Below are 72,089 nucleotides of genomic sequence, written 5' to 3' on the forward strand. Positions count from 1 at the left end.
CCCGACGTGAAGTCGGTTAAGTAAAGACCTTACCATCTCAATCTGAAGTATAAGGAGAAGGTCCACTTAGAGATAGACAAGATGCTCACGGCAGGCATCATTGAGCCCGTAGAAGAAGCTGATTGGGTAAGCCCAATGGTTGTCTAGGGAAAGAAGCAGAAGGATGAAACAAGGATATGCGTAGATCTCGGGAAGCTGAATGACACTTGCGTACATGATTCTTTCTCAACTCCATTCACTCATGAGGTATTAGATAATGTAGGTGGCCAGGAAGCGTACTCCTTCACTGCGTTCTCTTGGTACCATCAGATCAAAATCACGCTTGAGGATAGAAGCAATATGACCTTCGCAACTGAATGGTGATGTTCTTAGCACACTATAATGCCTTTTGGAATGAAGAATGCGCATGTGATTTTTTATTGCGTAGTCATTGCTGCATTCAAAGAATTCATTCATAAGTTTCTGGAGGTGTACTTTTATGACTAGATTGTGTTTAGGCTGGTAAAACGCCATGAGGCAAGATTTCGCCTGATCCTAGATACTTGTCCAAGGTACCAGATTGTGCTCAATCTGAAGAAATGTTTGTTTTGGGTTCCTTTTGGGACTCTATTGGGTCATGTGGTTTGTAGACAGGGACTGATGGTAGATCCCACGAAGATCGCAGTGATACTTATCTTGGAGGTGCCAAGGAGTGTGAAACAACTGCACACAACCCTAGGATATACTGGGTATTAACGGAAGTTTATCAAGGGCTATTCCCAGATCACCGCACCTATGGAGAAGTTTTTGAAAAAGGATGTCACGTTCTATTGGAACGAGGATTGTAAAAAAAGCTTGGATGTATTGAAAGAAAAAATGGTCACTGTGCCAATGTTAGTCTTCCCAGATTGGAAGGAGTTTCATGTACATGTAGACACATCATGTATAGCACTAGGAGTAGTACTGAATTGGACCATCATATATCATTCGCAAATAGGATAATTGGACCATCCTATAGCATTCGCAAGTAGGAGGTTATCCAAGGCTGAGAAGAACTATTCCACCATCGAGCATGAAGGGTTAGCCATGGTATATGCGCTCCAGAAGTTTAGACACTATTTGTTGGGTGGACATTTTAAGATGTATACAGATCATTCCATGTTGAAATACCTAGTCAATTGGTTGTTGTTGTTCCAAGAGTATGACTTTGAGGTTATTGTTAAGCCTGGACGACTGAACGCGGGACCAGACCATCTGTCACGCATTGAAACGGGGGAAGAGCCCACTAATTTGGAGGAGGGATTGCCTGACGTGTAGCTATTTGCAGTGCACATCGCGAATGGTCACTTTGAAGACAGCATATACTTCCTAGTGACAGGAAACACCCTGAAAGGTTACACCATCCAGTAGAAGAAGGAATTAGCGGTATGTGCAACAGACTTTTCTATCATTGTCACACATCTGTACAAAATGGGATCTGATGAAGTATTATGATGATATGTACTAGAATTTGAAAGAAGCAGTATCCTCATGGACACTCATGGGGGCACTGCGAGAGGCCATTATGTAGGAAGAGTGACCACGTAGAAGATTCTACACACAGGGTTGTGGTGGCCAACCCTCCATCAGGATTCGAAAGCTTACTGCAAGGCATGTGATGTGTGTTAAAGGACTGGTAGGACATTGCGGAGAGATGAGCTACCTCTGAATCCACAGATGACATTACAACCTTTTGAGAAATGGGCGATAGATTTCATGGGACCCATTCAGCCCTAAGGGAAGAAGACGAGAGCGCAGTACATTATCGTCGCGACTGAATATTTGACTCGATGGGCGAAGGCACAACCTGTGAAGGATTGCATAGGTGCAACTACTATGAAGTTCCTCTTGAGTATGTACTGACGCGATTTGGGTGTCTAAAGATTCTTATAAGCGATTGTGGTACGCACTTTCTGAATGAGATGATCAGTGCACTGACAGAAGAATTTCAAGTATATCACCAAAAAAGCATCCCTTATCACCCACAGGCTAATGGGATGGTGGAAGCATTCAATAAGGTATTGGAGAATGCGCTGAACAAGGTTTGCAAGTTTTAGTAAAGTGATTGGGACCTTTGCATACTTGCAATACTATGGGCCTATCAGACAACATGAAAAAAGTTGACTGGACAGACACCCTTTAGGCTTGTATATGGTGTTGAAGTAGTGATGCCCATGGAATACAATGTGCCTAGTCTGCGTATAGCGGCACTAACGGGCATGACGGATTGCAGAGGCCTAGAAGAGAGGCTCGCGCAGCTGGCTGAGCTTAAGGAATAGAGATTTCTAGTTGGATTTCACCAATAGGTCCAAAAGCAGCACGAAAAAGTATGGCATGATCGACACATTAAGCTACGCACATTTAAGGTAAATGATCTGGTTTTGTTATATGACAACAAGTTTGATAAATTTCCAGGGAAATTCAGAGTGCACTGGTTAGGGCCCTATGTCATTAAGGAGATTACCGATGACAGAGCAGTTCAGTTGGTTAAATTGAATGGAGATCCCTTCCCAAGAAAGGTTAATGGCAGCCAATTGAAGCCATACACCGGTGATCCGGCTAGGTGACTATATGAGGGTAGCATAGTCTTAGCACCCTAGGGAGCTGAAAGGAGGCGCGGGACTATAAACTACACTGTCTGGGTTGGGTAATTGCATGATTAGAGGATTGTACAGAGTGAGGAAATGTCACAGGGTTCGTGACAATGCGAAGGGAGTTGCAGTACCTAGGGAGAAATCACGCAGGTCAGCCTAAAGTGACCATTAAAGTCACTATTCATGATTTGACGGTAGGAATGCGACCAAATGGATCAGGTGGCCAACATTTAAGACAAACTTTATGGGTAAGATCCTTGGAAATCTGCCGCCAATCCAGTGCTAATGAACCGAATGTGGGGGAAACAGTCGGATTTGAATTCAAAATGCCCTATAAATATAGGTTGAAGGCCAACGAAAAACACTTGGCATTTTGAGAATTGATTTGTTGAACTCTCAGGTGCATATGAACCGTGAAAATTTCTAATCTTTGCTAGCCAGTTCAGTATTTGAGACGTTGCCAAAGGATACACAAGAGTTATTGCATAACATCATGTCGAAACCCACAAAAGCTATGGATGCCGAAGCAGTGACAACCGAGGGGGTTGTGCCAAAGGTTGTTAGGGAGGCAGAGGGAGTGGCTCCAGAAGTTGCAAAGGTATTAGCTAAAGTTCCCAAATCACCATGGACAACTAGATTGAAGCCAACCCCAACCAAGGAGAGTGCGAAGGATAAGAAGGGCAAGTAGGCTGCAATACCGGTGTGCGCATCGCCAAGAAGAAACTCACCGAAGGACAAGCCTACTGCACAGGAAAAGGGCAAGGCCATTAACCTAGAGCCAAGGGGAGGAAGAAATTGAGGACATCTCGATGGGTGATGAGGACTTGGGGGTAGAAGTGGAGGAAGTTGAAGTCGAGAGTGTTGAACCTATCACTAAGTTGCCCCAGTACGTCCCTCCGCACAAGGGCAAGACCAAGGTGCCAAAGGACATTGATGAGAGAAAGGTCCCTTTGTAAACCCCTCTAGTGCTAGACTAGATTATCTTTGAAGGACCGCACTTGGGGCGGGTTCCTCTATTAAAATTGGAAGATTGGGACTTAGTTAACCATGAGAAGTTCTCGCACTTAGCAACAGAGTAGCTCATATGCCGCATTATTGACACAACCAGCAGGATGACTGCATTGGAACCACGGAAGTGGCTTAGGGGAGTAGACAAGGCATGTCTGCTCAACCTGCTATGGGTGCCGCACTACAATCGCACCTCCATTACATTATTGCTCATCAAGAAGCTACTATGCTTGGTGCACAATGGGTGTCTTTGGCTAGAGGATCCAATACTCATCACCGACATATTTATCCATAGGATCACGTGACTACCCTGCACAGGGGAAAATATGGCCGTGATGTTTGGTGGAAAAGGTGGCGAGCTAGCCTTCTTGGAGGCCATGAAGTAGAAATTCAAGCTCTTAAAAAACGCAAGGCTATGCCATCTCAAGTATTAGTGACCCTGCAGTCAAGGTGGCCAAGCATATTTTGGAAGGAAATGTTATGAGGAAGTATCGTAAAGATGAAGTGTCGGCACCAGTCATTGCTTTTTCAGCCTAATGCATCGAAGGAGTCCAATTTAATTGGGCGCGTTATCTTTGTGGTGAGTTCCTTGTGAACTGCTGTGAGGCACAGGAGCTCAGCATGATTTTCCACTATGCGTGGCTCTTGCTGTCTATTGTGTTGGTAGCCTTGTAGCTACCAAAAGAAAGTCAATTCCCCTTGGTCACGCTAGACCTGCCAGAAGCAGTGAAGTACGCTTCATTGTGGCTGACCAAGGATGCTCAGTGCATCAAGGATAGCAAGATCTTCTGGATCTTGATGGAAATGAACATCCACATGGTTATCAATTGCACCCACGATTGTTGCCTACTGTGTTTGACAAACTGTAGGAGTATGCAGAGTTCAAGGCAGACTTTCACCGGGTATCAATCAGGGCACGGAAGGACCCTGACCAGACATGGTATGACTTGCCTTACTTAGAAATAGACTACAATATTGGTGCAGTACTTGATCGCTGGCCAAAAGAGTGGTGCACTACCTCAGACTTGGTGGTGGGGTCGAGCAGGTCTGCCGCGTAGTGCAAAAAGGAGGAGGCCAAGCTCAAAATGGTGTAGCTGGCTGAGAAGAGGAAGAAGGAGGCTGCTGAAAAGGCCCAGAAGGAACGTGATGCCACCCAACAGACAGAAAAGCAGATAGGTGAAACAGAGCGTGGCTCTGGCAAAGGCGCGAGGTCGCCTTCACCTAAAACATAGGAAGAAATGGATAAGCAAACAGAGCAGCATGACACGCACTTGCAGATGACGTTGGACTGCATCAAGTGTCCGAGGGAATAAGAAAAAGTGGGGTCAAGGAATAAATATAAGGCCAGTTTGGTGTCGCTAGACCTAATCACCCTCACCGAAGGCGATTTGCATGACATTGGAGACACGGTGTGGGATGTCACCGCGGAGGCACTACAATAGTTCAAGCAGCATTAGCAGCTACTATTGGGGGCTGTCCAGACAAGTCTGTAGGAGTTGCAGACCCACACATTACAAGCTGGCATGGTGTCTACCAGCCTCGCTATCGGTACTTCAGAAGCTGGAAAGATGCTGCATGCAAAGGTCTCCCATGTGATATTGCTACCAGATGGAGTATTCACCACATAAAAGGAAGCTGATAGGCCCACTATCAATGCCCTCAAGGGAGTAGGGTTGAAATTGGAAGTGCTACCTAGCGAGGTGCTCCACCTATTGCAGGATGGAATGATTGCAGAGCTAAGGGCCCCCGAACACCATTCTTTGTAGGTGATTAGTGAGAAAAAGATTAATAATGAACAGATGGCCCTACGTAAGACTCTTCCATCACGGCTGTGACCGAGGTAACTGACTAAAACAAGCACATAGTTAAGGTCGTGGAGGAGGCATGCCGAATGGTCCCGGAGTTGGCCATTCCTGATGAAGAACTGGTTGAGGTGTGCATTCGCAAGCTTGCTACAGGGGTGCATGACGCTTGCACAGAGTTGGCTAGGGTTCTTCTAGAGCTGAACCTACAGATTACAGAATTACAGTTGAAGGCCTAGCCCTCAACTTTGCCAGAAGTAAACAAGCAGCATGCCACTGTTGTCATAGAGGTGATAGCGGTGGTAGTTAGTGCATTAGTAGACTACACACAACTTTTTGAACAATCGTTCAAGGTCTTGACGAGCCTGCAAGAGGACCCTAATGTAAAATGTCTGGAGACAGAAGCGTGAGAATTGCAGTAGTGCTATGATGAAGTAAAAGGTACAACGCAAACCATCGCTCTCACGCAGAGACTGGCCGAGCTGTAGGAGGCCAAACAATTGAAAGAACAGGTTGATGCAGCGCATCACAAGGAGGCAGTGTAGAAGGTGCACTTGAAACCCTGGTTGGATGAGGCTTATTCAGTCACGACCTCTATTGAAGGCAATCTTGCTCATCTGTAAGCAACTCAAAAGAAACTTGAGGCTAACAGTTCAGGACCAGTGACCGAGTAGTTGGTTGAAGAACCGAAGCAAGCAGCTACATAGTGTAATGCTGAGGTTGTCGTCAAGTCGAGCTGGGAGGTCTTTGCACCAAGATCTTTGTGCCCACAAAGTGACTCGAGGGAAAATCACCATATTTGTGTTGGGGGCCTGTTGGGAACAGGTTCCCCTAAGGACAGTTTTGGAGATAAATTTTGTAATAAAGTTTTAAAGTATCCACATTTTGTGGTCACAAAGCATGAAGGTGTCAAGATTCATAAAGGGTTGTCTGCCCTTATTTTGTAAAATGGAAAGTTGGCTATAAAGATCCACCCATGGTCCATGGACCATGGGATTGTATAAAAGGGAGCTAAGTAAGTAATCTCTAAGTAGCTGGTAGACAAGTTTTGGAGTCTTCGTAGAGAAGTCTAAGTGTTTCGGGTCTTAGCGTAGGTAGAGGCTCTGCAGCTGAGTGTGCAGAGGCCTAGGGTGGAAGTCCACAGTTGAGTGCGTGGATCCCTACAGCTGTGTGCACAGGGCAGATAAAGTCTGTATTAAACTGAAGATATCAATAAAGAGAAGTATTCTGCAAATTCTATGTATTTATTTCTTGTTACTGCATCTGGTTATATTGCATTTTGGGTTTAATTTACAATGGTTATGTGATGCACGAACATATGTGATTATATTGGTTGATTGAACGTAAGTAAGAATATCAGTTTATGCGGTGCTAAATGTGATTGTTTAGTAAGATAAGTAAAATAATTAAGGTAACTTGAGAACCTATACAATACACTCTCATAGCAGCACGAAAGTACCTGGATCGTGGATTAAGGATGCGCAAAGGTCAATCATACACATTCGCAGAGGTACTAAATGGCGAAATATAGGGGTAGATTGACAGATCCCTAAAGCTTAGTGACTTGTGCGAAAGTAGGGACAGAGGGTATAAACCGACATCACAACCATCTTAGGGTGTGGAAACTTGTTTCCAGCATTCCCCCATACTGCTTCGTGTGAGACTTTAGTCCACACTCCGTGGGATAATGCCGAAAGGGACATTTGTGTAGGGATTTGTTTGGCTAACTAACGTTGAAGCTGGGTTAGGCCCCCCAAAGCCAACACATGGACACCAAATTAAAAAAGAGTACAACAATTCATCTGCAAACAGATGGTCAAACAGAGGTGGTGAACAGGATAGTGATACATCTTCTTCGTGGGTATTGTAGCAAGTATCCTAGGTTGTGGGATGAAAATTTGCACTATATTCAGCATGCTTACAACCGGGCCAAGCACTCTTCAACTCAAACATCACCATTTGAGGCATGTTTGGGATACTTGCATAAGTCTCCTTTGGATTTTATTTTTGGGAAAGATGTTGCTATTGATGGTCATAGTGACATAGACAAAGCAAGAAGGTTCATTGAAAAAATTCAATTGGTACACCAAAGAGTTCAAGAACAAATTGAAAAGAGGCAAGGTAAGTACAAGTCAAGGCACAACAAGCATTGTGTAGATCACAAGTTCCATGTTGGTGATGAAGTTTTTCTTCACATTATTAAATAGAGGCTCGAAGGAGAATGTAAAATGCTAAAAGCAATTAGATATGGTACATTCATACTTTTGGAAAAGATTGGTAATAATTCCTTCAGATGGGATTTGCCCTCATTTATGCAAATTGATGTTGTTGTTAATGTTGAGAACCTAAGGTTGTATGAGCCTCCTTTGATTGAAGATCAAGGAGAAAGTTCCCAAATACCCTCCATTGAGGACTTTTCCCCTGAAGACCTTGATGAACTACAACAAGACACCATTCTTGACAGAAGAAAAAGGTCTTCAAAACTAGGGAATGTGGATTACCTTCGAGTCGGGCTCAAGGAAACAAATCCTTCAAAGGAAAAATGGATAGAGATTGGAAAGTTGAGGGAACTGTACACTCACCTGCTAGACAATTAAAAGTGATCTTTTGGGGTCCAAAAGGCTCCCAGTGGGGAGGAATGATCAGGTGCTGAAGAAAATAGCTCAAAATTCAAATTTATTTGATCTATGTGGAACATGGAAGACCACGTAGTGCTCATCATCTTGAATCCAGTGCAACTCATTTTGCACGAAACAAATATCGTATGCTCCCAGAATCATGTTTTGTTCACTTTCCCAAATAGGCGAATTTTTAAAAAAATTGATAGCCCAATCAGCAATCAGTACTGTTGATGTGGTGCTGACTGGGCAGGTCTATGTGGCAGTTTTACTGGTCAACGGGCTCCTTTGGCGAATTGTAGGCTTACTGTTAGTTTTTTATTGGACTGAATTCTACATTTTTGATTGGCTAGATTGGTGACCAAACACAGGCTAACACGTTGCCTAGCCGAAGGCTGCCATGAGGTAGCCTCGGGGCCACCAAAATTATCAGTCAAGTCCTAGCAGAGGTAGCAGGGGTCATACCTACAACCTCACACAACAAGTCAAAAGCCCCCACCAACGCATTATTGCTTTTGTCTCTTAACCATATAGTTCTCTATGTATATTTAAATGTTAATAATGCGCCATTTGGGGGTAGGGCCAGCCCACGGGGGCCGGCCCTTAGTCGCACCACTCGCACACGACCACCGACGGAGAGAAATGTAGGGGCCTGGTCGATGGGGCAGACCATTGGCCCTATCCTTAGGCACGTGGTCCCCCCCACGTGGCCACATTTTTCAAAAATAAGGTGTTAGAGGAAATTTAACATGTTTGACAAATTCGCCTGATTTTCAGTGAAATTGTCGCTCTGTTAGCACGTTTTGGGGAAACATTATAGGATGGTGCTGAATTTTTTGGAATTTGCGGTGCGATTAGTGGAAGATTGGGAAAATCTATAATGTATTCATTTTTTTACCAAATTAGGAGTAGAAAGAGGCTACATAGGCATTTTTGGACATTCTAGAGCCATTGGAACAAGTTTTAGAGCTATTTGAGGATTGTAGATTGGTGTATTAACATTTTTTAGAAAAATAGTGATGTCCAAGCCATTGGAAGCTAGATGAAGGAGACGAAGCCCAGGAGGGGAAATCTCCTTCATCATGTGTTTTTATGATACTATTTATGGTGATGCTTATGTTTGTTATATGTTCTTGTTCAGTCGTGTGTTTATCTTAATTTTCACATAAAAATTACATAAAGGCACTCAAAAACTCATGTTTAAAATTTAAAATAATTTAATAAATCCTCAAGCATATTTAATATATTCTGAAAATGAATTTTAGCACAGCAAAAACTAATCTTCCCAATCATATCATCACCCTGAAGGCAACCTTAAAAAAAAAATCAATTTCAAATTTCAATGTTGGAGCCAAAAATTCTTATGACCAAATTTTAAATTTTATTTTTTGAGCCAAAGAAAAATATAATAACCACCCCCGCTTTTTTCACTTTGACTATGCCTCTTTAAATTTATCAAAGAAAAAAAAATTCTTTTTAGCACCTCCTTTAGGGTTCTTTTACCACTGAATAGGGTTTCAATCTTTACAAAGCCATATCTCCTCAACCGAGAGGACCCATGTGACGTGCCACCTACTGTTACAATTGACATGACAAGGAGAATCTATTCATGATTATCTTGAGCCCAAAAAAAATGATATTCTTACCCAAATTCCTTATCAATTATGGGGCATCGTGGGCTTCCTAGGGCTTCTTGATAATATGAGCTTCAATCAATGCAATCCAAACAAATATGAAGATTGGTCAAGAACCGATGTTTCCATCAATGACAACACCATTCAACATAACATTAGAGTTTACCCAACTAATCGGGCCTTTCTATTAATGCCTTCATAATGATCTTATGTCTTGACTAATGAACCACTCCATAATATAATAAATTACTCATTACATAATAATATTATTTCTAGAATATGTAAATACTACAAATCTTGGTCCATTTCTAGCACTTTAGGAAGTAGAGCAGTGGTTTACAAATTCTAAGCCACAAAAGGGCCAATAAAAACTACTTTATCCATATAAATTCCTTACCCTTCTTCTTGACCATGGTAGTGGGATTAACTATATTGTAGAATTATTCTATGAATCTCCTATAATACCCAACCAATCCACTGAAATAGTGTAGCTTATGAGCATCCTTTAGTGTTAGGAGTTCCATAATGACCTTGATTTTGGCAAGGCCCACACCTATACCTTTTCCAGAAGTATTGTGGCCCAAAGAATGGATCTTTGACTAGAATAAGGAACACTCAAAGATATTTTAATATTATTATTCTCTCCAAGTCACTACATTATAAACCTTACATGCTCCTCATGATCCTTTGGAACATACGAATAAATCAAATTGGCATCTAGAAACACTTGCACAAACTTTCCTAGGTATTTCTGAAAAACTCGATTCATTAGTTTCATGAAGGCTACTAGGGAATTGGTAAACTTAAAAGTTACCATAATAAACTCATAATCTCTTAATCATGTCTTGAATTCAATATTTCGGACACCCTTCTAAATCTAAATTGGTGGTATTAAAATAAAAAATCAATCTTCATGAATATTATGTACTTTTCATTTTATCAAAGAAGTCATCTCTATGAGAACCAATATTGATTCTATATGGTGATGTTATTTAACCATATATAGTAAATTCAAAGCTCTACTGACTAATTCTTCTTCATCACCCAAAATTTGTAACCTTCTGAAAATGTTGCATTAAGCCAAATCAATCCTAAATTCAACAATTATTATGGATGCATATTCAATTCATATAACATGCATGAAATCATTTGATAAATAACCTTGGAGATAAGAATCATCCTGCATTGAGTTCAATGGCGAACTTGGGATCACACATAGGTAGGATCCCAAATAAATATTTTGGAAATACATAAGGAAGCTCTGAAAAAACTAGGTGTTGAATCAAATATCTAATGTCCCTTTTGTTCATGGTCACCACATGGAAATATTATCATGGATTATTTCAATTGCAACGTTGAAAATATGTTAAGGATACAACTCTTTTGGTCCCTGCCAGAATCTTCTTCTAACCAAAGTGATGAAGGAGGTTAAGCAACTTGTACTTGATACATTAATGGTAGGAGAGCTAGGATATTTTTACTTTGTTGTATAACTCCACAATATTTCCTAGATGATTTGTTTTTTGTATTGTACAAAAGATCTTATACACCTTTGCAATATCTATCATCTGAAGATTGAGATGAAAATATTTCATACTCAATATCTCACTCACAACACCTAGGTCATTGCTCTTGGCTGTAGACGTACAATATCATCTCCCTACCCTCATTTTCTCAGGGGATTAGATCTCATTCATGGGAAGAAAACCACATCCAAACTATTGTGGGAATTATGTGCTAGAATTTGTTGAAAGTCGAGGTAAATCACATGCCGCCACTAGCTATGTTTATGATAAGACCGAACTAAGGAAGTTATTTAGTATGATATCTCATTGAAATGATACAAAATAAAAATGTAAGAGTTGTTATAGACCACTATGGGATATGTTTTATAGATCTAAATTAATTACTCAAGTGTTGAGGTTCTAGTATAAATTTTTTATGCAAAGCATTCCCTCCTCCAGATCAATCTACACACAACACGTAAGGTATATATAGTATAAACTATGACTAACCTCTTTGAAGCATAAAATGAAATGTTGCTTGGGAAATGTATGATAGTTTGAAATAAGATAGGAAATGAGTCAGTGCTGGAAACTTCAAGGGTAGGACTAGCCTTTTCTTGGAAATATCTATCTCCATTAATGAATATTTAGTGTTTGACTAAGTTGCCCACTACTAAGACTAGGGCATGGTCTTACTATGATTAGTTGTGTTGACCCAAACACTTGAAAGCCTTCCAAATGTAGTGATAAGAAATTGTAATAAAAACTAAGTAGTGGATAGTTAGCACATATGTTAGCTAATTAGCTTACTGAGAGACAACTATCAACTATCAACCCCCTACAAGGCCATAATAAAAGAATATTTAATAATAAAGAAGGTTTTTAGTTTTTGTCCCCATCTTCTATTTTGTATCAATTGTTTTGTATCATAACAACTAAGTTCATTTCCCAACATCAGTAGCATATGCATACCGTCAAATCACATAACAGAATGGAAGAATGGAAAAGGAAAGGTATATTTTTGAACCCTTGGGATTTCATTCATGCAAAGAAAGAAATTCAACAATGACTTCTTTCAATTCCACTTTAAATGATATTTCCCATTATACTATTTTCGTCTTTCAAATAGTGGTAAAGAATATATTACAAATACACTGACAAACAAAAAATCACTCTATTAGATAATAAATGTTTGGTGCCAAACCTTTCCAATGTAAAAATTAAATCAGTAGAAATCTTGCTTCTCATGTATTTCAATTGAAAACATACCACGCAATGAAGATTGGAATTGGTAAGTTTGTTGGAAATACTAAGAAGGGGGTCGAGTTAGTATTTATTTTACAATTTTTACTTTACAAGTTTAGATCACTTATAAATAGAATAAAAAATTAACAATATAGGATAAATAATTTTATTAATCAGATTGACAAGAACTCCAATCCTCTTTACAACAAATCATGTACAATAATGCTTCAGAGCTCCAACCTTAGATGAAGACTTCAATCTTCAATCTACTAGGATCCAACCTATATGGTGTCAAGCTCCAACTTGGTCTTTATGAGGCTCCAACCCTAACTTCGATAATTTTCCAACCTTATCTTCTTGAGGACTCCTATCCTCTAGGGAACCAACCCTCTTTTTTGACACAGGCTCCATAATCATTTTGACGAAACATATCAGCTAGGGCAGCAACCCTATCATTATGCTTCATCTCTTCCATGTATGTAGAATGATTCTTCAAGGCCTCTCAAATAATTCCACAACAAGCCTTTACAATATCTTCAAATAGCCTTCAACAAATGCCCTTTCTTAGCTCATCAATGACAATTTTATGATTTTCAAAAGGCGTCTCCACAACTTTTAATGTTACCTAAACGAACTTGTCCAATGTTACTCTATAATGGCCTTCAAAACTACATCATGTAGTCTTCATTAATTCCTCCAACTCAAATTTTTAAATCCTTCAATAGTTTCTCACAAAAAGAAATTTCTCCAACTCTTCAAATGCTTCAAATAACCCTCCAAAAAAAAGTGTTCAGAACTACTATAGATCCACCTTCATAAAGGTCTTCAATGTGCTACAAGAGTGTATCTCCAGGACTACTTAGAAAAATCCTTCAACTGTTGCTACATGATTGTTTTTAAATCTGGTTAAAAGCTGGTTTATAACAATCTTATGAAATGTCCCATAAACACCTTCCAATAAACTTCTATTAATTTATCTCTCCCAAACTACCTTTATATCAATGCCTCAATGTTTCTAGGAAAGAGAGTAGATTTATCCACAAGATTGATTCAATAAGTCCAAGAAACACTCTTCTTATAAGTCAAAATATGCTATAATAATCTCAAGGTTTTTCCAATTTTTATTCCACAATTTTGAGTTATGTTCAAAGTAGTTTGCATCTCGACTAAGCCACAAGAAGACTAAAATTTGAGCTTTGTGCTAGCCTAGAAGGGAGTTTCCAATAGAGATCCGATCAAGCACAATAAGGCTGAAGTTAAGAGCTTTTCCAAGCTTAGAAAAAAGTCCCTCTCGTCCAACTAAAATAGTCCTCTAATAGTGTTATAGCTACAAAACTTCACTGTAGCCCTAAAGAAAGACAACAATATCACAAATAGACACAAAATGGCACTATCCTGCAAGAAAATCACACTGATAATCAAGAGAAAAAAATACCCAATATTTTTCCTAGAATCTACCTATAGTGCCTTAGACTTGCAGATTTCTCTCAAGGAATCCATGATCTAAATAAAGGGATAATCTCTTTCCAAATTCATCCTTTCCTTTCTTCTTCCTTGGCTCAGTCACTTAATCTCTTTTCTCTATGGATTAAATATGATATGGATGAATTTTCTTGCTCATAAATGAGAGATTTTGTCCTTGTATTTATAGTTGTTTTCATCTATTGAAGAGACATGTCAGTTGAAAATGTCTGTGAGCTTACATAATTTAGCTAATAGACTTTTTATTTCAACATGTAAATTTTGAAAATTAATTTCTTCAAATTTATTGAGAGTTGGGGGGAAAGTAAGTGCTTAATGGAAAATTCTTGATCCCCTGTTTAAGCTAATATAGAAGGCTTTAATGAGATAATATCCTTACAACAATTTTTTTTTTAACGTGACTGATCTTGAGGTATTGGAGAGTCATAATTAAAAGTTAATATCTCTCAAATGGAAAAGAGACTGCACTTGCATATGGAACACATGACATGTCCTCTTCCTCTTCTTGTGTCTTGGGACACTGTTCAGCAGATAACTTTACACCTACAGGAATAGGAACCTTCACCGGTTTACTATCCTTCATATTAAATCTTGGGAATATTGTCTAGACATACTTCCTCTGGTTTAACCAGAGCTTCCTCTTTGATTGATCTCTTTTAATTTCCATGCCCAAAATATAGTTTGCAGCACCAAGATCTTTCATGTCGAATTTGGAGGAAAATTGGGTCTTCAAATCCTAGATAATTTATTTGTCATTTCCAACCAGCAACATATCATCCACATACAAGACCAGATAAATAACACAGTCACCAATTAATTTAAAATGCACACAGTGATCTGCTTTGCTTCTAGTGAAGCCAAGTCCCCGTATAAATGTATCAAATTTCTGATACCACATCCTTGGTGAATATTTTAACCCATACAAAGAATTCTTTAACTTGCATACCAGTTCTTTCTTACCCTTCACCGCAAAACCTTTCAGTTGCTTCATGTAGATCTCCTCTTCAAAATCCCCATGAAGAAATGTTATCTTCACATCCATCTATTCTACCTCAAAATCAAAAGCAGTAGCAACATATAAAAGTAATCTAATAGAAGTTACCTTGGCAACAGGAGAAAAAATATCACCAAAATCAATTCCTAGCACCTGGGAATAACATTTTTCTACCAACCGAGCTTTGTATTTCTCCACCTTTCCTTTTGCATTTGTCTTCTTCTTCAACACCCATTTGTTGCTAATGGGTTTCCTTCGAGCCGACAGCTCCACCAGATCCCAAGCCTCATTTTTGTGAAAATATGCCATTTCATTAACCATGGCCTCTTTCCAGAGATTTTGATCCTTTGAATCTACTACTTCCTTCACAATTCTAGGATCATCATCAATAATAGATAAAGAAAAATTTGAATATAAAATAGATGGACTATACCATTTTGGCTGCCTTCTTTCTTGAACTGATCTTCTCACACTTGGAGTTTTCGGCTCTTCATCTTCTGATTCCTCCTCTGCTGTAGAGTCTGATTCTTCCTCCTTTAGCTCAAACTCTGTCTTCTCAGGTTCCTTTGGTTGGACTTCATGTTTAATAACAACTTTCACCTCTCTGAACACCACATCTCGGTTGTACACAACCTTCCTTATTACTGGGTTCCAAAGCTTATAACCCTTTAAACCATCCTTATACCCAATAAAGATGCACTTTTTAGATTTACTATCCAACTTGGTTCTTTTCTCCTTTGGAACATGTACATATGAATCACATCCAAATACCATCAGATGTGAAAGAGAAGTTTTCTTGCTAGTCCATACCTCTTGTGGAGTCTTATCTTCCAATGCTGATGTAGGTGATCTGTTGACCAGGTAACATGCAGTCTCCACCGCTTCTACCCAGAATTCTTGTCATAACTCAGCACCACTAAGCATGCTTCTTGCCCTTTCCATCAACGTCTTGTTCATTCTTTCTGCAACTCCATTTTGCTGAGGTGTATATGGAGTAGTCTTTTGCTATGCTATACCACACTTCTTACAGAATTCTTCAAATGCCTTACTGCAAAACTCTCCACCATTATCTATCGTCAGCACCTTTATCTTCTTCTCTGTCTGGTTTTCCACTAGAGCCTTAAATTCTTTAAACCTGTCAAAGACTTCAGATTTCTTCTTAAGGAAATATATCCATGTATTCCTTGAGAATTCATCTATAAATGATACATAGTACATAGACTTACCCAGTGATGGAACCTTCATAGTTCCAAACACATCACTGTGCGTAAGCTTTAATATATGTTTCGCCCTCTTACCACTAGAGGGGAAACTCACCCGATTTTGCTTCCCATATACACAATTTTCACAGAAATCAAAATCTAGAGAGCTATTACTCATAGCCTCTACCATACCTTTACCATGAAGTATTTGAAGGCCCTTCTCTCGAATATGTCCAAGCCTTTGATGCCATAGCATGGTCTTCTCTCCAAAGACCACTAGATTTTCTGCTCCACTTTCAGGAACCACAGAACTATTGCACCCATCAATAACAGTGCTACCTTGCAGCTTGTATAGAGTTCCAATACGAAATCCCAGCATCAATACCAGTGCTCCCCGAACCATTTCGTAAGTATTCTTCTCGAACACTATTTTTACACCTACATCATCTAGCTTGCTTACAAAAATCAGATTTTTGGCCAATGTAGGAATATGCAGAACACCCAGAAGTGTTATAACCCTTCCACCTTGCAACTTCAACTTTACTTTTCTGTGACCAACGATTCTAGCCTTCCTATCATCCCCCATGAAGACATCACCACCATCATATTTCTCATACAAACAAAACCACACTCTATGGGGAGTGAAGTGAAAGGACGCACCTGAGTCCATCAACCATGCCTCATGATCTACATGTGTACTTGAGGAAGCCAAGTACGCATCCCCACCTTCATCTAAGGTGGTTTTCACCTCTGCAGAAGGAGTATCATCAGATCCCTTTCCTTTGTCAAGATATTTAGATTTACAATCCCTTTTACAGTGCCCTTCCTTTCCGCATTTCCATCACACCACCTTTACAGGTTTTTGTGGAGATTTATATCTCCCATTCGATGACTTATTTTTGTTTCTATTCTAGGACCTTCCATGTACAGACAAGGCATCACCATTCTATCTCTCCATATTTTTCCATCTCATCTCCTCCGTCAGCAAGAATGAGACTATTTCGTCAAACTACAAGGTAGTTGCATTGCTACCTATTGCAATAACCAGACTATCCCATGAATCTGGTAGAGAACACAACAAATTGATGCACTTATCTTCATCTAAAATTCTAATATCAACAGATAATAATTGACTTACCACAATATTAAATGCATCCAAATGTTCTGTCACCGAGTGTCCATCTTTCATCCTCAGGTTATACAACTTTCTCCATAGGAACAATTTATTCACCAGAGACTTAGATTAGTACAAAGTTCCTAACTTTTCCCACAAAGCCTTCGCCGTAGCTTCCCCTGATACATTTAGCAATACTGAATCTAGGACACACAATCGTATTGTGCTCTTAGCCTTTCGATCCAACTTCTTCCATTCTTCATCAGACACTCCCGTTGGCTTAGTACCTGGATCTACCGCAACCCACTGATATTTATCCACCAACAAATCCTCCATCGTGAGTTTCCATAACTCAAAAATCTGACCATTAAATTTCTCCATCTCTATCTTTCCACTACTTGCCATTCTCTTTCACCACCAGAATTGCTCCCGCAGATCTCTCGCTGAATAGGGTATACCAAAGGCCCAAGTGAAACCCCTCAACAATAAAGGCGTCCCCTTGAAGCCAAAACAGCTCTGATACCAAATGTAGGTTGTAACCCCATACATAAATTACCTGAATATGAATTCTAAAACACAGAAAATAAACAATGTGAGAGCATAACACATAAAACACATATACACATAGATTTTCCCCTGGATCCCAAAACCAGGACTACCAGCTTGATTTTTCATTATTGTTCCTTTCAATGTTATAATACATATATATACATGTCGAAGCATCTAATACCATGAACCGAAAACCATCGCGTCCAAAACTATCTATGAAAAATCATGCACAAAACCATAGGTAGGTCCGTCCAACCTAATATAGGGGCCAAAAGCAAAATTTTCTAGGGCGTTGCCCCAGAACCCATAGAGTGGGGTTACCTACACCCCTCAAACCCCTTGTGACCCCCCTTGCTACGCACTCGGCGCAACAAAGGGAGGGGCTCCGTCCCCCTTCTAACCCCCTGGTTAACTACGTGGGCTAGTCGTGGAAAGAATATAACACAACCTAACATTTACTTGCTCATAAATGAGAGAACTCGTCCTTGTATTTATAGTTGTTTTCGTCTATTGAACAGACATGTCGGTTGAAAATGTGTGTTAGCCTACATAAGTCAGCTAATAGACTTTTTATTTCAACATGTAAATTTAAAAAATTAACTTCTTCGAATTTATTGACATTTTGGGGGGGAAGTAATTTCTTAATGGAAAGTTCTTGATCCCCTATTTAAGCTAATATAGAAGGCTTTAACGAGATAATATTCTTACAACAAATTTTTTTAATGTGGCTGATCTTGAGGTATGGGACAATCATAATTAAAAGTTAATATCTCTCAAATGGAAAAGAGTTAGAATGAAAATGGATACTTGTTGGAAATGGATTGGTTCCTTCTCTAATATGGTATAAATACTTTTTTAATATAATGTCTCATAATGGTGGAAAACATATTTTCTTCATGACTGTCTAGGAGCTTTTGAGTTTAGGGATTTAAGTCTTGTAATTTATGAAAATAGGATTTCAATTCTTGTCTAGGGAAACTTGCATATTAGGCCTATTTTACGGTACCATCAATAATACTTTAATACACAAGAGCTTTCTTAGCGTATGTTTAGGGAAGCAAAAGAGGCTAGGGTTTCCTTATGGCCAACTGGCTGCTTTCTTTATGGCTTTGGCCGGTCTGGCTGGCTTTGGTAGTAGTATCCTTCTGGTTTGCTTTGCTCTAGCTCTTGGCTCTGCTGCTTATAACTTCGTATATGGATCTGGATCAACGGCTGCTGTAGGCTATGGTTCTCGATCAAGAACTGGAACTAGTCCTGCTGGCCGTGGGTATCGATCTTTCACTTGGTCAACGAGACCACCCGTTGATCTATTTTTATTGCTCATTACTCGACACGGATACAAGTTATCATTTCCCTGAGTATTAGATTGACGGGCAGGGACCACATGAAAGAAGGGCAGAACCAATGAATTATAAAGGCATCGCTATCAGTTACAATAACCCCAATGTTTCCCATGTGTTTTCATCGATGACCCACCACGCTTATTCATTCAATCATTGAACCCTAAGAAAACCTTGATAAAATGCTGTATATAGGTCAAAGTACCTATTAGCCCAAAAACCGGGCTTGATAGCAGCTTCGAGATAGCCATTCAAGCGGGAGGAACTACATACTGTTCATATACCAGCCCTGAAACCAAATGTGGAACCTAACTCGTACTTAGGATATTTGGAAACCACTTCTACCCACTTTGTACATTATACCCACCATATTTCTTCTATCTTAGATACACAGGAACAATAGCTTATGTAGGTCTAAGTGGATATTTGATCTACACTGATGCCACGCGCTTCTCTATTTTCACTGATGCCTCTATAGCGACCTATGCCTTTGCCTCTATATAACCCCTAGAAGCTCTAGCTCTTTTCCTCTTGTCGGAACACCTATAGGAACTGGAACCGTAATTGCTACTACCCTTGCCTTTGCTGGCACATTGACTGGTTAAACCACAACTGCTGGTGGTGCCACTGCTGGATCAACTACTCGCTTTGGAACTAGTAGGGCTGCTACCTCTACCTTAGATGCCTATGCCTTTGAAGCCCCTAGGTATGCCTTTGCTCCTGTCTATGAGACCACTTATGCCTTTGCCTATGCTGCTGGTTCTACTGGTTCTGGTTAATCAAGCGAATCACCCGGATCAACTGCTTAGTCTGGACCTATAACTGCAACTTCTGCATTCCTAGTCTTTGTCTTTGCTGACGGTGCTTAGACTATGCTTATACTGGTGCTTATAGCTCTGCTACTGATAGCTTAGATGCTGGAACAACTGGTACTGCCTCCCTAGCTTCTGCCCTAGCTTATGGCTTTGCCTCTGTCCCAACAAGCTATGTCTTTGCCTTTGCTACTGATGGTGCTACTGGATCTGTAAGGTATGCTGCTAATGGAATTGCTGGTGGATAGAAGACCTAGGGATGGGAAAACCGATAGGACACAGGAGAACCTACCTACTCTTTCTCAATTGCTGCTTTCCCGTTTAGATATTACTTATGCTAAACAGACCTAGGGATGTGAAAAAACGATAGGACACAGTTGCTTCTCTCTTGCTGCTTGCTGGTTGGTCGATGAACCAAGGGCCTGTTCTCGCTTGCTGGTTGAACCCGAGGCTTGACGAAATCACTCGAAGCTGGTCGAAAACGAGGGCTGGCAGAAGAGGTGGGCTGGTCGATTAACCGAGCGAGGGCTGGTCAACCAAAGCGTAATGAAATCTCTCATATCGGTTTCTGAATGAGGGAGATTCCGAGCATATATTATATATGTCATTACGCATTTCTTCCAGTCATTCATTATATATGTCATGAATGAGATAGATTATATATGTCATTATGCATTTTCTGCTAAAGCATAATGACATATATAATCTATGCATTATCTGCCCTCGCCCGAACGAACTTCTTTCTCTGCTGCTAAGGAATTTGGTAGGTAGCCTCTGTTGAACTGATAGAAAGGAATAAGGCGGCTTTGAACCTGACCAGCCAGACCAACCAGCCCATTCAGACATACCAGCTGTACCACGCCTTTATATCTGGGAATTTCAATACTGAAAAGTGGCCTATCCCATCCAGCCATCCATCGATCATCCATCCAAGCATTGATTGAGTGATTGATGAGTCTTACCAGTAGGCTGATCCGACCGGGTTGCATGAATGACCTAAAGCTTGGGCCCTCCTCTCCTGTTAGTCGAGCAATAAATGACCTCTCCCTCCATGCCTGTCTGTTTGGTAAAGGTTGTTCCTTCCCCTCACTCAGTTCTAACGAACCTGTTTTTTTCCTAGTGTTTGAAATCCCTCACCATATGAATAGTGAGTGACTCCGTCGATGGCGGCCTGGACAGTCGAGTGTGCTAACGCACCCTCACCATATGAATAGTGAGTGACCCCTAAGTAATATGGGCCCTTAAATGGGAACATAATGAAGTGATCTCTGGAAACGAAGTGAACCCCAGCCAGGTAAGTCCTCATATTAGGTCCCAACCCTTATTCTTTTCTTACTTTCCCAATATTGTGATCGTTGGCTCTCAAGATCGGGACCAGGTGCTGCATTCACTCATGGTCCAAGAAGATATCAAGTGAGCAGCGAACGGGGAAGGACGACCCTCGAGCCCGTGACTGCAGGTAACGTCTCAGTCGTAGATGTCTTGGTTGGTTGGGCAACGTCAAATAGCTCCCAGCTCACTGCACCGTCTAAAGACTCGTTAGCGCAACGATGTACCTTCTAGGCTGACTTAATGGAAGAAGCCAATGGAGTGAAACGAACAGGTGGAGAGCGAAATCCACCAGAGATATCAACAGATCAGGACACGCACCTACAGGATGATCCGATTCTCAATGAGAAAAGTAACTCCACCTCATGGTATAGGAGTTTTCCAAACCAGCCAGTAGTCCCAGCTCCTACTGAAGTCTCAGAATGATAGACCCAAGGTGCGAAGCCGCTTGTCCCTCCGGGGGGCAAGGAATATCAACCGAAACATGAAAGTATGAGTCTGGAAACATCTTTCATAACATACTACATTGAATATTCACCTCTAGCTTTGCCGTTTCAACTACTTAGTTCAATTCTCGTCTCGGTTTGGTGCTTCAAAATCCACCCCCCTTTGATTCTCCCATGAAAGAAACATGGATATGGGTGCCATTGATATCCCAACATAGGCATTAACTTACATTTATAGCTTGGACTTAGTATGTTGTATTGATGAGTGGCTCTTGCATGCGAATTCTGAGCGGTATGACGTAAAGGGATCTTCGGTACCTTAGGGGGTAGATCAACCTTAGGTCACGGTATCTTCAAGGGGCCACTACTAATGGGTGGAGAGTTGTTGGTATCAGTTGGCATTAGCTCAGCTATTAGCCCATATTGTCGACTGTGAGTCACAAGGTTCACTTTGGTGGAGTCCAAACATCAAATTTGATTGGAATGTCCAGGAGGATGATTATTGGACGATTGGCCTGAAGATTGGTTCTCGGACGTACTCACTAGGCCTTGTGATGGAAAAGGGTTTATTAAAACAGTTAGTTGGTTTACAGGTGGGGGAGCCGGTTGGGTACCAGGTTGACCCTATCGGGCCCTAGCTTGGTCAGTTGCTTCCTTTAACTGAAGCAATTCTGGGAGAAGAGAGCAATTAGCCCATAAACACCACAAATAGTGCAAGAATGATTGGTCTGAAGCATGATCCGAGATTCAGCTATTGACTGCCTACACCTGATAGTAGTTACTTACCATACGACCTAGACCTTTTAGCCCTGGCTGGATGGCTGGCTTTCTTTCTAGCTTTCTTTCTGGCTGACTAACTGACTGACAGGAACTTCAATGGCTGGCTTAAAAGTGGGAATTTCACTAATGAAACCTGGCGTTGCCCATCCAGAGTCATACTAGCCGTACAACACTTGTGGGCGGCGTGTTCGCTAAGGCACTTGACGTTCAACCCCTCGACTTTAGCCGTATCCGTTGGTCATTCATTATATATGAGATTATACCACCATCGCTGATTCATTCACTTACGATATTAGAGCATCGCTGATTCATTCACTAATTCGTTCATTCATAGGCTTTTGAGATTCCTTTCATTGCCATTGCTCCATCCATGCATCGATCCGCCAGCCGGGTGACTGTTCAATCGCATCCCGCCATCCGGGTAACAACGATGGGAAGGACCTCCATCGCTCCATCGCTCCATCGATCCATCCATGCATCAATCCGGTGACTACTGGGCACTACCGCCATCCATCCGGGGAACAATGGTCAATACAGCCGGTGACTACAGGGACTACTGAAGCTATGTTGATAAACCACCTCCTCACCTTTACCTTTTGCCGCCAGCAGGTACAACACCGGTTGAGCGTTATCAACCGTAGATCCCCTGTGCCCTAGATGTGTGGTTGGGTTGTCCATGCGGTACCATTTTTGTGAAGGGAAGAAGTTGGTTTATACATGACCAGCAGTTCTCCGCTGTGCTGTCCAGCAAGAAAGTACGTGTTCAGGTCCACACGGTAGTAACCCCCGTGTGGTAAACCTCCCATTTAGGCAAGCAGAGCATTAACCTTGGCTCCCTAACATCATCCGTCAATCTGTATCCTACGCCTTGATGGAGAGCCTCCATATCCTCCTGTACAGTTTAACTCATTTGGACAGTCATGTGGTTGGGTGTCATGTCAGGCTCCCCTCGGGACCACAATACATTCTCATCTACCTCTAGTAAGTGGCAACCTCCGTTTGGAAGGGTCAAGCTGAGTTCGCTATTGACATTCTAACATCATGCGTTAAACTGTCCTAGAGAGCAGGAAGTCACACCCAAGATCTGCTAAAATGGTGTACCCACCCAACGCTCTTTTTGTGTAAGGTGTCAGAATCAGGGAGAGCAGGAAGTCACACCCAATATATGGGATATATATGCTAAAATGGTGTACCCACCCAACGCTCTTTTTGTGTAAGATGTCAGGGAGAGGATGTAAGGAGACCCTGCCTGAGCTTGTTTGTCTGTAGAGGAAATAAAAGGAGAGAAGGTTTAAGGTGTCAGAATCAGGGAGAGCAGGAAGTCACACCCAATATATGGGAAAATTGGTGTACCCACCCAACGCTCTTTTTGTGTTAAGTCAAGGAGAGAAGGTTTAAGGTGTCAAAATCAGGGAGAGCAGGAAGTCACACCCAATATATGGGATAGATCTGCTAAAATGGTGTACCCACCCAACGCTCTTTTTGTGTTTAGAATCAGGGAGAGGATGTAAGGAGACCCTGCCTGAGCTTGTTTGTCTGTAGAGGAAAGAACTAGTACAAGTAACCAAAGGTTCAAGGGTGCACTGTCAGATTTTGGTAGGAAGAAAGGACAATTAAAAAAGATAAAAGGATGTTGGAGGGTGACGTAAGGAAAATATTTGAGTCAAGGCTCAAGGCTGGCCGAAGGCTCACTCTGGGTCGTGGGGGACGGACATTGCAACTACTTCCTTTTGGCCACCCCTCTCCAATATTGACACAGGAACGAATAGCATTTTTGTTTCATTATGTTAGCCAAAGATGGCATAGCATTACACCAATAGATAGATGGATGAAGGATATCTCCATAGAATTCACACCTAAAGAATGCTCACTGCACTTCGTTCTCTCTGATGGGATTTTAGTTAAGTCAGTCATAGCATGAGTTCAGGTTGCTCCTCTGAAAGGGATTAAGACACGACCCGGACCCCTAACTACCTTCCGTATCCAAGTATTTCAGTGGCTTTTGTCTGTAATATAGTTGTAGCCGTATGATTCTTCTATTCTATATATCTAGTAGTAATATACTTCCACAAGATGAAACTAGTCACACTTCGTTCCTTTTCCTCTTTGTTATGATTAATGGAACTGATAGCATAATTGAATCATAATCCTGATTTTTATGGGCATGTTATCTCCTGAAATTCTAGATCCGATCACGATATTGAAACGAAGAGGGATTACCAAAAACACCTCAGAGGCCATTCTAGGCCCTTCCAGCACCTAACCGGTCACGCTTTCTTCAAGAGGAGAGGCTGCCACTGAAATCTTGAAAAACCTCCGCCTCAGGGGATTGGGGTTTGTGAGTAAATAGTGGTCAAGCCTGCTTGCGCATCCTAAAATGGCAAAACGAATAGTGTATTCTGCTAAAACCTCCGCCATTGAAGTTCCTATTAGTTAGTTAGTTAGCTAGAAAGAAAGCTAGAAAGAAAGCCAGCCATCCCTTCCAAATCAGTAATAGTGGTGGTTGGCGTAATTACGTATATAACGAATGAATGCATCGATATGTGAATCTGTATTCTACGCCTTGATGGAGAGCCTCCATATCCTCCTGTACAGTTTAACTCATTTGGACAGCCGTGTGGTTGGGTGTCATGTCAGGCTCCCCTCGGGACCACATTACATTCTAATCTGCCTCTAGTAAGTGGCAACCTCCATTTGGAAGGGTCAAGCTGAGTTCGCTCTTGACATTCTAACATCATGCGTTAAACTGTCCTAGAGAGCAGGAAGTCACACCCAAGATCTGCTAAAATGGTGTACCCACCCAACGCTCTTTTTGTGTAAGGTGTCAGAATCAGGGAGAGCAGGAAGTCACACCCAATATATGGGATAGATTTGCTAAAATGGTGTACCCACCCAACGCTCTTTTTGTGTAAGGTGTCAGGGAGAGGATGTAAGGAGACCCTTCCTGAGCTTGTTTGTCTGTAGAGGAAATAAAAGGAGAGAAGGTTTAAGGTGTCAGAATCAGGGAGAGTAGGAAGTCACACCCAATATATGGGAAAATTGGTGTACCCACCCAACGCTCTTTTTGTGTTAAGTCAAGGAGAGAAGGTTTAAGGTGTTAGAATCAGGGAGAGCAGGAAGTCACACCCAATATATGGGATAGATCTGCTAAAATGGTGTACCCACCCAATGCTCTTTTTGTGTTCAGAATCAAGGAGAGGATGTAAGGAGACCCTGCGACTCAGGCAACCTTCCGACCGCCCAACGACCTATAACGCTAGTAACTACTCCCATCAAGGCTAGTAAGTAAGCCCCACAACCCAAAGCGGCGGAGAACAAATAGAATTTGCTACGAAAGCCGGCTAACGGGGGTATTCCTGCGTATGGGAACATAGTAATGGAAAAGATAATAGTTGAAATAGGATTCGATCCGCTATATATTTGACACGGGTTTGCCGTAATGCTAGGACTATGGCGGATGCATTGATCGTCATTGATACATGGATGAATATACCAATTAGTAGTGATTGAATTCCTCCCATGGTTCCACATGACAAACCGGTACGAAGATAACCTACATGTCCAACCGAACTATGAGCTAAAGGTCTTTTGACTTTCGTCTGGGCCATGGCGGCCAGTGCTCCTAGGATCATAGGAGCAATGCTGCGGAGAAAGAAGATTTGTTGCAATGTAGTTCCATAGAAACTATGGATAGAAACACGTAACATATTCGCAAAAATAGAGATTTTAGGTGCGATAGAGAAGAATGCTGCAACCAGGGTGGGTGAACCCTCATAGATATCAGGTGCCCACATATATAGAGTCGAGAGAGATATGGAGTCCAAGGGGGAGGGGGGTTTTCTTCGGGGCTCGGGAGAAGAGGGGGTTTAGGGCCCAGCGAGTTGTTAACTCGTGTTCGCTCAGCAAGCAAGCAGAAGTTTGCCACACGAGGGAGAACGAGAAATTATCTACGAGAAAAGTGCTCCCTGGACCGAACGTGAAAGTTGTTTTCCATCATACGGCTCCGTAACTCTACTCTCTCGGATTATATATCCAAAAGGTCCGCTCTCAGCCATTCCACACGCTGTCTAGCAGAGCAGGCGGTTTTACGCGTTTGAAGTGGCCGTAGTAGATGCCAAACCTGCTGCTCAGTCAGTATGGGCGCAGCAGCTACATGGACCCCTCCCTTCCGTTGTTGCCAGCGCTTTCCCGGGCCGGCCGATATGGGATTCTTCCTCACCCTCCGTTGTCAGGTGAGCAATTATTCCTTGCCCCCGGAGGGACAAGCGGCTTCGCACCTTATAATATAAAGAGAAAGCTTCAGCACTTTGCAGAGCAGAGGGAGAATATATTGTAAATGATCAGGAAGCGGAAATAAGCTCAGTCAAGTTCCAATGCCTCGTAAATGATCAGGAAGCAGATTTCAGCTCAGTATTCCAATGCCCTCCTTACTTCTCTATTTCCTCCCAGGCCTTTCTAGGACCTACTGCCTGTGTTATATTTATATATGATATATCCGGTCAGATCTTTCAGGACCTTACCTTACTTGACTTGCACACAGGGGCACACAGCACAGTACAGTTCCTCCCCAGCACACACATAGAGGCGCAGAAACGGCAACCAACAAGCCGTCGATAGCCCCTAGCCACAACAAACACAGCCACAGCAGCACACACAGCAGCTCAGACAGCCAGCCACACAGCGGTAACAATCTCCGCTCACACGCATTCCACGCACCTTCCACCTCGGGGCTTCAAGACCTTCGACGACCCGGCGATAGATGTTACACCTGCTGTGAATAATACGAATCTGTATCATCCGGAGCATGAGAAGAAGGCGAAGGGGAACACTCGAAACTGTAGCTACTGGTTTAGTGGGTCGATGGACATCATTATCCGAAGGGGGCTGGCTTCAGGGTATGCTTTCGAGGATGGTTCAGCTGCTTTATATGGCATATGCGGGCTTTATTTGATGGGAGGATCAGTCGACACGTCGTGACACGCACCCTAGCACCCGAACAATTCGCAGTGCGATCCGGAAGTAGATAAGTGTGACATAAGGAGAGAGCTCAATGAAGTAGTATGCAAGGAGCATAGGAGAGTCATAATATGTCATAACCCAAGCAATGCATCCATACGCTCCTCCACATGACCAATACATCCATGCCATGTGTCCACAAGATGCCAAGTCAGCAATAGAAACCCCAAGCTCAACCATCAATCAATATCAAAAAGTCTCCACATGTGTGCCAAGAGAGGGCGCTCTAGGAGGTGATGTGTCAATGAAACAAAAACTCCTCGGGATCACCATCATACCTCAAAATATGTAGTACACTTGTCTCCAAGGTCGAATCCATAAATTAAGACCTCAACAACAAAATATACGACGTCCAAGTGACTTAGGGGCATGACAAGTACATAGGCTCCTTCCTCTCTACCCGGCGCTCGCCAAGTGCTTTCCTATTGCTAGGTCCCTTTGGGGTGGGCAGGTGGTATGGCCCTCTGACCCCTTGCTATCATGCAGAGCGCGCTGGGAGGATCTCACCGTTGTTTCCTACACGGCTTGTCCAGCGGATCGGATGCCCTGTGTTAAGATGTCGTTCAGTGTCTCGTCTCCAATAAGATGGGTGATTGGCTCTATCCTTTCCCCTACTCGAGTGAGTAGGTTGAGGGAAGGCTAGCCTGATCGATCAAGACCCTCGGTAGGCATAGAGCCCACAAGGCAGCGTGCACACCTCCCCATTGGCTCCGCTCAAGCGCTAATGGTTAGCTTAGGTACCGGGCGGGTAGCCATCCCCGAAAGACACTTCGATCCACCATTGGGATTATATATGTAATTATGGAACGAATTTACTTAATACAGTGGGTTCAATAGTAGCAGAGTAGATTTATGGAGTTATGGCTTGCTTGTACTATTTTAGCCCACTATATTACGTTAGGTGACTTTTCCATCATGACCCCGGTTGGCCCACTATGCCAACTAAGTTACCTTCTGATCTTCCAAAATTTGAAGGCCGTGTCCGGAGAGGATCCTTGTAAGCAAGCACATCATGTCGTTTCACTTATGGTGTTCTTCCAGTAGCATTGTCGATAACACTATGAGGCTACGTTTGCTTCAACACACTCTCACAGGAGCTGCTGCGAAGTGGTATATTGAACAACCTGCTAGGTCATTCCATGACTTCTAGTTCCTGGCGAAACATTTTGATCCTTCTTCCAGTTACCCGTCAGATATGACGAGGGGATCAAAATCTTAATGTCGTGCCATCAAAATACTGCCATCCACATATCCGATCATATCCATTAGTGGTATAGACGACGAAGCCTGTGCAAGGCCAAGAGTGCAAATTCCTATCTTCTCGATTGGTTTCTGAAATCCCTCACCCAACTCGGCTGAATAAAATCATTATTGATGGGTGCATAGCCAACGAAGGCTCACCTTTGGGGTAAGGAGAGGCGCTCGACAGCTCATGAGACACCCTAGGTTCTGGTCTAGCCCTTACAGGTACTTAACCAAGTCCAGTCATAAGTGTTGGTGTATAAGCCCGGATACGGTTCACTAAAGTAACCACGCTGGTAGCCTGGGTCAGCCTCGTTCCTAGGTGGATAGCAATATATATATATGGTACCACTAGTCTTGCGACATTAAGCTAAGTCTAAGTTACCTCTAAGCCGTATGGGCCATCTGGTACAGTTAACGTATGTTATAAGTACTAAGTCCCCTCTAACGACCTACAAACATCGCCCAGCCAAGGGCCAGCCATGCCATTGATCAATAGAAAAAGCAGGTCATGCCTGGGATCACTACGTGTAGTAAGTCCTTAAAAGAGATATAAGGGCGAGGGCGAAAAAGGGCGGATAACTCTGCTAGGCTATGAACAAAGTCACCAAAGTCACCATAGAACTCTGCTGGGCTAGTGGGGGCAGTGGAAAGTAAGTATCTGTCACTATGAAAGTAAGTATCTGTCTGCTTCATATTGGTTAAGGAAATGTATTCCAAAGGGATCTGTCCAGGAAAGGAACAAGGTCTGCCCAGGATCTGTCTGAACTAGATGGCTGAACGAGAATAGGGAGGGATATGGATATAAGGTATCGGAAGAAAGAATACGAGCGGTTATTTGGCTAAAAGTAAGGGCTAAAGGAATGGTTATGGTGGGTGCCGAACTGCTACCTTAGCTGCTGGGGGATCTTCTACTGGTTCAGGATCAACAGATGAAATTGCTCCTATTTTTGGATCTACAGCTATATGTTGCGGATTAAGTGCTAGGTACAGATACAGATACGGAACCCACAGAGGAGGTAGAGGCAAAGGCAAAGACGGAATTCAGCAAGTGTTTTTTATGGAAGTAAGTGAATGCTATATCGCTGCTAATCAGAGGTGTATAGGGTGTACTACGTGATGGTGTTATGTTGCTGGGTAGTACTCCAGGAAGGGGGGTAGGGTGATCCGGTCTTGAGATGAGAAGAGGGCTTTAACTGTACCTTCTAAGATCAATTCATCAAGTGGTCTAGAGCTAACAGTTCTACTAGGTCATAAGGTGAGGTTGTATGAACTTAATCAAAGGTAAGGCAAGGGTAAAGGGTTAATAGTAATAGTGCCATACCAACAAAGCATTAATTGAGCAAGTGTGATAAAAGGCCTATCCTCTCCTAGCAATGTCTGCAGCCGGTCCAGCTCTTCTATGTTGAAGTGCTTCCATCCCTCCCATCTATCCGTCCAATGCAGTAGTAATTCTAAGTAAGGCAGTATCTAGGAACAGGGTGGTAAGAGTCAATAAAAAGGTCAAAGTAGGCAGCATAGTCAAGGTGTAAAGGTCGTAAGCACCTAACCCCACCCAATCATCTGATGTTTGATCTGATCTAACAAGTTCTGGCTGTTGATAATTCATCCAGCAGTGAAACGAATGAAATTGACCATACTCATATGCGGCTCACTCCGTGCAGGCAATATTGAGCTTGAAGAAACACTGAGCCGTAAGCCATTGGGTGCAAATAATAGTACGTCACACCTTTAAAAAGGGCTTCAACACCCCTATGCCTTGTCATGGAATCACTAAGGCACTGAGTTGATGTGGGGCTATCATTAATTAGGGTCCTCTACCCTAGCTCATCGTGAATACAGTGGGCTAGGTGCCCGGGTTAGCCAAACATGGCTTTGTGCCTTAGCCAAATCTAGAAAATGAAGGCAAGACAACCAACATAAAGTTAGAAACCAAAATAAAACTATACAAACAACAAGTCAGATACCAACATAGAGCAAGACAAGTCTATGGTACAGGATGGATAAATAGATGATCGGCAAAGGGAAAACCACTACCAACACTAGGAGGATGGGAGATCATGCCTGGTAGCCCTGTAGGCCCACTACAGCCAGTGGTAACCTTATACCTCCAGTAAGCTGCCTTGCTCCCTAACCAAATGATGGACAGCCTCTAATGCAGCAGTGAGGTTGAGAGTCATGTCTGCCCCTCAGGTCCACACGGTAGTAACCCCCGTGTGGTAAACCTCCCATTTAGGCAAGCAGAGCATTAACCTTGGCCCCCTAACGTCATCCATGAATCTGTATCCTACGCCTTGATGGAGAGCCTCCATATCCTCCTGTACAGTTTAACTCATTTGGACAGCCGTGTGGTTGGGTGTCATGTCAAGCTCCCCTCGGGATCACAATACATTCTCATCTACCTCTAGTAAGTGGCAACCTCCGTTTGGAAGGGTCAAGCTGAGTTCGCTCTTGACATTCTAACATCATGCCTTAAACTATCCTGGAGAGCAGGAAGTCACACCCAAGATCTGCTAAAATGGTGTACCCACCCAACGCTCTTTTTGTGTAAGGTGTCAGAATCAGGGAGAGGAGGAAGTCATACGAAATATATGGGATAGATCTGCTAAAATGGTGTACCCACCCAACGCTCTTTTTGTGTAAGGTGTCAGGGAGAGGATGTAAGGAGACCCTGCCTGAGCTTGTTTGTCTATAGAGGAAATAAAAGGAGATGGATAAACTGGGTCCTATATAATATGCTTTAACTAGATCAATTGGAACTGGAACAACTGCAACTAGCTGCTGTTGTCTTCGCCTCCACTGCTGCTGAAATAGAATATAATAGTCTTTGTCTCTGCTGCCTTTTCCGCTACTGGTGCTCCTGGTTGTGCCTTCCCTGCTGCTGAAACTACTATTGGTAGGGGTTTATGTTGGTTGAGTAGGGCTGATGGGCTTATCCGTTTTACTGGACTGATTGGTTTATCAGTGTACCTAAGCTTACCCGTGTTCATTCCTTGCTTCGCTATCGATCTGGGCTTACCTGTAAATCCGTCCAATATCATATAATAGGCTGATCTGCGTGCCTTTTCTAGTATTCTCCGCGAGTACCCTTTACGGTCTAAAACTCTATCTGTCCGTCCCCGAGATCAGTGTACCTCGCCCTACAGAAGGCTTTTCGGCGTGGCGTCTGGTGCACGTGCTGCCTAGCAGACATGCTCGTAAGTAAGAGAAAGGCTTATACAATGCCATTGATTAGGTGCCATTTATGAGGTTCCAGCAATTACAATTGCAACAATTATTCTTAGGGCATCCCCCCATCTAAAATGCCATGCCCCTCAAGATGAGTATATAAGGTCTTGGGCTTCCTTCGTCTTAGGTAAGAGGGGCTAATACATACATCGACATACCTGGTCAATGAATCTAGCTTGGTAGGGTTACTATGTCTATCTTGGTAGGTTTGGTAGGTTTGGTGGGCTATCTTGACATCTCGAACTACCACCTTGACATCTCGGACTACCTTGACATAGAGAATATAACATCAGAATATGGTGGTTGGGGCTTCGCGTGCTATACCAACAACTACCTCAGGTGCGAGGTACTACATACATTGCCAACGTTACCACACCTTGCTATTGACCGCGAAGGAAAGCCCGGCAGTAAAAGAAATCTATCCAGTCCAGGTCAAGATGTGATAACGAGGAGAATAGCCCTTGAATTGTAATGCACCTTCCCAAACAACTAAATAAATATAGGCCAGGAGAATGCCCTTTAGGTTAGGATTCATTGTGTACGATTTGAGGGGACAGGAATCCAAGTTGACCCTAAAAAGAAGGATAGAGAGAATGCTCTATTAAGGCCCTAAACAGTGAAAGAAAGGCCCCTGTTTGCCCTTTTCTATAGAGTTGCCTCACCATTCTATATTGAGTCAAGGCCCATTCTACATTCTATAGGGGTCTAGTCCTTCCCGTTTCTGCAGGGCCCATTCTGCATCTGTCTACATTCCGCTGGTTCCCATTCCCTAACCACCCACATATTCTTATTTAAGGGGAGTGATCACTGCTGCCATAGGAACTTAGATCACTAGCGCTTATGGGTTCCAGCCATTTTCCCTATTGATGTAGCTTTGCCCATTGCATCTACACAGGAAGAGTCCTCCCATGCTCAAACAGAGGCTTCCCTCGCACATTTTTCTTCGTTTCGTTATGTATCCGTCCGTTCATTTGTTGGCCCACTCATAAGGGCATGAGGTCAAGCTATGAATGAGGGAGGCATGGAGGTGCTGGTTACAAGAGGAAGAAAGCCAGCCATCAGATAAGCAAGCGTTCAAGAACAAGGGAGTCTTTTTGGACTCGGCTTTATACTGACCAGCTACTGGCCCCTTTCTTACTATATTACTGGGCGAGAGGTTAGGCAAGTCCTTTCTTACGGCCGCTTCGATCCTGATTGATTGGATGAATCACCAGTCTTGTCTTATGTTACGAGCACCTGCTTTACTTTCTTTTCTATTTCAGCAATGGAACAAGCGGTCATACATACCTATTAAAGAGAAGAGGTGGAACTCTTTGGGCTTCCCTGCCCGCCTATTGAATGAATAATAGGGGCCCGGTCTACCTAAGAGGATGGCGAACTCAAGCAAGCCGGAAATCCGCCTTCACCCTTAGAAAAGATAAGCAAGTCATCTGCAAAGCAAAGGTGGAAGATTTGCTCTCCTCTCCCTCTCCCTCTCCCTCTCCTTAACAGTCAAGCCCCTGACGAACCTTATGGTCGAGCACCTCTCCTTATTAGTCGAGCGTGCTTATGCACCCTAAAGGTCCTTATGGTCGAGCGGCCTAACGGCACCTTATGGTTGAGCAACTAAAGTTCCTCTCCTTATCAGTCGAGCCCCATTGCCGGTCCTTGACAGTCGAGTGTGCTTTCCTTGATGCTTATTGGGTGGTGGGCATCGGAATGAGTGAGTGACTTCGTCGATGGCGGCCTTGACAGTCGAGTGTGCTTACTCACCCTCACCATCAGAATAGTGAGTGACTCCGTCCCTTTAACCCCACCCATTTGAAGCTTACTTTTTCATATCGACCTTACTTGACACATCCAACAAGCACGGTAAGGTACTACGACACAATATGGCACCGAATGAGAGACACCCTGTTAGGTTAGGCACATGCTCATTGATAATACTTACCGCTTGCCGAAGGTAGATCTCTTGCTTAATTACGATACATAGATAGACCTAGGGATGTGAACACCGAATGGACACAGACAATCATGCCTACCTGCCTTCTCTATCTTGGTTTCTGCTTGCTGGCTGAATCTCCCATCGAACAATAGAATCTCACGAACCCTGCTTTATCTACTTACCCGACAGAGATGGGACCCTATGGGATTCTACGCACGGAACAATCGTGCGTATTGCACCTCACATAGAGAGAGCACTTCACATAGCAGACTCACACAATCAGCACCCGACATTGCCGAAGCATTGTCGAAGCCAGAAGTCCTTGCCGGGAGTACTTGCCGATAGTCGCTAGTAACCAGGTATCATCGCCGATAGCCAATCATTTATGGTAGTCATTGCTGATACCCAGGTGTCATTGCCGATAGCCAGTTGATCGTAGACAGTAGGTCATAGTCGATGCTGCCAATCATAGCGGTCATAGTCAATCATTGACAGATGGTCATTGCCATACAACCATTTTCCAGTCATAGCGGGGCTGCGTCAGGGGCTGGGCTGGAATCCTGGGATACTCAGCTTATAGGATTTGCTACCAGGCTCGGCTTGGATACTTGGCTTTGCTACTTGGCTGGGCTACTCGCTTGGCTTTGATACTTGGCTGCTGGGATAATCGACTTGGCTAATCGACTGCTTGGCTTGGATACTCGGTTGGGCTACTCGGTTGGACTACTTGGCTTGGCTTATAAGATAGGCTACTCGGTTGAGTCATACATATAACTTTTGACCCTCGAACCTCGACCCTCTATCTCGAAATCTACCCTCTGCCCTCTCTCTACCCTTGACCTCTAAATACAACTCGACCCTCAACCTTGATCTCTATCTCTGCCTCACTTACCGATATGGAACACTGGCTCCTACATCGACTGGATTGAAGGAATGAATGATGAAGCGTTACATGCATTGATTCGACATTCAAAGATCATACACTACTGACAGTGCCTATACGATTCCACATAAGCCTAGAACTTTTAGCCAAGTCCATGTCCAACCAGCAGTCCACAAAGTCGTTCCAGTCCGCATAAGGAACCTGCCCAGTCCACCTACTCCTATGGCACTCTAGATCTGACCTGCACCAGGGGCTAGAGCCAGTCATTGCCAGTGGTCGGTCATAGCCAGGTCATTCATCGCCGCCGATAGCCAAGCATAGCCAGAAGGGAATTGCCAGCCGGTCTCATTGCCAGCCGATAGTCAATCATTACCAGCCAGTCATAGTAAGTCATACAGCCAGTCATAGATCATAGCCAATCATCATAGCCGATCATAGCCAGTCATTGCATAGCCAGAAGGTCAGCCGATAGACGATCATTGCCAGTCAGAGCTAGCCGGTCATTGTAAAGCAGTCATTGTCAGGAGGTCATTGCCTACAGCAGACATACAGATTACCCATACAAGAGAGAGGCTAGCCCTAGGGAGCCCGGACCCCTTGACCTGGGAAACCCCTGGAAGGACAACACTTGCCCGGGGGGGAACGGAAACAAGAAGGGCAGGATGGAGCAATGTTCTGGACAGAGAGAAATGGGACTAGGGGGGCTCTTATCAGAGTATGCAACATACTATTAGAATGAAACCCTTATCGGAGTTTGCAACGTCCTAGATCTCCCTTTGGTCAATCAAGCCATCCTTCCAGTTTAGCCAGAAAACCTAGGTGGTTTACCCAGACATTACAGGATGCACAGAAGCAAGTTGGAGCTCCTAAGACTTCATTTTGGGTAAGTCATCCCCCTAATGAGTTTCCGAATTATGTCTCACTGATGTCTTCCATCATTGATGCACGACCTTCTAGTTTTGAGGAGGCAGCAGGTCAGTGGGTTTCTGCCGCCTATGCTTATATGTATTATGCTCTGGTGCTGGATTGCTGGTCCATGAACTGGCTCAGAGACTTCCTTTGCTTCTGAAACAGTAACTCAATCTAAAACATTACATACATCCATAATAAAATGGCCACCATATTAAGCGGTACGTAGTAGGTATCAACTGGAATTGGATGAATTGGTCCACCCTTGCTCCTGTCTCTGTTGGTATCTCTACCTATGCTGCTAGCTAGGCTGGTGCTGCTGGAGGATAAGGTAATGGACTTGGAACAGCATCTCGGTCTCGATCAACAGAATCGACTTTAGTAGAATCAATGGCTAAGGCTGGTGGCTTAGATGGATAGCACTACAAATAAGAAGAGTAGGGGGCACATCATGAAAAACACTGGAGCACTATTCATACTTCCACACACTCTGAGCCTAATCCATCCAGGAAAGCAGCCTTTCACCATAATAGAAGGTGACCTGAATGCTGAATGCGGATTGAATGCGGATGAAACGGAGGGGTATGCTTGGATGCGGATTGAACTGAAAGCGTGCGGGAATGAGGTAATGAAGGAATGAGGTAATGAAGGAATGGGGGATGCGGGCGTAATGGGGATTGAGGATTGGTTCCTTAAAGCTGGGGGAATGATGGGTACGTGAGAATGAATCGTATTGGGAGTTAGATATTGAAAGATGGGTACGTATCTGTTTGTGAATGATGGGTACGTGTGATGGGCCAGTTGTAACGCCTCTCTCGGGAGCATGAAGAAAGTGAATCAAGTCAACTCGAATCAATGCCTCTCCTGTAAGATGTGTCAGTAGTTGTTGCCCATTAATACAGCTCCAACATTATCCGATCCCAAATTTAGGGCAATGCCTACTGTACCATCTCCAAATTCCACTAATTCCCCTGCCATTACTTCATCAAGACCATGAATACGAGCAATGCCATCTCCTACTTGAAGTACGGTGCCAAGATTACCAACTCTTACTTCGTTGTTATATTGTTCGATCTATTTCCGTATAATACTACTAATTTCGTCGAGTCTAATACTTCCCATTAGCACTTATTCATTATCTGTTCAGAAATAGGTCCTTAACCTTTTTAATTATCTATTGAGAAATAGGACCTATAACAACTAATCATTTGTGTTCATCATGGTTCTAAGCAGGCCAATATTGTGATCAATCATACGTAAATGTAACTCAGTATTCAAACGACTATTCAAAGTTCCTAAGCACTCTTCATAAGTGTGAGCGCCATCTCCTAGCGATGTAGTCTTAAGTCCATGACCAACGCTTTTCTATTTGAAGCCTGTACAGCTATTTCTATTTCTATGTCAAGCTCTTTCCATCCTTCCATCCTTCCATCTGTCCGATGCGCTGTAAGTCTAAGTAAGCTTCACTGGGGTATTTCACTCTGTGTTTTCTTTAGGGTGAGGAAACAAACTCTCGACCAGGGGGAGAGGTAACTCGCTCACTCCATGCCTGAATTCCCTGCCCTGGGCCATTAGAAACTGGTCCCCTGATGTTGATCCTCGTCTGATAAGGGCAATAAATATATGACCACTTTGTCTCTGAAGCAATATATGGCAGCCATGCCGTCTGTCTGGCAATTTGAAAAAGCTTTTGAGATGCCACTGCGCTCCTCTATGAAACCTTCGTGTTAAGTGGGTTTTAGGCATAATAACCATCAAATTAGGTCTTTAAATTGCATTTGTCTGTATCCAAATAATGGATAAAATACATATATAACATAAGGGCCCCAGATCTAAAGCGGTGAGGATCGAAGAGAAGATCCTTATCTTTCCAGGTGGGTCCGGTCGATCCGAAAAGCAACTAACAAGGAAGTCAGATACCAACATAGAGCTAGACAAAGACACCAACAAGGCATGGTGTTCCTGGGTTTGACGCCATCTCAGGAATGAAATTGACCATACTCGTATGCGGCTCACTCCGTGCAGGCAATATTGAGCTTGAAGCAACACTGAGCCGTAAGCCATTGGGTGCAAATAATAGTACGTCACACCTTTAAAAAGGGCTTCAACACCCCTATGCCTTGTCATGGAATCACTAAGGCACTGAGTCGATGTGGGGCTATCATTAATTAGGGTCCTCTACCCTAGCTCATCGTGAATACAGTGGGCTAGGTGCCCGGGTTAGCCAAACAGGGCTTTGTGCCTTAGCCAAATCTAGAAAATGAAGGCAAGACAACCAACATAAAGTCAGACACCAAAATAAAACTATACAAACAACAAGTCAGATACCAACATAGAGCTAGACAAGTCTGTGGCACAGGATGGATAAATAGATGATCGGCAAAGGGACAACCACTACCAACACTAGGAGGCTGGGAGATCATGCCTGGTAGCCCTGTAGGCCCTCTATAGCTAGTGGTAACCTTATACCTCCAGTAAGCTGCCTTGCTCCCTAACCAAATGATGGACAACCTCTAATGCAGTAGTGAGGTTGAGAGTCATGTCTGCCCCTCAGGTCCACACGGTAGTAACCCCCGTGTGGTAAACCTCCCATTTAGGCAAGCAGAGCATTAACCTTGGCCCCCTAACGTCATCCGTGAATCTGTATCCTATGCCTTGATGGAGAGCCTCCATATCCTCCTGTACAGTTTAACTCATTTGGATAGCCATGTGGTTGGGTGTCATGTCAGGCTCCCCTCGAGACCACAATACATTCTCATCTGCCTCTAGTAAGTGGCAACCTCCGTTTGGAAGGGTCAAGCTGAGTTCGCTGTTGACATTCTAACATCATGCGTTAAACTATCCTGGAGAGCAGGAAGTCACACCCAAGATCTGCTAAAATAGTGTACCCCGACTATGAAAATAAGGGCCCCATTCGAGATGTTCCTGAATAACCTGTTTTCAAAGTATAGGTTTCTGCTTCACGAATGTGCTAGTAGAACGATTTCACCAGGGGCTTCTTGGTAGATACTCCTCGCCTAAACCATCCATTTTTGATAATCCATCCCGATATCCAATCGCTTTGGTGTAAATAATAGCTATCTGTTTCTCCCTCTACTCTTTTTGGGCTGCCCTGTTATTATAAAAGGGGCAACAATCGTAATAATAGGGGCGTTGCTTTTTATAATAGTAACACCAATTTCTTTTTAGTCGCAAACTTAATGCCATCGAGATGGGCGGGATCAGTAGTTGTGTGTAGGCCTCTAACTCTGCTTTTATAATGAGAAAGGGCTCGCTAACTACTTCGGTTTTCCAGCTACTCGTTTCAGCGCTTTAATCTGAAATCGCAATTGTTGTCTAGGGGAATACCTACATCAATGGCAGGCAGGTTGGACCCCCATATTGAAATGACCTTTCACTTATACCAGTACTTAGCCAATTACACCTGTACAAGCTCTTAGTGATATATAGCTTTCTTTAATAGGGAAACATAGTAGATAGTATAGTGTGTAAAGCTATTGTATCGATGTTACTATACCTAGTATTCACTCTACATAACCCTTAACCTAGTTCATATTAAAGCAATGGTTATCATAGTCAGCTTCACTTAGCAGGTAACTCATGTTAATTGAATACAGAAACAAGCTTATCCCATTGTATAACTGTAATCAATCATTGCCTAAACTATACTATGCTTGTTACTAGTCAAAGAAATAGTAAGAGTAACTAGTGATGCTTATACTCTTATAGTTACAGAGACCATTCCAGCTTAAGCTAATCAGTAATCAATAGGTACAACTCTGATTAGTGTAAGTATTACTATGATTCCCTATTAAGTAAGCATGTTCTATAGCTATTACATACTTTCACTTACACTATGTATTCCAATCATATAAGGTATGTAATCATAGTATGAACTCCATATTACGACTAGTTTCATTACTGTTACTTAGTTATACCTGTAATCTCTAGTACTATAAGGAAGACGTATTAGTCTCGTAATATCCCTAATATAGCTCATATCAATCTCTATCAGTATTTGCTTGTTATATCAGTCTCTTAGCTGTCATATACAAGGGAAACCAATGAGAAACACCTAGTCTAGTATAAACTAGTATCATTAATAGCACTTGCTTATGGTGTCTGCAGTTTAGTTATGACTGTAATAACCCATATCTTGTGGACAACGGTGAAGCTTAGTCATAGTGTTTACATCATTCCACAGCACACATCGATTTTTCATGTTGATTAAGTAAGGTAAATCAATGGTATATATAATGTTCATAAGGTATGAATATGCAACATTGGAATGACTAGTATCATGTATCAGCACTGTGTTCGTTATCTTACACATATAAGATGTGTTACACTAAAATTTGTCACCATGACTATCTACAGTTAGTATGGCTCCATCAACTGTCATACTATCCTCCTTGGCAAGTCTCATGCCTCTGCTTTCCATGTCAAACTCCAAGAAAGAGAGAAAAGTCATTTAAAGTCAATTATCTTTGGGTATGCAGTTTCTCTCAGCCTTACCTGCGTGTACGCAGCCCATGTTCACAATACCTACGTACTTGTACGCTCTGTCTGTAAAGCAATGGGTGCGTACTCCTGTAAAGGTCAAAAGGCGCAAGTTTCACTCCAAAAAAGTTACTTGTGGTCATTTCTAGAGCATTCTAGAAGCTTGTTTGACGTGTATGGAGTGCCTCCAGATGGTTCATGTATCCCTATGGAAGAGGAACTTATCCCATCAAGAGGGGAGCTAACCCACCCAAAGAGGGGCTTATCCCATTGATGGTGGACCTGATTAACTTCCTCTACAGCACTATAAATACATGCATTGGGCCAGAGGGAGGGGAGGTTGAAAGCTGAACATTCCTAAGGGTAGATGTTGCTGAGATTAGGACTTCCTTGTAGAAGCTTTTGAGGAGAGATTGTCATCCTTCTTGTTTCATTTGGAAGTGGGTGAGCTGATCAAAGTAAAGGAAAACTCTTGCTGGACCCTGGGAGGAACTTGCACAACACCAAGGCTCAGGTTGTAATGGTTTCTTTTGTTTCCTATTAATACAAATAAGTCCATTCTTCTCAACAATTTGTTATTTATGAGTTGTTTCATATACTCCTTGGTCTGTATGTTAAATATGTTTTATTTTACGAGATATTCAGGTGCTATTTAATCATTTGATTGTTAGTGAATGCAGGTTTCGAAGAGAAGGAGGAGCTCATCCGGATCGACGAGGCTGGACTACTACAATAGCGTTGGACTACAGGTAGGATCTAAACACTTGATTTCTTATATGGTAAATGCATATTTAGAGAAGGATTGTTCTTAATTGTCTTGTTTGTCACTAGAAAGCCTTAAGCTTCTAGGGAGGTGGGTTTTGTTCGCAAAATCGACTCTTTCCGCATGACAAGGTGATTACCATTGTTATGCTTAAACATATGAGTATAGTGTTACCCATTTATCTAAGAGCAATGAGTCAATAGAGTAAGCTAAACCAAGTTGATCACTAGTAATTCAGAGTACTAAGCTTCATCGTACATTGATAAGTAATCATACCTCTATGGAACCAAGTGAATCATAGTGAACGCAACCAATACTAATTGAATAGGGATACTAATAGAGCATGTATGAACTCTATGAACTAGCTATCTTATATGGCTATGAAAGGTATGGTAATATATTAGTAATCATATATATAAGTAATGCCATAAGTTACATGAAATGAATACAGTAACTTGGAACCAGACCTATTGCTCTATTCAACCTAGTTACTAGTAATATAGTTGTTCATTCATATTAAGATCACTTGTTACTGATATAAGCTAGTATCACTATTCTAGTAATCATGATAAGCTTAAATCCCATAGAGCTCTTGTTATACAATGTACCAAGCTTAAGCTGCTTTATCACCATAACTAGAAACAGTATGTTTGACTTATGGATAAAGAGGAGTCAATACTTATCATAATGATCACATAACATGTATTGAGTAAGGACCATGTGTTTACAGTCAATACAGGAACATAGGGAATCACAACAATGTATAGCATTCATTCATATTATGAACACAGCTATCATGTAAGAGCTATATAGGTCACTTCTATGATTTAAGCTTATCATTAAGCTACTAGTAATTGATAACAGTGATACCATTCGACCCTATCTAATATGGATTTCTTTATGATGGTTCCTTAGCTTGAATACAACACATGCTATCATATACAGGTATGTATGTTTACTCTATTCAACCATAGGTTTCATACGGCCACATATCCCTGTTATTAGAATCATGGTGTCTGTAGTAGTCAAAATACCAATGGGATTAGTACCTCTGCATCATTCTATCTTTGTCATTAGGTTAGTATACATGATGGGTTATGATAGCTTGAATACCAATGCTATTAGGTTACATGGGTTACAGTATTTTCATCAATACCATTAATCTAAGTAACATAAGGTTATACTCTATCTCCCTAATTCAGTACCAGTTATAGATAGGGCGATGAAGCTTACCTTAATTATTTATTTGGTTGGATGGAAGAAGCATGGACACTTGGACTACAACAGGATGCCTTGGAACCTTTTGAATAGACTTTGTAACCTATGCACTAGAACCTCCAGCCTATACCTTTTGTGCTAGAATAATAGCCTTTGAAAACATCCATACTGACCCTTTAGCCTCTACTCGGAAACCTCCGCCTCACCCCTCATACAGAACCTAAACTCCATAAGCCTATGACCTTTAGCCTTGAACCTTCACCCAGAAGCCTTGGACCTCTCACCTCTAACCTTCACAGCCTCACCAAGCCCCTTTTTCCTTTCACCGGGAAGGAAGGAGCCCTTTTAGAATTCATGGCCTTTTGAGATACTTAAAGAAACAGCTATCTCTATACCCATCCTCCATCTCTCTATCTACCTATCTGCCTATCTGCCTGTCTGCCTATCTGCCTAACCTACCTATCTTACCTTCTACCCATATATCCCATCCATCAGACTATTAGACTAAGACACTTTACACTGCTTAGACCAATCAGACTAACTCTATATCCATATATAACCCATAGCTTTCTAGCTATATATAGACCAGCATTACATACATATCTTATGATTCTTATTACACCGCGACACATAGCTACTACTTTACACTTCACTTACACTCTTAGCTTGACCTAGTTCTTATCTTGCTACCTTAACTCAGACCAGCTATGACTATTATCACGCGTGCACACACACATACACACACATACACGCACGCACACCCATGCTACTTCGTTATCTCCTTGGATTGATCGATTGATCAATCAGTTTCATTTGTTAGTAACTTGGGATACATCTCCTTTCTATCTCTAGTCTATTGATAACATGGGGCCTTCTATCCCCGGTATTTGTTGATGCTATTATCCTTCTCCTCTCTAGCGATTACCCCCTAGCAATGAAAAAGGTACTTCTCTTCACTCTGGTCTAGTGGCAACTTGGACTGGTGGAGTTAGGTGAATTGTGCTAAGTCTCACCTCACGCTGGGGGCTACACCTATTCCCCCCTTGACTGGAACTGCCTGACTAGCATGAATGACTATGTGTATGGCGTATGATCTTCGAATGGTGAATCAACGTATGTAATCATCGTCATAGCATCTAGTTGAGGTAGAAACCCTGTGTTCCGTAGCGGTAAGTGATGTAGGAACTATTGTTTCGTAGCGAGCCCCAAAGTAGGAACTTGGTTCCGTAGCGAGCGGTGCCTTCCTTCCCTGCGGTTCCTTCTCCCCCGGGTATCTAGTGATGGGGGAAGTGTGGCTCTTCTTGTATAGCTACTCCTGTTATTCCTGGCCATGCATGACGAACCTCTTGTGAATTAACGTATATAATGACTCTATTTCTCCCTTTCTCCTTAGCTCTTGACTTACTCTCCCCTTAGCTCTTGACTTCACTTACTCTCTACAGAACCAACCTTCGGCGAACACCCCGTATGCTATTCTATTCCCTTTCACTTGGACAGATGGGTTTGGTTCGCGAGCAATTGTTTTACGTGACAATGGTTCTTCCCGTTACAATTGGTTCAGCTTCGCAATGTTTCTTCCGCAATGGGTTCAGTGAGCAATGGTTGGTTCGGGTAACCGAGTTTGCTTGGGCAACTTCGCCAGTTTGCTTAGACAACTCTACTTCGGGTAACCCATTAGACAACAGTACTAGGTACGGGTAACTGAGTGTAACTAGACTATTCCCTCTATTCGTTTGGTCAAAGTCAATCCCTCCCTTTGGTCGGATTAGAGGCACCTATTCCTCTTATCCCTCTCTTCGTTCGGTCACGGTTCACGGTTCACGGGGATACCTCACATGGTTCGGCCACTTCTAAACCGTAACATTCGTTGGGCACCATTTCATCCCTGCCTTTGGTCGGTCACTTCACTGGCCTATTTCATATTCCCGGAACTACTATACTATCTGATCGATACCTCGCTTTGGTTGGCCATTTCATTGGCTCCCTCACATTCGTTGGGCACCATTTCACCCCTCCCTTTCCCTTTGGGGGGTTAAGCCAGCTAGGGAGAATTACCAGCCCATAGTTCATAGAAGGTGGAGTGCTCCCCCATTATATATGGTCATGAGAGCATAAATGTACGGTCGAGAGAGTCCGAAGGAGAAAGACTAGAGAGAGGGAGGGGAAAATGTAGATTATAGACATCATTTTCAAAGTACAGTAATGCTGGCCGTTGCTCTCCCTATCGGTCTAAAGGCCCTTACCCCAAGACAGGGCAAGCCAAAGGTTCTTCTTTCACAATAGAGCTAGATGGGAGCCCCGCTTGCTAGAAGTAAGGGGTTGAGCGAGTGCTGCTTGGAAGTTCCTAATTTCGTATGTATATCATGTTCGTTCTGGAAGGTGCGAAGAGAGGAAACGAAAAGCAAGGTTCAATGAGCCTGCAAAGATCATCTCGTTGGTTCGATGGCTCGCCTATCTAGATAGGGTCGTGCGGTTGGTTTAGAGATGGACTAGTCATTACCGTTAGTTGGCTTAGCTGGTTAGTAGGAGATCAAGAAACTGTTGTGATACTGGAATGACTTTGGGTTGTGGGTTGAAACGTACAGCTTTCCAGTGATATTGTTGGTTCTGCTCTCGTTTATCTCTTTGTCCCACCGGTGGGGTTAGTGAGTTCGTTGTCGCTGCAATTACTTAAAGGAAAGGCCTTGACCAACGTTATGCACTCGCTTGACCCACCTCCCCTTGATTAACGTGAAGTTGTCCCCTTCCACACGTATACTCAGGACACTCAACTCTTTAATAGGGTTCAAAGCACTCGATCAACAAGGTCCCGGAGGGGCTTGCGCTTCCTAGTGCAAGGACTCGACAGGGGGCTCGACTGATAAGGAGAGGAATTCTTAGATTAGAGTTGGTCGATCTTTTCGTTCCCGGGAGGTAGATGTCATTTATCTTCCCGACCTGTTGGATGATGGAAGTTTTGAAACATATTCAAATGGGTGGCTCAGCATTCAATCTCCTGGCTAGGCTTAACGCTAACCTTTCAAGCTAACCCAACCAAAAGAGAAGGAAATATATCCGGACACACCCCCATACGAACCAACCCATACTAACCCTTTACTTATATGAACCCTTTGCCTCAAGGTGAAATTTATCGGGTAAAGTGAATAGTTGCGGGTAACTCACAGATAGATCGCATAGATGAGCAGGTCTCAACCACCAGCCAGGTCTCAACCCCTCATGTGGGATAACCTAATGATGCGGGTCAATATCTGAATGGAGGTACATTAACCCTAGAAGGAGGTGGAATCCTAGGCATCCTTTAGCTTTTCTGGTGGCATCCTTATTAACATATTTGTCTGTAGCACACATTCTATGTTCCTGGGAATACCACCCTTAACGTTCCTGATTGATGATAAGCCCCTCCTATAGGCCACTGTAACCCATTAAAAGCCCGAAGGAGAATACATGACTGATGATAAGCCCTGATTATAAGCACTGCCCTGATGATGATGAGAAGGCCCTACATTAAGGCCACTAAAGGGGAATACCTAGATACGAGAATCTCAGCAAGCCCGAACCACGTTAGCCTTAGCTTTGTTAGCCTTTTGAATGTCTTTCCTTGGCCCAGAGACTTCACTTATATGTCTTTTATTGGTCCATAGACTTCGGTAACTATGCCTTCCTTTAGAATAGGAGGGGAGTTGCCTGGAAATCGAACCCAGAGTACTGCTATTGGGGTGGGACAGTAAGAGAGCAGCTATGGAGGAGAGACGCCATTAGAGATAAGAGGAGAGACGGTTTGCTAGTAACCCTTCAAGAGAAATCAAAGTATGTATTTCCTTGCCCTCAGAAGCGCAAGCCACTCCGGGACCTTGTGTCTTTCCAAGGCTCTCGAAAATGTATAGCATTGAAACCTAAGATGCGGGAAAGAGAAGCATTAGAGAGGCCCCTCTGGCATAAGCTAAGCATTCTCTTCTATTTGCTAAGGTAAAGGTTGCTTGGTTGAATCACGGTCCCACCACTTCCTAGGTCGGATGCGTGCTCTCGCTACCAAGTGGTGTGATTTATTCAAGCTGATGCGGCTGCTTCAGTGGGGCGGGTGACAAAGACCATAATCTAATCTCAAATACCACCATTCAGCTGGGGTGGAGCTGAGACAAGCTGCTCATGACGGTATGTAGCGCACACACTAATCCTGTCATTTATAGCCGGATCCTATCTATTCTACCTACCCCCGCCTTATATCTACGATGCCAGGTTGAAGAGAGAGACTAGCAGATTCTTAAGCACCCCCCGCCAGTATAGCACATGAAAACCTTGTCCATGCAATTGAAACATGCCATAAGTGAAACTACATGCAAGTATAGTATTTGAAAACGTCTATATGCAAGTATCACGTAGATATGCAATTCTAACATCTACATGGCGACATCATATATGAACACGTAGTATTCTATTTTCTTTTGTACTTCTTCAGAGCAGTGGGACACAACTGGGACTTACTTCTTCGGAGAGGCCAGTGAAAGGTAAGGCAGATTGCTTGGTTTCAATCGAATTTCATTAGTCAATCACTATATCTCTCTTATCTTTTGGTAACTAGATAGAGACGAAATAAAGATCATTATATATGTAATTATGCTATCGAATAATTGATCGAAAGAGCGGCTCGTCCATGCCGAATCAATTCCGAGATGATTTCCCCCCCCCTCCATGACTATTGAAGGGGAAGCAGCATCAATTAGTAGAGGGTTGCTGGTTTACTCTTTATCTCAATCAGAAGCGGCCTACTCATGCTGACAAGGTCCCTTTTATGAATAAATTGGAGGTGGAGGTAGGGCTGGGCAACTCAACTCTCCAATGCTTTGGAGAATCAAACCCCGTGTGCACCCCTCGATTCCTCTGATTCTTATCGATCCAAGTCCATTCAGCCATCTCTTCCTGGTTGTTTCCGGAGATAACTACCACTCCCTTCCAATTCGATTTCCCGCATTGCTTATTATATAGAAACGGGGGGCCAGCCACTGCCTTTCCACATTCTACGTTGGCCCTCCTACATCCCCATACCCACCGTATTCTTCGACCATATCCCCCCTATTCTCCCCATTCAAGTACGTTTCGACCATTCCTTATCTTTAGATTCATCTGATCGGCCACCCTCCTTTATTTCTATCCTGAACCCTCAATCAATAAGTAAATGCCATTGCGTAGGTCGAGCAATAGCGACAACCTGGCAAGCGGTTCCTAGTAGGTCGGGTCTATCATAGTGTTAGAAGTGCTGTCATAGAAGGGGCAGTACTGGTAAGCCTTAAACTATATTGGGACTTTGGATTTCTGCCATTCACAACCCGGGCCGGGAGCAACTACTCCTACTATACATGTTTTTGTACCGTGTTCGCATGGAGTAGCTGACCCGCAAGTGAATCCAGCAATAGATCAAGTTTTACATTACTAAAAAATGAAATAGTTCTGGAAACGGGAAACAGGCGCTGCCTTCATGAATTCCCAGTTCGTTTCGTTTTATTCAAAGGCTTCCGCTACCCTGGATTCCCTCACGTCAATGAAGGGAATGTGGTGGGGGCAATGTAGCATTTAGTTGTTTCGATAGACGGAATCATGAGATTGACCATCTTAGTTCCGTGTCGGCTGACCTATAGATGTTCCTACTCTGTCAACTTGGCCATTCATCATAGGTTCGAGGATATACTCCCCACCCTCACCCTCGCCCGACCTAGAAAAAAGAACTTACTTACATTGCTGCTTCAATTTGATTTCTCTGCGCGAGGTAAATAGTGCTCATATAATTACGTATATAATAATACACAGGTCAGCCGAGCTAACTTCATGCTTCTTCCTCCACAATCCACACAGACAAGTCAGAAAGATCTAAGCATAATTACATATATAATAATTGTACTCAGCAAGAGTCCTAGCGGGGGAGAGCCAGCAAATGACCACAGTGCACACGCAAGAGTAAGCAATATTATGAACTTATTGAAACAGTACAATTGTGAGCTAAACATTATGAGATATCCTTTCTCAAATCTGTTGGTTGAAGTTGTAGGCATTTTGCATTATGTTATAGGGACCGGGGACCTAGTTAATGGATGAATCAGTAGAAAAAGCAACTGCTCATCTCGGAACTACATGCTTAGTCCTCACCTCTGTTGATCCACCGTTACGCCGACAAGGATACTTAGATTTCATTCAGTGGTAGTCATCTGCAGTTCCAAACTTCATGATTTGGGTGTGAGCTGTGGCATATACGGTCGTTAAATCGATGATTTATGTCCATAAATGCCCGCACTGTAGGCCCAATTGAGATTACAATTTACGCTATGTGGTGGAAAAGCTTAAACATTGACAAGATAGTCAAGATACACCTACTACCATTGACTGGATCGATCTGAATACAAGTCCCTTAGAATGGTGAATACTTATCGGGAGACTCTGATCCTACTAGAAATCAAAATCCAAGGTTCAAAACATCTACTTTACTTGCCTTTGTGGCGCAGTTCACTCTTGTAATAACACCACTTAGGCAGGAAGGAACCAATATCTTTTTCTTATAGCATATATACCTCTACGTCTGCCAGACCCTGTATCCAACTGGATTTGATGGTACTGCCTTTTCCGCCATTATATCTGGTTCTAGGTAAACACAACTGTTGAAACGACTGTTGTGGGAGAAATTACTCAGGTAAATCGCTTCTTTCACTGGATCAAATCGAACACATGCCACTATGGATGGTGCTAATGGAAAATCCATTCGATCTCAAACTTAGACTGTACCTGGAACCGGATCTACCTCTCCTAGCTTTTCTCTAGGTATCTTCACCTTTGCATATGAATCTGGGCATGAAACTAAATATTCGCGCTTGGTGACTAGATCCGCATCTCAATATCCTTGAGCTTTGACTGGTAAGGAAAGCCTTAGCTAAGAGTTTGTAAAGTAAGGCAAGACTTCGTATTCGTACAGATAAGGAACACCCAGTCTTACTCTCCAATAGGAGCCCAGTCTGAAGCGTTAGCGAGACCTCACCCTTTATCTACTCCTCTGTGGGCCGTGGGCGGAACAGAACGAAGTGGGGACATAACGAAGTGCTTAGAGGGGGGGTTAGCCATAAGGAAGCGTGTGGTTAGGTGTGGTAAGTAGCGGTAAGGAGTGGGTGGGCAGTAAGGCACTTCTTTCTCCTTCTTTCTTCTTCAAGTTATTCCCTTCAAATAAATAGCAGTCACATAGATTCGTGTGCTAAAAGGACATATAAAAGTACCTCTATATGTCTATATGTGCCTCTAAAAGTATGCACGAAGGAAGGCAATCTATGGGGTAAGGTCGGGGAACTTCTTTTGTTGCCTACACTATATAATATAGTAGGAAGAGTCGTGCTGCCAGACATTACATATGCCACCATTCGTTGAGAGACATTCTGTTCGTTGGTTGAGAGACGTTAGTGGTTATTGGCCAAGCTGTATTATTCTTAGGCAAGCATTCACGCTGGCTAACCTTCCTGTACCAATCTGTTTCTTATCTGTAGAACACGAACACTTTCAATTCACTGAGGGAGGAGATTGGAGCGTTAGGCAGGCCCCTCGTCGCTGGACCCGTCCTCGCTATCCGACCCGGCTATCGTGGGAGGCAATCCTTCCCCACCAAACACTAACAGCCGGTTCAAGAACTTCCCCAGACATAGTCTCTAAAGGCATGTATCTTTGTGGCACATATAATATAATACTTCTCCCGAGGCATGTATCTTTGTGGCACATATAATATAATACTTCTCCCAAGGCATGTATCTTTATTTCTCTTTAGCACGTATCTTTGCTGGGTGTGAGATTCCCTTCGTAAAGTTGCCGAATAGTCTACGAACACAAATGAGAATTCCCTTCGTAAAGTTGCCGAATAGTCTCCGAGAGAATGACATTTACCTTAGTAAAGTCTCCGAATACTCTTTTTTTACTTATCCTGATCCTTGACTATCTGGAGTGACTGATCTTGCCTCTTTTCTTAGGGTGAGCGAAGCGTTAGCTACAGTTATGCCTCCCTCCTTGAAGCCTTAGCCATTGACTTAAGGAAGCGTTAGCAAGAGGGCCTAATAAGGTGGTTGCCTTTTCTTTCATTTAAGGCTGAACCTCGAATGAAGAATCTATTACCTTACAGCGCCGACACAGTTACCGAAGGGAATATGTGATCTTATTAAGGGAATGACTCGATTAGCGCCGACAATTGAATCGAGACAGAATCTAAAGCTGGATCTGGATCAACGGCTGCTACTGAAGTGACCCGCTTTTGAACTGCTACGGAACTACGGCATACTCTATCTCTATCATTTTCATTAGATTGACTTGAAATAAAGCAGAGAAAGGAGTGGAAGTAGCAGATCCCCCGTAGCAAGGGCAATGGCGCATAGCAGTGCGGTAAGCATCTATAGCTGTAGCAGTACGGTAAGCATCTATGGCTGTAGCAGTAAGGGGTAAGAAGGAGACCAGTAAGAAGAGCTGTAAGGAAGGGAAGGGCCCTCAATAAGGCAGGCATGTCTTAAGGTCACAGGATCCTACCTTGCCCCTAGAAGCCCGAGCTAGATTTATTACCCTCAATTTGTTATTCCCCTCAACTGGTTACTTTGAAACTAGGTCACTTTATAGCGTGCATTCGCCTAAGTGCATGTATTCGACCAAGTGCTTGCATTCAGCCAAGTGCTTGTATTCAGCCAAGTGCATGTATTCAGTCGTGTATTCAACCAAGTGCGTGTTCATTTCGTGCCCAGAAAAGGCCTATTTGTGCCCAGAAAAGACATACCGTCATTGAATTGCGAGGCATTGAATTGTGAGGTCGCTTGCCTCATTACTTGCCTTTATAATAGAGGAGCACTAGCTGAATGGATAGATATAATAGAAGAGCGTTAGCTGGACGGAGATCTTTTTTATTATGAGGTTTTCTGTGAAGCCCGGACCATTAGGTGCTCTGCGAAGCTCTCTAGTTTCATTATTCACGGATCCCTAGTTGACCGCTTCTCCCTAGTATCACGCTTATATCTAGTTGACTTCTGGCCTTAAGCTTCAGAAATCAAGCAGTAGTGACTAGTTCTGGCCTCAAAAAGAAGGGAGTCGTTACAAAGGATACCTCACAAATACAGCAGTTGTTACCCATTATATATGAGTCAATGAATGAATGAATGGTCAAACAACTTTGAAAAGTGCTTTCTATATGAAGAAAGACTCTAGTAGATCCGTGAATTAGTAACTAGAGGAGTGGTATTGGAGAGTAGATCTGTTAATTAGCAGCTTCTATAGTAGATCAAAGACTGAGAACCTTAGTAGATCTGTACATTGGTTGGATAGGTAGTCGCAGTAGCAGTGGTAGAGTTCTTTGGCTAGGGCTTGGCTGTTTAGATTGGTTCGATGGCGGCTTGGCAGGTTAGATTGCTTGTAGGTAGGCTTCTTCCCAGTCTGAATCAGTCTCATTAACTAGAGGAGGGCGGGCTTGAAAGGGTGGGAAAGAAAGAATCTGGTAGGGTTTTCACGCTCGACCATAAGCCCACCACCCAATAAGCATCAAGGACCGGCAACGGGGCTCGACTGATAAGGAGAGGAACTTTAGTTGCTCGACCCCCGGGAGAGGACCGGCAACGGGGCTCGACTGATAAGGAGAGGAACTTTAGTTGCTCTTTAGTTACTTATTTGAGAGGGGCCACCAAATAAGTAAATTGAACCGGCAACGGGGCTCGACTGATAAGGAGAGGAACTTTAGTTGCTCGACCACCGGGAGAGGTACGTTAGTGACTCGACTGATAAGGAGAGGAACTTTAGTTGCTCGACCACCAGGAGAGGTACATTAGTGACTTGACTGATAAGGAGAGGAAGGCCGCTCGACCGTAAGGGAGAGGAAAAACAGCATCTGATCATATTTTTGGAAATCGACACGGATCAACCCAACCCAGGATGCCTTAATATGGAGCCCGGAATAACAAATGAGTTCACAGGCCGATCGGACAGGCGGGCTTTTATATACGTATTTATTTATACCACCTTTGTTTGATATTTAGAACATCTCGGGCGGGCTTGCTTGGGCTGGATGGGGCTGGCCTTCACTTAGAGCTTTTGGACGGATTGGCATACGGAACACAGGCTTCAATAACACCTTCTTGAGGTGCCATGCCACCTGTTCTACCAAACTTTTACCGCTTTACCCTAGTCGGTGAAGTCTCAACCCATTGATGAAGCCAGGAAGGATTACGAGGGAGGGGAGCCAGAATAACAACCCTTTGGTTGGTTCCACACAATCTCTTTACCTACCTGAAGAACTTATACAGGCGGATGGGTGGGAATGGCATAGCATCTCTATGAACAACCCTTGCCTTACCTTTTATGTACATATTAACTATTCACCGGAACAGCTAGTAGGCATGTTAGCCTTACATCACTTTATGAATGATGAGCCTTAGTGCCTTGGAGGGAGGGTTACTTGACCTTTATGAGCCGGATCGGATCACCTTGCTCTCCTTTTGTCGAGCCGGGGGCATCCTCTCCTCTCCCTATGGTCGAGTACCTAAAGGTCCTGTTAGTCGAGCGTGCTTTCCTTGATGCTTATTGGGTGGTGGGCATATGAATAGTGAGTGACCCCTAAGTAATATGGGGCCCTTGATCCCCTCATATTACGTACGTAATAGGATACGGAGCGAGAACAGGAGGAAGCCGTGAGCTGGAGCACGGTATACGGTATACGGCGGAGGGACTGCTAGAACAGAAGGAAGCTACGACACGTTCTCGTCCGGTTGCCGTTTCACCCCGGTTCCCCCCCTAGTCTGGTTGGTCCTTATGGCTTATGGCTTATGGCTCATGCCTCCGAAAGCAAAGCCCTTTCTAAACTATAGTAGGGGTGGGGGGCCATGGCCGGTTCAAGTCCTAGACAGAAAGCGTTACGGAAAGGCTTTACCAGTGAGAGGGAAACACCTCCGTCATCGACCAGAGAGAGTTTGCGGAGGAAGGTCCCGGAGGGGCTTGCGCTTCCTAGTGCAAGGAAGCCAAACAAAAGAGAAGTTTAGGATGGATGTCCCAACTAGATAGAGTTATCCGGTGCTTGGAAGGCAGTGCTAGCCCATCTCCAAGGAAGCTAGCCCATCTCCAACTAGAGTTGTTTTCGCCACCGAGGCCAGCCTCACAGAAGCATTGTTGGCCCTCCCACCCGGAACTAGGCACCTATCGTTTATTTGGCCACCGTCCGGGGGTTCAATAGTCAACACCGGGGGTGGGGCCTCAGCATAATGAACAAAGGGACTAACATAGAAAGAAGGATTGTAACTATAATAAGCTATAATTCCCCCCCCACCCGCAACCGGTGCTTGGAAGGCAAGCAGCTGGACCACCATCCTTTGTTACGTTATATCGGGCCATAGCTTACTTTCATCGAACTCCCGGGTTATCGATGGGAGGGAGGGAAGGTAGCTCGAGAGGAGGCAAGATCCTTTGTTTCTATCGGTTACCCGGCATTTGAAGAATTCTATGTAGTGAAGTCCTTCCAGGGGTGGGTGGGTGGATGATAGTTGGGCCCCCCGATTCTCTTTCTTTCTCCCCTCCCACACCGGCTATAGCTAAGGGTAGTCCTTCATTGGATTCCATCTCACTAGCCGGAAGTCACGAGGATGGAATCAAGAACTTCCTCAACCTGAAGGATGTCACTCCCTTACAGCTTTCATCCCTCGGTTGGCCTAACTCACTAACCCAACCACCTTCTCTGGATGTCTTGCCTGGTTCCACTATGGTGATTCGATCCATTAGGTCTGGTTATTCCAGCGAGTCCAGTCATGAATGAGAGAGATGATATATGTCTGCTTGAGTGACTAAACCTTCAAGATGACTACATGAGTTTCACCCCAGCCTTGGGCAGACCAACAACGTCCACCGGGCGCCTAGAATAGCATTTGACTTCTTCCATAGAGCGGAGTTGGGGCGCCTATCCGATCCATTCCAATACAATTACAATAGGCATGAAACTTGCCGAACACTGAAGGCCCTCAACGGCTCCTCGAATAGTTGTGTTTGTTTTTTTCCCGCCCACCAGTAGGTATTGATTCGATATGCATACGGTCCGGGGACAGAGGTGAAAGATCATGGGGAGATACCGTTGGATCTCCGATCGGGCGTATCTAAGCTTGTTAGTTCGCTGTCGCTCACTGCACGCACTTCCCTCTCCCTGGGGCGTCGTAAAGTGCATACATAAATGCACTTTCTCACGCCCCAGGTCGATCTCCTTCAGACCCTCGACTTACTAATTAATAGGTCACTCGACCGACATAGGAGGTCGAGGGAATCCTCTCCCTACCGGTCGAGTGCATAAATGCTATCTCCCGATGGGTCGATCTCCTTCGGACCTATTATATAGGTCGAGGGAGATCCTAAAGGCCGTTCCTATTTTATCTGCTGATCTCTTTCGATGGAATTTGCCATGTTGCACTAAGTTACCTACGGAGGTATGCATACGGTCCGGGAACACTTTAGGGTGAACACCCATCCAAGCAAGTAGGGTCGATAGTTCAACATTTAGGCCGTAACATTGAGCAGCGAATCAATCTCTTGCCGCTCTGCTCACCCTGAATCGTAGTAAACAAGTGCTCTCCGAACCGAGCTGGATAGTCTCCTATCACTAGGCTCACCGACCAACCTGGACTTTGATTCTTTTTCTTATTATTCCTATTCTTATTTGACATATCCAAACCATCCGGATTGTTCCCAGCCATGAGTCTTCATATGACATAAGCGGGCCGCAATCACCATTCGGATTAAGGTCTTCGCCTACTACGTGGTTGGTGCAGCGCCACGATCTGATCTCCACTGTAGTTTTCTTATTCTCGGATCTGGCACCTGATATGGTCTGGTCTGGTACCCAGCTCTTAGTTGCTGGCTCTACGGTCTATGTTCGCGATTTGTACAAATGAATGTCTGGCTCCTACGAGATAACCTTTATTGGATGGAATGGATTGGGCCATTCCATTAACTCTTTTATAATGTTATCCACCGCACCAGTGTGGAGGCCAGAATTTGGGTTATCCCAGAAGTAGGCAACTACGTACGATCTATAGTGACAGAATGTAGGTAGGCACTATAGATCGTACGTAGTTGCCGTAACAAATTCCCTGGTTATTCCTTTCCCTAAAGCGAGCGGGATAACCTTAAGGCGTAGCATATTGAAAGCTAGGCATAACTAACGTATTAGCAGGCTAGGCGTAACGTATTGAAAGCCAGATCGTGTCATTCAAGTGTGCAACGTCCATCAATGTTCATGTCCGTTGATTTAGACTTCTTCTCCGTCACCTTCTACGAATAGGATCGATAGGGGCCCCAGCAGCCCGCACGCAGAACCGCCTTTCGACTCACCACTCGTATGGCTCGCCCAGAATTTGTGTTCTCCCAGAAGTGGGCAACTACGATCTATAGTGAAAGAAAGAATGCACTATAGATCTTTCATTTGTGTAGGTCATTTTTGTAGGTTATCCCTGAGCAGAGCTCAGTTAAGACCTTTCAGGATGCGCAAGCAGGCTCGACCCTTTTTTTGACTTAATTTGGGGGGGCCAATAAGTAAATTGAACCTTTTGATTGAGGTTATCCCAGCCAGAATGCACTATAGATGGATAGATCGTAGTTGCCGTAACAAATGAAGTAACAAATTCTTTCTGGTATAACCAACGGGATATCTTCCTTTGCTGCCATCCCCCCTCGTATCGCACAGAAAACCCAGACAGCCAGCAGGTTCGCTGTTCAATAAGGTGCGAGCCAGAGTAAGCCCCTATTCATTACGGGTGTTTCGCTATCTAGCTAGATACTACGAGTCCTCCGTCCCAGATTCCCTGCGGCCACCTGGTTCACCGGTACTACCAAAAACTCTCATGCTTACGTTACTTATGTAAGATCTCGGACCAGTAGTGCCGAGCGGAGACCCCAGTCGTGCTTCCGGCATCGGCGGCTGGCGCATTTTCATCATCATATTGAAGTTGGAAACTCCTCTCCCTCTCCCTTATGGTCGAGCACCTAAAGGTCCTTATGGTCGAGCCCCTGCCGGTCCTCTTCTGCCTGCCATAGAAACTTGGAGTCCATATCATGGTGAGGATGACGTTGCGATACTATTTCTTGCTATTGCTCAAAAAACTGACCGAACGCGTCCGAGTTATTGGCTCGTCCGACCCGGCAGCATTCATGAGTCACTCAACTGTCCTTCGGAGACACGAGGTCGCCTTCCCCCCGTCCTTTCCCTTTTCCGGGGGACTTTTGCAACGGGCTATGTCACCCATTGTTGATGAGGTAAGTTGCATCCGTCCCATCGCGAGCACCTACAATGTCGTGATCACTTTCATCATACATTTATTCGGTAGTTCAACGGACGGTCGCCCCTCCAACGAGAAAAGGTAGAAATATCGGAACTTCTCTTCCATTTGGATCGGAGAATTTATGGGGGAAATTGGGTTTTAAATTTCCAAGAACCACACGATTATATAGCCAAGGGGAATACGCTGCGCCTAGAATCATCCCAAGCGCTGCTAATGTGGCTACTAAGCTATTGATTTGGAAAGCTCCTACTAAGATGGGAAATTCCCCGATAAAGCTGCTAGTACCAGGTAAACTCATATTGGCTAAAGTGGAAGAAAAAAAAATGGTAGGGGGATTCGGCATGGTGCTTACTGAACCTCCATAATATTTAGCAGGTCGAGTCTTATGCCGGTCATATAGAAAACCGACACATGGAGAAGGGGCTGGAGGAACCGGTCCATGGCTTAACATTGGTGGAATGCTACATCCAATTCCCTGTATGTTCGATGGAGTGAGATATTCCCCACTGATCAGAGTGCGCCGATTACCCCCCGAACCGTACGAGATAGTTACCACCTATCATACGGCTTTCTAGCTCCACTTTTTCCTCTGGTTGTTCCGCTCCGATCGATGGTAGTATCTGCGGTGGGTTGGGTAACGAACCCGGCTTTCAAGACGTTACGCCTTATAAATAGGTAGGGGGGGGGGCGGGCGACATACATTTTGGACATAATGTAACCCCCATAGTTGGCATGTATCTCCCCAGCCAGAAGGATCATACCTGAACCATCGTAGACCCCAAACTCTCCTTTCCTTATCAGTGAACCGGAACATAGTGCATAGATAGATAGGTACTATTCGATGCAGATAGGCAGGGTCGCCGCGAGACGACGTGATATACTACGATCACGTACAGAAGCCACTGCTGTCGGCCGATGGAACCAACTGCTCCCGTTCCATCGGGCGGCGGGGGGATAGGTAGGCTCAAGCTTCCCCCCGCCACCCCTCGAGGACCTTTAGGTACTCGCTCGATAGGGAGAGGATCGAGGATTTATTCCCCTCTTTGCACGTACATGTGAGGCTCCCGAGAGTTGTGTCAAACCCTTCCCCCTCTGATGTCACCCTTATATCTGGTAGAAACTGAGTTTGTAGGCTGGCTGTTGTGTCCTCCCAAGCTTGAAGCATCATTTTATGCACTGCGCACCACCTAGTTAGAGTCTTTGCGAGCACTAGATCCAACACTTCCACCCGACACTCAGGCGCAACTTGGGTCTCCATCTGTGTCACAAGATTCGCAACTTTGATTGTCCCATCAAACCATGGTGGGTCGCTAACCTCAACGCTGATCCATCTGTAAGACCATAGAACTACACACTGCCATGTGGACTGCTCTTATTCGCCATTCTACCACCTTGTGAATGTAGCCTCAGAATCTGTTCCAAACGAGAAAACACTCTGCCAACTAAGCTCCCCATCTACAGTGGGATTTAGATAGTCCTCTCATTGCCTTATAGTCAAGTTATATAGTTGGTCCAAGGCTCCTTCATCCAATACTTCCTCCACAGGCTCCACCTAGACCTCTGTGGGTTTTCTATCTCGAACTGCTATTGGAGGATCTGCATACAGAGTGAACGGAACAACGCTACTTCTGGATGGCTGGCTAGCTAAATGGGAAATGAGAAATGTCTGTCTGGCTGTTTGACAACAGCTGATTGTCTGGTTGGTTGGTTGAATGGGTAATGTCTGGTTGGCTGACAACGATTGTCTGACTGTCTGGATGGCTTATGAGAAAGGTCTGTCTGGTTTGGCTTACCCGTGTGATCTATTCATGTTTGTGCTATGTGGGACCTACCCTGTCTGTCTTGACTGATATAACTACCTGATCTTCAATCCCTTAATCAGTGAGTGGTTTCCCGCCCATTCTTCATTTGACCCCACCCCATCAAAGTGGAAAATTCACTACTAAAAGGCCACCTTTCATAATTGAAATTACCACGATTGACGGGCTTGGTACGGCTGGCGTCTTTGGTCGCCCTTGTTGGTATGGTTGGATGGGTCTTCGGGTGAGAGAGAGCAATCCCGGTCACTCACTCACTTGCTTCTGGGAGGAACTGATCTTCCAATGCTCCAGGGCGGGCTGCTCCTCTTAAGGCTACTATTCGAACCAATGCTCCAAGCGGGGGGTATCTTTATTCAACACAATGACAATGACTGAATGAATTATTTGCTTCTTAGAATGCTTATGGAATTGGAAGTGCACCTAGAGACGTAAGAAGGGGACTATGCATCTAGATATCGATCATAAGGTCCCGGAGGGGCTTGCGCTTCCTAGTGCAAGGACCCAACGGGGGGCTCGACTGATAAGGAGAGGAACTTTAGTTGCTCGACCACCGGGAGAGGACCCGGAGGGGCTTGCGCTTCCTAGTTCAAGGACCCGATAGGGGGCTCAACTGATGAGGAGAGGATGCCCTCGGCAGGGCTCGACTAACACCCCCCCACCCAATAAGTAAATTGAAATTTATTGCTTGCTTGACGTTAGGAAAGCAAGGACCCGACAGGGGGCTCGACTGATAAGGAGAGGAACTTTAGTTGCTCGACCACCGGGAGAGGACCTGGAGGGGCTTGCGCTTCCTAGTGCAAGGACCCAACAGGGGGCTCGACTTATAAGGAGAGGAACTTTAGTTGCTCAACCACCGGGAGAGGACCCGGAGGGGCTTGCGCTTCCTAGTGCAAGGACCCGACAAGGGGCTCGACTGATAAGGAGAGGACCGGTAGGGGCTCACCATTCTGATGGTGAGGATCGGTAGGATGCATAAGCATGCTCGACTGTTAAGGAGAGGGGGGGAAGGGAGTGGCGGCGGGCTCTTCCCACTTTGATGTTCTGGGCAGTTGAATAGATAGGAAAATGCTTGTTAGGAATAGATAGGAAATGCTTGTTAGGAAGGACTTTGAGGTTCTGGCTGGCTTACTCCACATTATTACTAAATATTCTGGAAGAGCCCGCCCAGATCTTTGAATTCTTTGGTGAGATCAAGTCTTTACCTGGGGACATCGCACGTAAAGTCTTGATTAGAGAGGCAGTTGTTTCCTCTCTCTTAAGTCCTAGACTTAAGTTGCCTATAAGGACCCCGCCTGAGCTGAGGGTCCGCCGACTAAAGCATCGTCTAAATGGAGAAGAGTCCCCCTCATCGGGGTGGGAAACCCTGGTTCAAGTCCAGGTGCTTTATGTGCCCTTTCACCTTGGCAGAGGTTTGAACATATTTCTCTCCTATTCTTGCCATTTTAGGAGGCGGAGGTTTGAGCGCTCCCGATGGCTGCCTTATCAGTCGAGCCGATGGTGGCCTTGACAGTCGAGAGTTCGATAGGCTCACCCTGCCGGTGATGGTGGCCTTATGAGTTGAGCAACTAAAGTTCCTCTCCTTGTCAGTCCAGCCCTTACCGGTCCTTATCAGTCGAGCCCCTCTCCTTAACAGTCGAGCATGCTTACGCATTCTGCCGGTGATGGCGGCCTTATCAGTCGAGCAACTAAAGTTCCTCTCCTTATCAGTCGAGCCCCTCTCCTTAACAGTCAAGCATGCTTACGCATCCTGCTGGTGATGGCGGCCTTATCAGTCGAGCATGCTTACGCATTCTACTATTTTGGCCATTTTAGCTTGGCGGAGGTTTGAACAAATTTCTCTCCTATTCTTGTCATTTTAGGAGGCGGAGGTTTGAGCGCTCCCGATGGTGGCCTTATATTGGGCCCCCCCTCTCCTTATAAGTGAATTTGGGGGGGGCGGCCTTTTAGTCGAGAGTTCGGCGGGCTCACCCTTACTGACTTCGATCTCTGAGAAGCCGAGCTATCAATTAGGTACATTAGTGACTTTTTTAGTTACTTATTTGATAGGGGGGCCACCCAATAAGTAAATTGAAGGGTACGAGTCAAATGAGTCAAAAAGCAGAGTGTTTTTTTATATATGTAATTACGCCATCTCGCCGAGGTGCACATCTCTATTTTATGATATCCCCAGAGAAGAAATAGGAGGGGGCATGGTTGTAGTTAATCATATATGAGCATATGGTAGTTATTACCTATTCATTATCAAGAGGTACTTTACTATCCATCCTCCCCAGGCAAGAATGAAAGCATGCTCCGATTGATAGCTATAGTTGTCGATACAGCATTGGATGCAGCTCCAGAAAGAAGCAGATGGACGGGAGTAGCTGTCCAACGAAAAGAGTAGTCCTATATATAGGCTTCTTCTTCAAAGGGTAATAGCAATGATCTAAGTCACTCCTATCTATGTGCTGACTCCCATTGGATCTAATAAGTTCTGGCTGAATCCATAAGTTCCCACGCGCTATGATCCAACTGCTACATGGCTGTTGTGGTGAAGGGGCCACGTTACCTCACCCTGACAAGGGAGAGAGGGAGGCCTTTAAACAATAGTAGGTATTTAAACTTGTTGATAGAGGAGGCCTTGACTTACGATAAAAGGTCTTGACACACTTGAATAGGCTTGGACACACCTTAGTTATTCCTTTCAGTTCTTCCCCCCATTAATAACGCCTTCTATTCAATACCATTATGCTCTCAGTTCATCCACACATTCAGCCTTCTGGAAACAATCCTACCATTATGCTTTCAGGAACCCATACTATTACGTTATTTATGCCTTTCAGTTCCCAATCCTCCAGCCCACACATTACCCATTACGCTTTCAGTTCTTACCCCTAGCTTTCTGGATCCAATCCTAAAGCCCCATCCGCTTTATTCATTTATGGGAGCACATTTTGTTGAGGATCTATCTATTTACCACGTCCAAATTCATGCTGCTGTATGTGACTGCCTGATACTATCTCACAGACCTCTCTCCCGTAGGGGACTTCATGGGTCGGTATGTAATTGAACATCATCTCCTTCCTCTCCTCTCGTAAGTTGTTTAGAGCAATAAAACTTTCGGTTGGATTCAAGCAAGATCCAGTGTGGGTTGGTAAAGTAATTTCAAGCGATCCAATTTTGTTTGTAGAGGAACCAACCAGCTAATGGTATGCCTTTGGGGGCAAGCAATATTGGTCCACCAGTAGCAATCCTGGCAAGCGAAAGCGATCATTTGAACCGGGGTATCTTGGCCCTTACCCTTCTTTTTTGGAGACAAGCGAAAGCGATCAACCAAACAGAGGCATCAATTCCGGCATTAGTGATCAAGCAGCAGCACCAAGAAGGTCGTTGAGTGTACCGGTGGCTATCCCAGGTCCTAATGCTGGATGTGCCCCACTATCTAAGCCATCTCTCTATCCCCCGTAGAGCACTCATGAGGCGGTATGTAATTGAACATCCATCTTTTCCTCTCGTCATGCAAGTGGTTAGAGCAATGAAACCTGGGTATGAAAAGGATTCTATTCCATATTACTTATTGGCAAAGTGAAACGTAGAGATGCTACACGTAGAGATGTGCCAGTAGAAGAAGTTGTCACCTTGTCCCCAAGCTATTCATCTATCTCTATTTAATTCATCCCACTTGTCATAGGGATAGGGAAACCTTTAGATATATCATATTTATATCAAGGCCAGAAAGTCAGAGTAAGTTCCACACGGGGGTTACTACCGTGTGGACCTGAGGGGCAGACATGACTCTCAACCTCACTACTGCATTAGAGGCTCTCCATCATTTGGTTAGGGAGCAAGGCAGCTTACTGGAGGTATAAGGTTACCACTGGCTGTAGTGGGCCTACAGGGCTACCAAGCATGATCTCCCAGCCTCCTAGTGTTGGTAGTGGCTGTCCCTTTGCCGATCATCTATTTATCCATCCTGTGCCACAGACTTGTCTAACTCTATGTTGGTATCTGACTTATTGTTTGTATAGTTTTATTTTGGTGTCTGACTTTATGTTGGTTGTCTTGCCTTCATTTTCTAGATTTGGCTAAGGCACAAAGCCCTGTTTGGCTAACCCGGGCACGTAGCCCACCGTATTCATGATGAGCTAGGGTAGAGGACCCTAATTAATGATATCCCCACATCGACTCAGTGCCTTAGTGATTCCATGACAAGGCATAGGGGTGTTGAAGCCCTTTTTAAAGGTGTGACGTACTATTATTTGCACCCAATGGCTTACGGCTCAGTGTTGCTTCAAGCTCAATATTGCCTGCACGGAGTGAGCCACATACGAGTATGGTCAATTTCATTCCTGAGATGGCGTCAAACCCAGGAACACCATTCCTTGTTGGTGTCTTTGTCTAGCTCTATGTTGGTATCTGACTTCCTTGTTGGTTGCTTACTGGGTTGGTTGTCCAGATCTATGTTGGTATCTGACTTCCTTGTTGGTTGCTTACTAGACACTTATTCTAAACGGTGGGTTGGTGTGTGTAGTACTTTTTTTGCATCCTCTCCTTATCAGTTGAGCCCCTACTGGTCCTTGCTTCGGGCGTACAAGACTCGATAGCAAGCTCATAAGCCAGCCTATGTTGCGGTAGTTTTCCAGAGGCATGCATCGAGAGTGGAATCTCGTCTAAAAGGCCATTTGTGTGTGTTTTACGGCTACTTGAAACGCCCAAGCTGGGGAACCTGCGTAGACCTAAGAAATAGCCTAATTTTCTGCCATAATGACATATATAATGAGAGTGATTTCCTAGCTAGAAAGAGAGAAGAAAGTAAGGCCGTATCTCTTCCAGAGGCAGGAATAAAGGCAAGGGGCTAAGGCATAAATGGGAGCAGGACCAAGTGAAGTTGATATGGATCCTGTTATAAAGTCCGTAGTATCCCTTCCAGTTCTAGATAAAGATAAAGAAGTAGATCCACCAGTATCTGAGCCAGATCGAGTTATTGACCTTTATAGTACACTTGGAAAGAATCTAAGCCTCCCAAAAGGTCTGGATTCGGGATGTTCCCATCTAGGTATGTTCTTGCCTAACCCCGGCGCCAGCAGGTATTGTTCTGGATATCCGGTATTTCCCCAATTACACTATTATATACGTAATAACGCTAACAAATACCCATACAGCAGCGAAGCGCTTTCCTGAGGTAGGCCCCCACACCAAATAAGTCATTCAGGAAGAAAATCTATTCTATGGTCTATGGTCATTCATTCATTGGGCAAAGACAAGTAATAACATCAATGGGTCTCTGGCAGGCAGTCTCTCATAGTAAGTTTCATAGACCGTCCATACAAGAAATAGAACTAATAGCCATAGTATTTCATATACCGCGTATCCAAGAAATAGAACCAATAGCTTCTTGGTTTAATAGGAAGTCTATAAGTCTTTCATAGGCAGCCCATCATTTCATAGTCCATCAAACTCTAAACCCTGTACAAGCTATAAGAAAATAATCTCTTTTTGGTAGTTCCAGATTTCATATAGTAGTTCTGGATTTCATAGTTCAACGTGGGATTCATAACATCAAATCATCGACCCTGCATCGTGAAATAAGCTACTTCACGATGAGCTAGGGTAGAGGACCCTAATTAATGATAGCCCCACATCGACTCAGTGCCTTAGTGATTCCATGACAAGGCATAGGGGTATTGAAGCCCTTTTTAAAGGTGTGACGTACTATTATTTGCACCCAATGGCTTATGGCTCAGTGTTGCTTCAAGCTCAATATTGCCTGCACGGAGTGAGCCGCATACGAGTATGGTCAATTTCATTCCTGAGATGGCATCAAACCCAGGAACACCATGCCTTGTTGGTGTCTTTGTCTAGCTCTATGTTGGTATCTGACTTCCTTGTTGGTTACTTACTGGGTTGGTTGTCCAAATATATGTTGGTTGCTTACTGGACACTTTTTCTAAATGGTGGGTTGGTGTGTGTAGTACTTTTTTCCTCAACAGGTCATCCCTATGATTATCCTACAGTCCCTGGTCAAACAGGTTGTCCAACAGGTCGTCCAACTGGTCCAACTTCCTATACAGGTCCTACAGGTCGTCATCCCACTGATTGTACTACTGCTCCTTTTCTACTTCCACTACTCAATCAAAGAATATGTCCACCTCTTATTTCCTGAGGTTGGGGTCCTCGGGGCTTCTAAGACAAAGACTGCTTGACTCTGTGGGCATCGGTGGTTTTATAGGGTTACTTTTAGGGTCAGACTCCAAATCCATCTGGCCGTGCCATCCGTGCAGTTGTGGTCTCTTTCTATTTCTGAAGAAGGTACAGATCCGTGCGTTTGTGGTATGAGGTCGGTCAAAAAAGAAAGGTCCGGAGGGCTTGCGCTTCCTAGTGCAAGGACCCGACAGGGGGCTCGACTGATAAGGAGAGGAGAAATACAATGATTGGGGCTGTCGTCCTACTCATTATGGTTTGGGGGTCGCTCATCAACTACGTGGATTTGCATCGACATTTAGTCAGCCCTAGAGAGAGGCGGTTAACCCTCTGCCTTACCAAGCAATAAGGAGGGAGTGAATGAAGGACTACCGAGGGAAGTGGGAAAGCATGGGCAATATAGTAATTAACAACTTTCCCGCCGGGGGTTCAGGATGGATTAGTCGGACAAGATAACAAGAAGGTCTTACCGAGCGAGGGATTGAAGCCATCCTGCTAGCCTCCCTACTCGCTAGCGTCCCATCTATTTGGTGATTGAAGGCCTAGCGTCACATCCTAAAGTGATGCAAACTTTTGAATGAACTCTACGGCAACCGAGTGAACTGACCCTCCAGTTGGGGTCTTGAGCACCCGTCCCTTATCTAGCTACCGCCCAGGTTAGCCCCTACTTCTTGGGTGATTTCTACCCAATTTGCGTTGCCCCCCAAAGACGGCTCTATAAACTAACCCTATTGGGCTAACTGAGGTGAGCTCAGTTCACGTTATTGGCCACTTCCCGTTGCCTAACCCTGGTGGGAGCACATCACACACTCTCCCATCCACCCTCTCACTACCAACCGGTCCACTATCTGGAAGTCATCACTCCCGTGGAGAGGTAAGGCTAATAGGGGTTCCTTGATTTTCCGCGGGAAGCTGGCTGGCCCAAACCACAGCCATGCCAGGCCAAATAACCCTACAGTGAGGTGACCTCAGAAGGAGGGGAATCTTTCGTGCTTGCTTGATCGGTGGTTGTTGGAGTGGGCACCACTAACTTGTTGGTTGTCTGGCCTTCTTGCTTGATTGCCTTAATTTTATTGCTTGCTTGATCATTGGTGCGGCTTGATCGGCCTTGCTTGATCGTTGGTGCGGCTTGGCCTGATTGTTTGTTTTGTTTGTTTTGTTTGTTTGTTTGTTTGTTTGTTTTGGCACTATTTCTAAAGGGTGGGAAGTCAGATACAAACATAGATCTGGACAACCAACCCAGTAAGCAACCAACAAGGAAGTCAGATACCAACATAGAGCTAGACAAAGACACCAACAAGGCATGGTGTTCCTGGGTTTGACGCCATCTCAGGAATGAAATTGACCATACTCGTATGCAGCTCACTCTGTGTAGGCAATATTGAGCTTGAAGCAACATTGAGCCATAAGCCATTGGGTGCAAATAATAGTACGTCACACCTTTAAAAAGGGCTTCAACACCCCTGTGCCTTGTCATGGAATCACTAAGGCACTCAGTCGATGTGGGGCTATCATTAATTAGGGTCCTCTACCCTAGCTCATCATGAATACAGTGGGCTAGGTGCCCGGGTTAGCCAAATAGGGCTTTGTGCCTTAGCCAAATCTAGAAAATGAAGGCAAGACAACCAACATAAAGTCAGACACCAAAATAAAACTATACAAACAGCAAGTCAGATACCAACATAGAGCTAGACAAGTCTGTGGCACAGGATGGATAAATAGATGATCGGCAAAGGGACAACCACTACCAACACTAGGAGGCTGGGAGATCATGCTTGGTATCCCTGTAGGCCCACTATAGCTAGTGGTAACCTTATACCTCTAGTAAAGTCAGACACCAAAATAAAACTATATAAACAACAAGTCAGATACCAACATAGAGCTAGACAAGTATGTGGCAGAGGATGGATAAATAGATGATCGGCAAAGGGACAACCACTACCAACACTAGGAGGCTGGTAGATCATGCCTGGTAGCCCTATAGGCCCACTACAGCTAGTGGTAACCTTATACCTCCAGTAAGCTGCCTTGCTCCCTAACCAAATGATGGACAACCTCTAATGCAACAGTGAGGTTGAGAGTCATGTCTGCCCCTCAGGTCCACACGGTAGTAACCCCCGTGTGGTAAACCTCCCATTTAGGCAAGCAGAGCATTAACCTTGGCCCCCTAACATCATCCGTGAATCTGTATCCTATGCCTTGATGGAGAGCCTCCATATCCTCCTGTACAGTTTAACTCATTTGGACAGTTGTGTGGTTGGGTGTCATGTCAGGCTTCCCTCGGGACCACAATACATTCTCATCTGCCTCTAGTAAGTGGCAACCTCTGTTTGGAAGGGTCAAGCTGAGTTCGCTCTTGACATTCTAACATCATGCGTTAAACTGTCCTGGAGAGCAGGAAGTCACACCCAAGATCTGCTAAAATGGTGTACCCACCCAACGCTCTTTTTCTGTAAGGTGTCAGAATCAGGGAGAGCAGGAAGTCACACCCAATATATGGGACAGATCTGCCAAAATGGTGTACCCACCCACACTAGGAGGCTCGGAGATCATTCCTGGTAGCCCTGTAGGCCCACTACAGCCAGTGGTAACCTTATACCTCCAGTAAGCTGCCTTGCTCCCTAACCAAATGATGGACAACCTCTAATGCAGCAGTGAGGTTGAGATTCATGTCTGCCCCTCAGGTCCACACGGTAATAACCCCCGTGTGGTAAACCTCCCATTTAGGCAAGTAGAGCATTAACCTTGGCCCCCTAACGTCATCCGTGAATCTGTATCCTACGCCTTGATGGAGAGCTTCCATATCCTCCTGTACAATTTAACTCATTTGGACAGCCGTGTGGCTGGGTGTCATGTCAGGCTCCCCTCGGGACCATAATACATTCTCATCTGCCTCTAGTAAGTGGCAACCTCCGTTTGGAAGGGTCAAGCTGAGTTCGCTCTTGACATTCTAACATCATGCGTTAAACTATCCTTGAGAGTAGGAAGTCAAACCCAAGATCTGCTAAAATGGTGTACCCACCCAACGCTCTTTTTGTGTAAGGTGTCAGAATCAGGGAGAGCAGGAAGTCACACCCAATATATGGGAAAATTGGTGTACCCACCCAACACTCTTTCTCAGTAATGGGGAATAGGACCGAAACATGCCACTAAAAAACTCTACAGAGACAAAGAAAGATGGGCTGTCAAGAACGTAGAGAAGGTAGAGTGGGTAGTTGGTTAGATCTAATATAGATCATACATGGGCGATAGTTGGAGTCAGTGGCTCTCCTAGGGTTACCTCATCTAGGATCCCTGGGGAAGAGGATCAAGTTTGCCCTTGCGAATAGCTTGATGTACTATCTCCCTTCAACCCTTTGAGCAAAATGTGGTAAAGGGAAAAAAAAGTCATCCCTATGACTTGGCCTTGAAAAGTCTTTCAGATCATATCAATCTCATGTCCTTATCGAGATCGATGGATGGGAACGTTGGGACCCCAGCTTAGCTTTATGAACTTCCTCTTCTATGGAGCCGATCTATGGAGCTGGCTTTATATCTCCCCCAGAACTAAACTCTCCGGGGAATAGTCAAACTACCCAGGGAATGGACAAAATCCTCGGACAAAAGGCTAGGGAAAAGTAGGGTATTTAGGGCTTACTTCGTCTAGGGCTTCAAATATAGTTTAGGGTTTGCCAAACTTAGGGTTTCCAACCTTCTTGCAAGCTTGGTTTTCATATTCCAATTCACTTTAGAGCTAGGGTTTTCAATCAATGCTTAGAGTTAGGGTCTAGCCATGCATAGGGTTTGCAATTCAATGCTCTTATTACATTTGGCACAAATCAATGCTCATCAATGGATTAGGGTTTAGTCAAGTCATTAGGTTTTAGGGCATATTCACCAATTTCATATTGACATAAATGGCAACTTTGACCAAAGATGGGATATGCACATTACCAAAAAATCCATCAATTTGATGGTGCTTTCCATGGCCTTTCTTAGGAAACAAGATAAGCTTCTCTTCTTCCCACCACTACCTGAGAATTCTAAATTTAGAAGCAAGCATTTTCTCCTTGAAGTTTAAAAAATACTTCCATTTGAGAATATTTTCTTCCATTTGATTTCTATTTCTTTCATGCACCACAAAATTTTTGTTTCCATAGTGACTGTTATCACTCTAGGAAACACTCCTAGTTTGTAGCTCGGAGATGCCTGGTAACATATAATCTTCAATATTGTTCTCCAAATTATTGGAATGGATGAAGGTTTGGATCAAGCCAGATAACCATTTCAACTCTGTTTTCACTCCAGACATGCATGAACACCCTCAGCTTGACAAGGCTTTAGACCACTAATGCTCAATAGTTTATAGATTCAATGGATAGATGGAGAATACTGACTGTACCGGTAGATGCATACATAAACATATATGAATGGCTAGCTACAGGAAGTAAATGAAGCTTGCAAATCTAATTTATCAACGTAGAGATAAGATGATAGTTATCTGGCATTAGACACTAAATAAAACATGAATAACATATTCAATTGCAAATCCAATTTATCAATGCAAAGATAACATGACAGTTATCTAGCATTAGACACAGAAGAAATCATGAATAGACTATCCAAGTGCAAGGTTAGGATAGAGGAGAAAATGGGAATTGAACATGTAACAACAAAAGAAGCTTGTATTACTGGAATGAAGATGAGACGCTGCAAGGAACAGAGTATCCACAGTCTCCAAAAGTTGAACCCTTCATACTTTTAACTTTCAGCCATTTATAGACCTTTTACAATGGTCCTGAGCTCTCAAAAGCTCAGTGTCTTAATCTATCCTCTCTGTTTTTTTAACTATCTGATGCCATGACTAGGCACGCATGGGCTCGGAGATTTCTTCTTCTGACAGTAGAGTAACTGCATTTTGGTAGTTTTCTGCGTTGTCTAGGAGCTCTCTCGTGCCGATGATGCTCCATGATCTCTTTGGGTTGATTCGGCTGCATCGTGCTAGGCTTTTGCCCCTTTCACCCTCTGTCCACCAGCAGCTATCTCCAGGCCGAATTCTTCTTTCGGCATGTAGATATTATTGCATAACGCCTCTAAGGATGGTGGCCACCTGTATCGTAACCAAATGGGTTTTCGGCCTTTGAAATCCCTTCAATCGGCCCCTTTCTGTTAACACAGAGGAATGCTGCAATATTGTGGAATTCCGCCAAAACTAATAATGATTGTTTTGTGATTCATACAGAAAAACGTTGCAACTGTGAAAATCCTGCCAAGCTCTATTCATTTCAGACTTAAAAAGTCCTTAAACCCTGTCTATTCCTCTATCGGAACTGTCCTTATCGCTATCGCAAGTCGCTAGTGGCATGTTCCCAGTCTTCCCTTTGTATTTGGAAATATGTTAAAAACAATGGAAATACATGAAAAATTGGCTTCGGCGGACCTGAAATAATATATATTTTCATTCCTGAACCCCATTCAATCTGAGTCTTATCACATATCGCAAGTCGCTCTGGTCCCACTCCAAGGTTCCCATTTGTATTTTATAAAATACGTCAAACTACGAAAATGCATTGAAAATGGCCTTTCTGCGGACCTCAAATATTATGAAATAATATGTATAATACCTTCAGGTTCGGTTCATTGGGTCGCACGAAGATATGTGTAAAGGCCCCGCTCCATGGTGTTACCCCGATGCAATATAGCGATGCGATCTGATCGCAATTACATATCACTCATGCCTCTGGCCATTGATAGCACTCTTCATTAATCTCTGATAGCGATCCTGCAATGTGATGTGGACCATTGATCTGCGTGCTTGATCGACGGTCCACGTTGCATCACTGATCGCCATCACAAGTTCCACATAGTTTGCCCTTAATCTGCCAGCTTCCTTCGCCGATTGCAATTGCTGACTGTGACCACCGATTACGAGCTGTCGATCAGATCTGGATAGTTGATCGGCTAGATCAGAAAGCTGCTATGCAATTCTCTGTTTGTGCCTTCGATACTTGGATTTTCATTGTTTTTATGTATTTATGGCCTCCCAATAGTGCTTTTCCGCCACTCCAAGGGTTCTTCTCCTGCGATGGTTTTGATCTTTGGTGGGATTTTGCTATCTTTTGAATACTTAAAGAACATATTTGGATTCATTTTTGGGCCAAATGCCAACAAGGCTAACACTAGCTCCTTCTGGGGATGAAAGCTTCCCTGTGAGGTTTCAAGAACTGCAGAACAATGCCTTTCCTATAAAACCAAAATCAAATCTTCCTTTGAGTGTTCCTTTGGGCATGGAGTCTATTTTGCATAAAAATAATAATTGAAAAAAACATATTTACAATACCAAGGCTTTAAAGCCTTAAATGAAATAAAGTTTCAAAAACTGCCCATTGACTGGGCCATCAAAAACACCTTCCCCCTCTAAATTGTGTAGAATGAAAATGTTGCTCATCTAAACTTGAGCAATGACAAATGGACCTATCCATAAGGCATCAAATTTACCATGGTTTCCCTTCTTCCTTTAATTCATCCTATTTGAGAACCCATTCACCAAACTAAAAATTGTCCCATTTTACCTTTCTATCAAAGGTTTCTTGTTCTTGGTCAATGTGCATTTCAGCAAATTCATCAAAGACTTGTAAAAGCCTATTAATTTCATCATCCTCTTCAAAAAATTTCCATTATTTGACATTTTCAGGCAGAGATGGTCTATATTTTACCTCATCTTTATATGCTTTCAGCCTTGGATGCTTTGCTTGGAAAGCTTTGTTGACTTGCTGAATGATAAGGTCTGCGTCTAAAAACACTTTTTGACCTTTGATGCCCATTTCTTTAGCAGCATTTAAGCCCAACATCAAGGCTTCGTACTCTGTTGTGTTTTTTGTGACCTGAAAAGTTAGTTTGAAAGATAAATGGATGCATTCTTGTGTGGGGGACACAAGGACTACACCTGCCCCTGCAGCTTCCTTAGAGCAAGCTCCATCAAAGAACATGTCCCAAAACTATAGGCCTTCTTCCTCTGTGATTTGGAAAACTGGTTCCTTAAGCTGCGTGGAGGCCAACTGAGATTCTTCAATTTGAAGAAAACAAGCTCCAAAAGCAGTGTCAACAACATAGATGGGATGATTAGTGGGATTCCTTTCATCGCTGATAATATAAGCCAACTGAGCTTCTTTGTATAATCTATCGTCGCTGAGTGTCTTAACCTATCGTCTCTGTTTTTTTAAGTGTCTGATGCCATGACTAGGCACGCATGGGCTCGGAGGCTTCTTCTTCTGAAAACAGAGTAACTGCATTCTGGTAGTTGGTTGCACTGTCTAGGAGCTCGCTCATGCCAGCGATGCTTCATGATCTCTTTGGGTTGATTTGGCTACATCACGCTGGGCTTTTTCCCCTTCCAGCCTTTGTCCACCAGTCACTGTCTCTTGGCCGAATTCTTCTTCCAGCATGTAGATATCATTGCATAACGCCTCTAAGGATGGTGGTCACCTGTATCGTAACTGAATGGGTTTTCGGCCTTTGAAAGCCCTTCAATTGGCCCCTTTCTATTAACATAGAGGAATGCTGCAATATTGTGGAATTCCACCAAAACTAATCATGATTGTTTTCTGCTTTATACAGAAAAACATTGCAACTGTGCAAATCCTACCAAGCTCTATTCA

Source organism: Pinus tabuliformis, chromosome 7, assembly GCF_031772625.1.
Source record: "Pinus tabuliformis cultivar Carrire ecotype Pingquan chromosome 7, CPIR1, whole genome shotgun sequence".
NCBI classification, from domain to species: domain Eukaryota; kingdom Viridiplantae; phylum Streptophyta; class Pinopsida; order Pinales; family Pinaceae; genus Pinus; species Pinus tabuliformis.